Here is a 72089-nt window from a genome sequence, read left to right on the forward strand (position 1 = left end):
CTTAAGTTTTCTTGGGGTTGAGTAAGAAGTTTGATTCTTTGAGCCAGGTTTCTATGGAGGAGAAATATTTTTGGGTAATATCTTGGAGTTTAATTATTGTTGAGACCATGCATATTAATGTTGAATCATCTGTGTATTGAACTAAACTAACATGGTGAGTGGAGGTGTGGAGGTCATTGATAAATATATTAAATAGGCAAAGACACAGGATAGGGTCCTGATGAAGGATGTGAGTTTGTTGCCATTTAACAGCTTACTGTCTTCAAGATAGGTAACTAAATAAACATGACAAGGAGTTTTGTGACTGCCCTATTGAGGAGAGTCGAATGAGCAGTTGTTGGTGTCAGAGAGTATTAAATGCCTTTGACAAGTCTAAGAACATGATGGAAACAAGCAGACCATCCTTTCCATGCTGGTTTATTACACTGGTAAAATGTAGTAGAGCAGTAGTGGTGGTGTGCTGGGGCCTAAAGCCATGTTTAGTACCCTTACTGGAGTTCCTCAAGGATCTATTCTTGGTCCCCTTCTCTTTAATATATTTATCAATGATTATCACAAATCTATCCCATTTGCAAACATCATCCAATATGCAGATGATTCAACCATCATCTGCTCTGCCACCTCCCCCTCTCTGCTCCAAAAACTTACTCAGGAAGCTTTTTCAATTACTGAACATTGGATGAAATCAAATCACTTAGCACTCAATGCCTCCAAAACAAAACTTATGGTATTCACCCCCTCAAAATCCACTTCCTTCAACATGAACTCTTTCTCAATTACCAGCCAAAATAACTCACTCCTTGAACTAGTGTCCAAAACTAAGCTACTTGGTGTACAGATTGACAATCGGCTTACTTACAACTCCCATCTTCAACTAAATATTAAAAAACCCATCAAAAACTAGGTATGTTATACCGTCAGAACCAATACCTTACAAGCTCTTCCAAAATCACACTTGCTTCCTCTTTTCTCATCCCCTCCCTTCTCTATGGGGCTCCATTATTGACCAATCTTCAGACTTCTCTAAAAAAACAGCTTTCCTCCTGCTATAACAAAATTGCCAAATTCGCCAACAGCCATAGGCCACTACTCATCACTGTTCCTCTCTCCATAAACTAAACTGGCTCGAATTACCTAATCAACTCATATATATACAGCTGACTTTCGCTCACAAACTCATCCTTAGCCCCTCTCTCTGTCCCTCCCTGTCTTCCACCCTCAAAATGCACCTACCTAACAGAGTCTTAAGGTCTAACAATCAAAACCTACTACAAGTACATAAACCATCTCATCCCCCAGGTAAACACCTATTATCTTTTAATCTTGCTCGTCTCTGGAACTCACTTCCACCATCCATTCGTACCACCTCTAACCAGTACATGTTCAAAAAATCTCTTCATACATATCTAAGGCCCCAATGGGATTGTTCTTGCTCCCTCCCCTCATAATTCTACGTTATCCCATTCTTCTTCCCATATATGATACATAACTCTTCCTATCTAAGCTTATGTTCCCTCAGAATACCTACCCTGCAATGCAAGTCTATGTCTTCTTCTGAACAACTTCTTTGAATGCATAAAACATTACTCTTTTAACTTATTCCCCTAACATTTAATCCACATCAGATTTTATTGTTTTGAATGCTTCTTGAATTTTTGAGCCTAAATGTGTTAAATGTTTTATCTTTTACTCTGTATAAGTATTATTGTAATTTTTGCATGTACCTGTCTTTGTCTGTATTGGAGCTTTTCTCCCCAGGACTCCATTGAAAACGGGTTATTTTGGCCCAATGGACTATCCTGGTAAACCAACTGCAAATAAAATAAAATAAAATAATAAATGTTGTATTCCTGAGAGCATGTTATATGAAGTTAGGTATTGCATCAGCTGCATATATATGCATTTCTCTAATTTTTGGAGAGGTGGGAGAGAATCGCTATTCAGTCTGTAGATATAAAACACTGTAGATGTGCCACCTTTGTGCAATGGTATAATGTGGGAATTTTTCCACAGTGATGGGATGTATCTTTCTGATATGGACCTATTAATCAGTATGGGCACAGGGCAGGCTATGACTTCAGCAACCAGTTTTAGGTAGTCTGATGATAGTTGGTTTACAACTATGGAGGACGTTTTTAGTTTAAGGAACAACTTTACTATGAGTGAAGTGGGTGCTGGTCTAAAATTTTAGAGCTGTTGGTGGTTTTGGTTGGAGAAGGGTAGCCAGAGGGGCCAGATGTATTAATGTCTAAGAGAGAGATAATATTGATTTTATAAAGTAGGAATTAAACTGTGCGGGAATAGAGTCTGTCATACTGCCCATTTTTGGAAAGGGAGTGGTGGCCTTGCCAGGGTGGAGTAGTTTATTTTGTGATGACCAAAATTGTTTTGGCTTGTTTTGATGTTTGTCTTGTAGGTTGGTATAGTGTATTTGCTTGTCCTGTTTGACATGGAGTTTTGCAAGGTTTCTAAGAAGTCTAAATTACTGGAAGGCATTTTGAGTTCTATTTTCATAACAATCTTTCCAGGTTTTATCCCTTTTTAGCATGGGTTTTTTGTTTCTTTTGTTAGCCACGCTGCATGGCTGGACTTAACTCTTTTGTTATTTACTGATGCTAGATTATTTAAGGTCTGTAAGAATACATTAATGTGTTCTACAGCAGTATCTAGTGGTATTGTTCTAAGTGCATTCCAGTTATATTGTTTTAGTGTTTCATTGAAAATATCTTTGCCGAAATTGGTAATATTCCATATTTGGTTATAGATAATATGTTTTTATGGTATATGTTGGTATGTGGTCACTTTCTTATGCAGCCTACTTTTGTCAGTTTGTCTGGAATGTTTATAAAGATCCAGTCTAATGTTGAAGGGGCTCCCTGAAGTTTTATTGATAATAGTGGGTGTGGTTGGTCATTGCTTAAAGTTATACAAGTTTATGAATTCAGTGGGGATAGTGGAATTTATGAATTTCCAATCTACATTTAAGTCTCTAAGCACTACAGTTTTCAGCAGTATCAGTGTTATTCCCTGCAGGTCTACATATTGCTGTTAAACATATAATTTTCCCTATTGTTGAATTTAGGGGTATTATTAGAACTTTAGCATTGTTGGGTTTCTAATAATAATTCAAAGTACGATTAAAGTTCATGAAATTAGTATTGTTTTTAATCTTTGATGTTAGCCAGAAGTGCTTTTCCCAGCACCCACAATATGCCCAGTACTAACTCCTGCAATTTATATGGCATTACATGTCTAAGTACATTAGCAAATTCTTTTTATAAGACCTGTTGCTCCTACTACGATTAGAACTGTCTGGGTATGCTTCCTCCACATTGCCTTTGTTTCTGCTTACAAATCCTGGTATTTTATGACTTTGTGCCTCTCTGTATGTAAGACATTGAAGTCACTGTGTGTAGTAGTTTCAATGATCAATGATAATTTTGTCTTCTTTTCATAAACTACAGTATCTAGTTTTCCTGCATCTGTTTTTTGAACTGTTGGTAATGGGTGATCCCATGTGGTGTAAACTTCATCATTTTCTATAATGCTTTGTGGTTCATGTCTGCAATGTTTTTCATCTACTTCATTATAATGTTTGAACAATTCCCAGTGCAACAGTCTTGCCACATTATTATGCCTTTCAGTATACAGTCCTTCTGCAATTAGTATAACACAACCAGCAACATGTGCAACTGTTTCCAGTTCTGTTTTACAAAACCTACATTTGTCTGTTTCTCCCACATGTTCATTAGACTTTGTAAACCAATGTGTATGTGCTCCATTTTCTTGGGTCTTTTGGTTTAAATTCACCTCTCTTTAACTATTCCTGCATTTGATTCTGATCAACATGAGGTTGTTCCAAGAGTTTTCTATACCTGCAACTATATTTATGCATTTTCCATATTTCTTGCCTTCTCATCTGGTCCTTCACCTTATATTCTTTCTTTTGTTTTTTGGCACATTCAGTTGCTGCCTGATTTTTGTCTACTTCTATTTTGACTTCCACTTGACACCAATATGCTGCTGCTAAAGTTAGCAGGGAAGTCATCTTAGTTTTAAAACTTTCTCTACATTTGGGTCTTGTGTGGTCAGCAGATATGTATGTAGTCCTACAATACGAGATCTATACACGTAATCAATTGTGAGGAGGCCCATAACTCCTTCTGAATAAGAGAATATATAGTCTTGATATACAGTGTTTTTTATAAATAAGTTTATAAGCATGAGGCATCCTTCTTATTTTCCTGTCCAGCCAATCCAACACTGTTTGGGGCCAGTCAGTCACTCCAAAATTGTAAGTTAGGACTTGAAGAGCAAATTGGTTTACTGCTTGGACTTTGTTCCTAGATGTCGGTGCTGTTTTCAATATTAATTTTAATCTTCTAGAATATTCCTTACTAAGTTTTATTCACATTTCTTCATGTTTTATTTTTGATCCTTCATCAAATCCCAAATATTTATATACTCTCTCTTGCTCAAGTTCTTTTATATTCCATTCCTGTCTCAGGTAGATGTTTTCTTGTTGCTGCAGCTTTCCTGCTTTAAAAGTTGCTTTTGCACATTTATGAAGACCAAATGATATTCTTATATAATCTGAAAAAGTTTTGATCACTTGCAGTTGTGCTTTCAGTTCTTTATCTGATGAGCTATACAGTTTTAAATCATCCACAAAATGAAGATGAGAAGTCTTTATACTTGTCTTCTGGGAACCAAATTGTAGCCATGACTTAATTTGTGAAGTAGACAGCTTAATGAGTTAAGGGCAAGACAAAATAGCAGTGGTGACAAAGAGTCACCCTGGAATCCCCCTTTGAATTTTTATGCCTGGAATAATAATTTCTCCTTTATCATGGCTTAACTGCAGTGTTTTGCACTGTTTCATGGTTGCTGTAATGTAAGTGATCAGTGTAGGATGTACCTTATACATTTTAGGCACTTTTTTTATCCATGAATGTGGGATACTGTCAAATGCTTTTTTTGTAGTCTATCCATGCCATACTTAGATTATTCCCCTTTTTAGAGTTCATTATTATGACTTTAACAAATGATCCTTTGTTCCACATGAGTTACTTTTGTTACCCTTTTGTTCTATTGCCATGATTGAGTTTTCTTCTAAATGACTATAAACTCAGCATAAATTCCAGTGTATGGAAGACAAGTTATTGGTCTATAGTTTTTAGGATAGCTTGCAAGTTCACTCTTAAGTAGGAATATTGTTTTTCCTGTTGTTAAACATGTTGGTGTCTGTTTGGGGTGTGCATATACATAGTTCTCACTCATGGCTAAATCTTGATGTAAAGATGTCAATACTTTTAGCCAGAAGTGAGGTGTTGCATCTGGGCCTGGAATTTTCCATTTCAGAGCTTTTCTCAACTTTGCTTCAATCTCTCTGGCCATTACTTCATCCCATTTCATATCCTGTACCTTTAAACTTCTTATTCTTTCTTTTACTTCTTCTTCTTTCCATTCAGCATCTTTGTTATGTTCCAAAGGATCTTCATAGATATTTCTCCAAAACGTATCTATTTCTTCTTTTTTTGGTGGTGTTTGTCATTTCCCAATTCACTATAAAACTTTTTGGGTCCTCAATAAATTGCTTATCTTGTATCTGTTAATCTGTTATTAATTTAGCTGGACAGTAATATATCCTATTTATTTCTGTTATATCACATTAATCTCTATGAAGACTCCTAATTACTGTGTTCATTTGTTTTATAAACTTCTAACTTTTTGCGTTTTACTGACTTTCAGTAGTCTATATCTTTCTTTGATCTTATGTCTGTCCATCTCCCTTAAATCAAGCAACTCTTCTCTTAGATTATTTTCTTCTAAACTGAGGGCAAACTCTTTGTTCTCTATTTCCTACATGACTTTGACAGAAAGTTCCAGAGCATCTTCCTGTGCCCATTCTCTTATGTTTCATCTTGTATCATAAATTGCTCTTTCATATGAAAACTCACTAGCCTATCACTCCACAACATTGACTGCATCAAAGTTGCTACAGTTTCCTCTACCTTCCCTTCCTGTGGGAGTAAGGTGATGATATGGGAATTTTTATAGGTGATTGCTACTCCACCTACATACTTGTTTTGTCTGTCATGCCTGAGAATATTGTATCCGGAGGTGGGTGGGTGATCTCATTATCCTTTATTTCTTTTTTTTAACCAGTAGCTATGACTGTATCAGGAGTGTATATGGCAAAGCAGGCATGGATGTTGTAGATCAATATGCGTGTGTATATACCTTTAAGAAGCTATCCAAGGGCTTGTACTAGAGTATACTGAGCATGTGTGAGCCTGACTGCCATTTTGTAGTTAGCTGTTGAGATGTGAACATGTATGTATGTAAGCTATGCTTGATACTTAGTTTGTTCATATTTTAAGATACTGCTATTCATCCTGATGTGTTTGTATATATTAAAGCATCTGAACGAAACCCCAAGCCTTCTTGCTTTATGTGTTAGAGATGAACAAGCGACATTGTGTCAGAAGTGGTATATTTAAAAGATGTGGTACCAGAAGCAGCATATCCAAAGGGCCTGCAGTCAGAACTGGCATACTAAAAGGGGATGCAGTTTAAAACGGCTTAGAAAAAATGATTTAAAGCACTTATCCAAATGTTGGTGGAATATACAGAAGTGGACCATCCCAAAACTTTGCATACTTCATAAAACAGGGCAGAAACGAATTTCAAGTATTAAAAGTTGCTCAGCTCTATTTCTTATTTGCATAATATGAAAAAGGCATACAGAATGTTCTAAATAGTTTTCACATAAACACATATGCATGATATTGATAAAAATATTCAAATTACTGCAGAAAATGTTTGAAATAAAGTCCAGTTGCATAAAACAAATAAAATAAAGGGAAACAACCACATTTTTTTGCAAACCATATGTATTTTCATATTAAGCAAAGACATCCAAGTTTTCAGAAGTGTATAAAGTGTTTGCATGTTTGTGCAGTGTTGCAGTAAAGCTATTTCACAGAGTACAGCCATTACAACACATATTTCACACAGCACAGCCATTACAGAGCATATTTCGCAAAGTAAAATATTTGAAGTGTTTATTGTGCATTTGAATGTTGTTACAAGCTCAGAGTACAGTTTGTTCATACATAATTACAAGGGCCATATTTTCATTGTGTTTGTGTATACTTTGTGGGCATGGCAGATGGATTTTGAAAACCCACTGCACTTGTGTTTGATAATAATATTGCTGAGAAATGGGGAGTGTTTGAGCAAGAGTATGACATTTTCATACAGGCTGCATCTTCTGATAAAGATGACCTTACAAAGGCATTTATTCTACTTAATTTAGCTTCATCAGAAGCTGTAGAAAGGGAACGCTCATTTGTGTAATGCACCTGCTATTTATGCTGTAGAGTGGAGAACCATGATATTGTTGTACAGGCTGAGCCAAGGGAGCACCCAGAGTGCCTGAAATGTAAATTAAGAGAAATATGTAACCCACAGACAAATATTACAATGGAAAGGCACTTATTTTGCACAAGGGATCAAAAGCCTGGTGAATCGTTTACAGAGTATATACCTGACCTGAGAAATAAAGCTAAAGTGTGTAGATCTGGTGACTTATAAGATGATTTCATAAAGGACAGACTTATGTATGGTATAAAAGATAATGCTGTGAGAAAGATTTTACTTCGTGACAGTTCTTTAACTTTGAATAAGTCCATTGAGATTTGTCATATATACTAGCTTACAGGAAAAACACAGAAATATGCTTGCAAATGAGAGCAGCTCTAGAAGGCACAGTGATAAAGCTCATGTTGACAGCATGCAGCATATGGTTAAAAGTAAAAGGCCCAAGCACATGGCAGCTGTAACCTCTGCAGCACTCACTGGTAAACTCCAGAATTCCAGAAGTTGCACAGCCTCAGTGAAGCACAAGAATGAGTCAGCAAAATCATATGGATTCATGGCTGCCACCACAGCTAATTTACCCACTTTCATTGCTAACTGTTGTAACTGTGGAGGAGATCATGAATCTAAAAGGGAAAAGTATTTAGCTTTCAGTCAACAATGCCACAAATGTAATAAATGTAATCACTTCAAAAGATTTTGTAAGTCAAAAGAATGTGGGCACTTTTTTATTAAAAGGGAACATTTTAAGAAACTAGTTGATCAATTAGACTGTGGCAAGCCTAATCTTTATGTTGATAGTGTGTTGGTGCTTCATGAAATGGTCAGTGTAGTAGATTTAAGGGGTAAGAATGAAGTATTTTGCACTGTTCGGATAAATGGCAAACCTACAGAGCTCAAAGTTGATGCAGGTCCCAAGTGCAATGCTATGTCTGCAGAAAGAAACATTTGTCAGAGTATGTAAAGATGAAATGCTTGATTTGGCAAGGTGTGCAAAATGTGTTGCTTATGGAGGTGAAGAAATTCAATCTGAAGGCTCAGTAGTGCTTTCATGTTACTTCCAGCAGAGTAGAAGCAACTATGATTTATTATTTTATGTGGTCAATAGGCATGTTCAGTCATTATTAGGGCTCAAAGACTCTTTGAAAATGGGATTGATTACATTTAATAAGGAAGTCCATCATGTTAGCTTAAAAGAACACTACTCTAATTTTGCCCAGCACATTTTTTTTGCCTGTGCTGATCTTTTCCAAGAAAACTAGGCAAATTTCCAGTTGTGTACTCCATGAAGTTCGACCCAGAGGTCAGTCCAGTTATCAGGCCAGCATGTGAGCTTCCAATAGCCATGCAGGACAGGGTCAAAGCTGAGTTAGATAAAATGATGTCACATGTAATTTGTCCAGTGGAAACTCCAACAGAATGGGTATCTTCCATGGTGGTAGCTCATAAGAAAAGCTCAGATGACATCATTGACCCGTGAGATTTAAACAAAGCACTAAAAAGACTTCATCATCCAATGCAAACGGTTGAAGAAGTTTTAGCCTTGATGCCAAATGTCACTATTTTTTCTGTCCTAGATGCAAAGAGTTCATATTGACAAATTCAGCTTGACAAAAAATCCTCATTGCTCCCTATATTCAGTACTCCGTTTGTCAGGTACAGATTTTTGAGAATGCCATTTGGGATAAATTCTGCAAATAAAGAATTTCAGCATGCCATGGAGCAAATTTTTTTCTGGGTATTCTTGCACTATCATAGTATGTGACATACTAGTAGGAGGTCGTAATGAAACTGAGCATGACAAAAACCCTCAGAAAAGTTCTAGAAAGGGCACGTCAAGAGAATCTTAAGCTCAATGCACAGAAATGCAAATTCAGGCTACAAGAAGCTCCTTATGTTGGTCATTTATTTATGAGTAGAGGCCTATGACAATATCCTTCAAAACAAATAGCCATTCTCGAGATGCCAGCTCCAGACAATGTTTTCTTGGCATGATCAACTACCTAGGCAAGTTCATTCCTGACTTGAGCCAACTTTCAGCACCACTCAGAGAGCTGACATGTAGATATATCCTGGTCTTGGTCAGAGAACACCAAAGAGCATTTTATGTCCTGAAACCGAGAATTGCCAGTCCACCGACACTCAGATACTTTGATGTTCACAGACAAGTTCCACTTTTCTGTGATGCTTCAAAATTTTGACTTGGTGCAGTTATTCAACAAGAGGATCAGCCTGTTGCCTATGCATCGAGAGCTCTTACCCAAACTGAATAGCAGTACACCCAGACTGAGAAAGAGCTTTTGGCAATTGTGTTTGCCATGTTCGAAGTTCCATGATTATGTTTATGGTAGACCTATCCAGATCAAAACAGATCACCAACCACTAGTCACTATCCTGAGTAAGCGAATGCATTCACCTCCAGCCAGACTGCAATGCATGATGCTGAGATTGCAAAAGTATAATTTCAATCTTGTCTACAAGAAAGGCAACTTTATTTATCTTGATACATTATCCAGATCACCCAGAAATGCCACTGAACAGACTGACAATCAAGGTTCTCAATCGCTTGATGATTTTGAAGTTATTGAAGTGCATAATTTTTTTGACACACATCTTGATGAAATAAGAGATCACACAGCCACAGATCCAGTTTTACAAAGGTTCAACCACTTTATCAATGATGGATGGCCCTCAAATCAATCTAGTTTACTTCAAGGACTGCAACGTTATTTCCCATACAGAGATGAGATTTTGTCTGACAATGGTATTCGTTATGAAAGGTCCAAAAGTAATTGTTCCAAAATCCTTGTAACCTGAGTACATTACTATCTTGCATCATAGTCACCCAGGAACAGATTCTACTAAAAGAAGGGAGAAAGAGTTAGTATTTAGCCTTCTATGTCACAAGACATTGAGACAGTACTTTCTTCTTGTTCAGTGTGTCATCAACAGAAAAAAACACTTCAGCTTAACCAGATTTTGGAACTACCTTGGTTGACAGTAGCCACTGATATAGTCGAGTGGAATAGTCAACATTATTTGGTGTAAGTAGACTCTTACTCCAACTGGTTTGAGATTGACTTCTTCCTAAACTGCCATCTAGTACTGTCATTAATAAGATGAAACATCATTTTGTTGTTCATGGAAGTCCACACAGAGTTATTTCTGACAATGGCATGCAGTTTATAAGCCAACAGTTCAAAAGATTTGCTGAAGAATGGGACTTTACTCATGTCACAAGTAGTCCAGAGTATCAAGTCAAATGGTTTGGCAGACCGCACAGTTCAAAGTGTAAACCAATTACTTGAGAAATTAAAACAAGATAATACTGATATTTTCCTGACCCTCTTGAATCACAGAAATGCTCTGCAAGATAAACATCTTGGTTCACCTGCTCAGAGGCTTCTGTTGAGACAAACCAGAACCACATTACCACTCATTAGTTAATTGTTGGTTCCATGTGTCGAGAACAACAGATCAGTGAAAGCCAATCTGTTGAAGAAGCTCCTAACCCAGAAGTCCTACTACGATAAGACCAGTAGACAGGTCATTCCATGACAAGAAGGATGGAAATGGCCAAAGGTTATGATCAGATTGGTGTCGTGAAGAATATTGGTCTAGAGTTGAGATCATATATTGTAGAATCAGAAAGACCAACTTTTAGGTGGAATCAGAAGCATTTGAGACCAGTGTCCGAGCCTATACCACAGCAAATAGCATGTGAAAGAAACTTTTTATCTCAGAGTGAGTTGTCCAATGTTCCAATTCCAGAGGAAGTTCCAAAGGGCATTCCTGTTCCTAAGACAAATCCAGAAGTTCCTGATATGAGTTGTGTACCACAGACTGCCCTGTTACTATATCTAGTTCCAACTGTTATGTCACTAGATGTGGTCACATCTCTAAACCCTGTAGCAGATATGAAGCAACCTGGGCATGAACACTGTATTTTGTTTCTAATGCACATAGTAATGCATGTCTAGCTCTAACATTGTTTTGCATGAAGGGCAATCGTTTAAGAGGGAGGCTGTAGATCGATATGCATGTGTATATACTTCAAGAAGCTATCCAAGGGCTTACACTAGAGTACAAATACCGAGCATGAATGAGCCTAACTGCCATTTTGTAGTTAGCTGTTGAGATGTGAACATGTATGTATGTAACCTCTGTTTGTTAGTTCGTTCGTATTTAAAGATGCTGCTACCCATCCTGATGTGTTTGTATATATTAAGGCATCTGAATGAAACCTCAAGCCTTCATGTTATTTGTAATAGAGACGAACGAGCAGCGGATGTCATGGATTTCATTGCGCGCAATTCTTAGGGTCATATTTAGTAAGGTGAATTTGAGTTCTGTCTTTTGTTGAGAGATATTAAGAAACTGGGTTATTTTTCAGTTGGAAGTGATGGTTTTATGAATAGTGGGACCAGGGTTGGTATGAATTTCTCTACTAATTAGGAGGGAGGCCAGTTATATGTTGGTCTTGGCTTGATATTTGTTCATAAATTTGGATACATAAATAAATCAGATGTGATTTTTTTGTATAGATAGGGTGCTATGGAGAGATAGGCTGAAGAGATGTTGATGTTCTTTGGATGACTGGTTGAAGTCCTATGTATATGAAGGAGGTGGATTTGATAACTGGTGATGAAGATTGGTAGAGTTAGGAGGAATAGTATAATAATCTGAGTTAGGGGCATTTTATTTTACTTGGGTTTTAACTTTGATGTAAATTAGGATTCAAAATAGTTAGAGGAGTGTAATGGGTTGGTTGTAGAGAAGTAATGTAATATTTGTAGGGGCAAGGAGTTGGACAGTTTGAGAAAGATAGTTGGGTGGTAAACTAGAGAGGGTGTTACTTTGGGGAGTTACTCTATTGATTGTTTTTTAGTGGAGGGAACCAATGGCATTGGTTTGTGAGATGTGCGGTTGGTGTTATGAAAGTGTAACTGTAGAGTAGGGGGAACAGAATGAGCCCAAGTGTTAGCAAGGGCAAACAAAGTGGGTTGAAAATGCAAGCTAGCAGACAGAGGCGCTGGAAGCTGTTGAAGATGGGGAAGGGTAGAGGGTGAGATGGGCACTTAGTGATATTTGCTATCACAACATAGGTTCACTTGAAGGACATTTTAAGCTTAGCCAATTTCCCTTTTGGTGCTTGAATTAACATTTCCTGATTGGTCTTACCTATCTCATGGCTGTTAATTGTATATTAGCCCTAGTGAGAATAAATGTGACCATACTATAGATAATTTGGGGGGACCCATGTAAGGGATGCAGCATTCAGGAACTGCCTCTATCCATTAGTGGCATGAAAGGCAATCCTGGAATATATTTTGTATTACCCATCCTTAGATCCAAGTTGCATTTGAGTGTGGGCAGGGATGAGTTTTGTTTTACTTGAATGGATAGTCTGTTCTGGAATAGTGGTAGCCTCTGTGATATATATCCATCTCTCCACAACATTCAGTTTAGATACCTGGACTGAGTATTTCTGATGCCATTTGACTTGCTGATGTTCAGTAGGTCCATCTGTATTAGGTTGGAGGATGCCTTGTATGCCAGACATGTCACCTCTAAGCACTCTGTAGTATACTGAGTATAGTGACAAATCTTTGAGGTGGCCCATGCAAGACCTATTGTTTAGGACATGTATCCTTTTAGTAAGGTATCTCTGTGGTTATTCCAGTTGTTGCATGGGGCTGGACAGATACATGCCAAAGTGGGCATTATACAAAATGATTGACCTAATGAGGGCTTTGTAAAGGGGGACAATAACATCTCCAGATCTAGTCACAATTAGTTTTTTTATACGCTGTGCAATATAGAAAGACTTTCTTATGACTCTGAGCACATATTGGTCAAAAGTTAGGTCACTGTACACACAAGTTCCCAAATGCCAAACAACCGGGTCAGTTCTCAGGGGGCATTGTCAGTTTGGCAGTTCCTTAGAGTAGATGACTTCCCAAAGGATATGATAATGAATATCTTGAAGACGGGGAGTTTAATTTCAGTTCATGAGTCTGGCACCAGTTATTGTTTGCGACAAACCTTCCTGCATGATGGTTAAGTCCTTTGGGGATTCAATAACTGCTCCTAGCTTGCAGTCATCTCAAACTTACCCTGCCAGAGCCCTTTAGTATTTCCTTTTACTTTTGAGTTGTATATTTCAAACAGAAAAAGTCTCAGCACCGAACCCTGGGGGACTGCATTGGTGACTGGTCTCTTCCCCTATTTTGATCTCCTGCATCCTGTGAGCAAGCATACATGTATGCATTCTTTGATTCACCTTCCTGATTGCATTAACCTGATTGTATTAAATTATATTCCTTGTATAATACAGCACCACTTGTTAGACTGCATTTTAAATTTGTAGCCTTCTAGTAAGCAATGAAACAAAATGTATGAAAAAAAAAATGATAAAACTGCCCATTTCAGAAAATTTTAACCATAAAATGCCACTAAATCTTCTGTTATTACAATCCACCAATATCAGTAAATATGCAAAATCTCTGCAGAAGTAAGTCATCTAAATAATTCCAAATTAAAGGGATCTGTAACTAATGAAGAAGTTGCTGCTAGCAAACAATTTTATATTTCATTGTTTCATCTACAAATAAAGTGCCTGTTGACCTTGAAGAATAACTTGCCTATGCTACATTAAAAAAATGATAAGTTAGTAATTTTGCAATGGGGAATGGATGGTAAACTGATAACAGAAACATAGTTACTAGGTAACTCTTCCAAAGGAGGACATTCATAGGACTGCAGCATCCGCTCCCTTTAAGTCCAACACAGTACAGTATCAGTGATCCATCTGCATACCGTGGGAGTAGAACCCACAGCCTTCTGCATCAAAAACAAGTAGACTACCTGTTGTGTTACTAACAATGCAAATGATTGAGTATAAGTAGCACTAAACTTCTCTTCCCCTGAACTCTCAGGTCCTTATAAAATCCACTTGACACTCAACTAAATCCCTCAACTTTGGAGCACAAGAAATCTGGAAAAAGCCAAAATTTATTTTGGGGGCAGCAAAGGCCGAAAAGCAGGGACACATTTTAAATATTGCTTGTATAATCTTAGAAAGTTGCTAAAATAAAGTGTTATGTGTTACCATGTGTTTCCTGAAAGATAGGACGACTGAAGCTTAAAGGGCTAGCACTCTTTAATGAATTCAGTTCTCACTGATTTGCCAGAAAACCACAAATTTTAAAAGGAGCAGACCAAAAGTATGAGCCAAATATTCTGTGAAAATCTGGACAGTAGAGAGCTATGAACTCAACTCCCTGAATCACAAGTGGTGGTGTAGATGGAGAATTCAGGCTCTTGTTTGAGCCTGAGTAACAGTAACACTAACCACCAGGTATACCTAACTGGGGCATTTTACACACACACACACACACACACACACACACACACACACACACACACACACACACACACACAGCATAACTCCTTCAAATAAAACAACTAAACTCTCCTTACAGGCATGACTATAGAACAGTGGCAACATAACTCCTGTAACAACAATAAGAGAACAAGAACAGAACCACAGAGCACAATCATAAAGTTTCCCTAATAAACAAACACATTCAAAAACTGAGAAAACTAATAACCTCATGCATATCAAAACTAGCCCTAAGTGGAGACATCCACCCCAACCCTGGCCCTACCATCTCCAACCCCAATCCTCATAATCAGACTAGAAACCACAACTTCTCCCATATCATAGCCAATAGAACGTCAAGTGACTTTCTTCTACTAAGCCTAAATATTAGAAGTATATCCAACAAAGTCCATGAACTCCATGCCACCATAGACTTGTACTCCCCAGATATAGTCATCCTGACAGAAACCTGGGAAAACCTCACATTACCAGTGAGCAAATATCCCTACCGGTTACGGCATACTAAGAGTAGACCGGCTAAACAAGAAAGGAGGTGGTGTAGCTATAATATTTAAACAGCATCTAAACATCCAGATCTTAAAATCATCAGCTCCACAAATAGGCAATGAAAAAATAATATATACCAACCTCAAAATAAACCAAAACAAAACCATCAACATAATTGGATGCTACTTCCCACCTGGCCAAAATGTCCCTCCACTAGAAAACCTCCTCAGCTGGTCTACCCACTATCTCCCCCAAGAAACTATCATTTTAGGTGATTTCAGTATTGACTGGAAATCCTGTTCTGGCAACAATTCAACCCATCATATAAACCTTCATGGCTTCACCCAACTAGTCCAGTCACCAACCAGGATAAATAAAAACTCCAGCAAGCACACTACCCTGGATTGTATACTTGTCAGGAAGTGCCCCCAGTCATATATAACAGGCTGCTTATCAGATAGCCTCAGTGATCACTCCACAATATTCCTACTCAAAAAATACCTATACCAAGCTAAACCTGTCATCTACATTCGGATACATAAAAAACTAAACTTTAACCCACTAACATTCATCTCATCCCTCAAAGAATGTAACTGGCATCCCCTAAAGTACCTCAGTCTTGATGACACAGTTGAATTTTTTAATACTACCTTCCTGAGCATCCTTAATTACCATGCCCCCATAAGACTTTCCAGAACGAAAACACAACCCTCCGCATGGCTAGAGAAAACCACTAAGACAGAAATTAAAAACAGGGATAAAGCCTGGGAGCACTGGTGCAAAACCAAAACCCCCTCAACTAGACAGAAATTCCTAAACTACGCAATAGAGTTAAAAAGCTAATAAAACAGGACAAATTCCAATACTACCAGTCTGCCCTAGACTCCTCCCAACACAGCCCCAAACAATTCTGGTCCTCCATAAACTCCATCCTCCACCCAGGTAAAGTCAGTACCCCTCCTCCTAACATACCTCACTCCTCCAAAAATATTGCTACCTCATTCAACACACACTTCACACAAACCATACTATCACTAGCTAAACAACACAACCCCCCTCCTCTCCAACCCACAACTTCAACTAGTAATCTCCCCACTGCCTTCTCTTTTTCTCCTGTACTCCTGTACCTGCCGCCAACATAAAAAAACTCTTAACTAAACTTAAGCCCACCAAATTAGCAGCAGACAACCTCCCAAGTGAATGCCTACAAATCGCAGCTGATGCTCCGGCCTACCCAGTATCCATCTTGATTAACCGATCTCTGTCAGAAAGTTACGTTCCCACACTGTGGAAAGTATCACATATAATTCCCCTCCACAAAGATGGCCCCTCCACAGAACTAACCAATTACCGCCCCCATAGCTATTCTCTCTCCACTCTCCAAAATACTAGAGAGATGCATACATTCTCATGTCTCAGACTACCTCCTTACTAACAACCTCCTTTCCAATACTCAGCATGGTTTCCAACCAAACCATAGCACCACCACTGCCTTACTCTCCTTTACTAACACTATCCTTCAGCATAAAAACAATGGCTATCTCTCCTCTGCTACATTCCTAGGCCTATCTAAAGCATTTGACATGGTCCCACACAAACAACTCATCTCTGTCCTCAATAACCTGTTCTTCTCTCAATCAGTCACCATCTGGTTTCAGAGGTACCTGTCTGACCGCTAACAATCCGTTGTATGGCAGAATGACATATCTCCCCAACTACCTGTCTCCATAGGGGCTCCCCAAGGATCCATCCTTGGACCCCTACTCTTCTCTGTTTTCACCAATAATCTAGCCTCTGCCACCAAACATGGCACACTCATACAATACGCAGATGACTCAACCATCATCTGCTCAGCCCAGTCCCTACCCAAACTGCAAAAAGTCACACAGGAAGCCTTTTCCTCTGTTGAAACTTGGTTATCCGATGCCCAATTAATACTCAACCCAAACAAAACTAAACTACTCATCTTCTAACCCACCAAACATACTCAGAACAACTCTCACTTTAACATCACAGCAAAAGACAACACCACTATGTATCCAACTGAACACACCAAATTGCTAGGAGTGGAAATAGACAATAAACTAAAATTTGACTTTCAAATATCCATGACCATAAAAGAAGTCCACAAAAAACTAGGAGCATTATACAGAAATAGGCAACTTCTCACCAAAGCAGCAAATATTTCAGTAACAAATTCCCACCTTATCTCCACCCTACTTTATGCCTCTCCAATATATACCAACCTAAGGCAATGCGATCTAAACAAGTTAGAGACCTGCTACAACAAAATCGCCAAATTCGCCACAGGGGCATCCTACCATAGTCACCACTGTCTCTCACTTGCTGAACTGGGCTGGCTTGAACTCCCTCACCTCCTTCAATGGTATCAACTATCACTTGCCCACAAATTAGTAAACCATCTACTCAATGTCCCATCCCTCCAGAATCTACTCCAACCCTATTGCACCAGCAGACCACTAAGATCCAGCAACAAAAATCACTTGCAGATCACTAAAGCCAATAACTCTGCTGGTGAAGCACTATTCTCTTGCGCCATAGCAAAATTATGGAACTCACTCCCACCCACAATTACCTCCGTACCATCATGCACCCACTTCAAAACTTTACTAAAAGCGCACCTAAAAACATGCTGGCTATGCCCTTGCAACTCCCACTCTAATATCACCCACCCCATCCAACCACTACCTTTCTTTCCACTGCACTAGCTACCTTGATTATAGCAGGCTCAGATGCTCATAAGCCTAGAACTTATTATACAGCAGGAACTTCTTATTGTAACATTTGTTAATGTCTGTTAGGTACTTCGCAGATAAAGATTCTAGTTGTCTACTGATGTACTATGTTCTTCATCTGTAAATATGTTTGTAATTAATTGCTATGTTAAATTGTTAATCGCTATGTAATCCAATGTAACTACTGTCTGTTTATTTTAACTGTGGATCTTTTCTCCCCGGGCCTCCGCTGAAAATGGACCTACGTCTAGTCGGACACTCCTGGTCAACAAATGTAAATACATGATAAATAAATAAATAAATAAATAGAACAGCTAGTTTAGTTAAACTTCCAAGCATGAATCCATGTTAGCATGAAAAGTCCACTTCATTAATTTTTCCAACAGGTCTTGCAGCTGTAAAAGTTGGGGGGCTCCCCCTCCCCCTGTCTTTATGGTTCCAGCACCCATGAAAGAAAATGAGAAGAACAATCAGTGACTGGACTTAAACAGCCACAGATCTGCTGAAAGAGATAAGTAAAATGAAAAATGTAGCTTAAAAGACCTCTGTGCTGGTAGATGAAACTCTTGATTTTGTTGCTCTAGGACACAGTTTTAGTAGGAGAGTTAGTCCCATATCAGATTATCACAACTAATGGTAATATACAACAGTAAAAACTGCACTTAACTCTTTGAACAATTGTGTAATAGTAAAGAGGTTTCTATGAACTTTGAATTGAAAAGGCCATAGGCTACCCCACCCCAAAGATCAGCAAAACAATGAGAAAAAGCAAGCCAAAATGCAGGACTGTTGCTCAGGAAAAATAAAATACTAGCTCAGGAAGTGGTTACGCAAGTGTCTGTGGCAAAGGAGAAATAAAGATAAGAAAGGGAGACAGTGGATTGCTAAAACAATCAATGAACACCAGTTGGAAGGAGAGCTATTATAGTGGACACAGTTTTTTTGTTTCAGGCTGCCAAAATATTTATAGTTTCATAGATTAGTACTAAGCTAACTGCCCTTGCAAGCCATTTTAAGTTTAGACAATTATCTCTTGTGAGACTCAAACCCTGTACCTTGTGTTTATAAGGCAAACACCTTAACCATTAGGCCACCCTCCCAACCCTGTAAGCCTCTAATTTACATAAAAATATAGCCCACAAACTGATGTTCAAATTGCAAACTTCACTGTTACATATGTATCCATTTGCTTGCTGGGATACTTCTATAGAAAAAAAAAATATATTTTTCTAGCTTAAAGAGGCAGCTGAATGTCAGTGATGATTCAATGAGTCAATGATGACTGCATACAAATACTGGCTTGGAGCCGAACATGGTTTAAGAACTGTCTCGTGCAAGGACAGATAAAAAATCAAGGAAGACAAAGGGCGATTTCCTTGAAGGCATGCAGTTCCACTGAAGAAAGACAGGAGGATTTAAATAATGAAGATAGTAATTCTAGAAAAATTGAAGAAAATATGAGAGAAAGAAACAGTTTGAGTAAGAGCAGCATGAGTAAATGTCAGTGTCTGGTAGGAAGTAGAGAGTAAAAGCTGACCAGCAGGATGTCTGTGTAGGGCAGTTTATAGACTGTAATGCTATTGCTTACAAACTAGGACAATGAAGCATGTCTCCAGACTAGTTTCTGTGCAAGAAAAAATATACATAAAAAAAGACTGTCTGCCTAATACTTACTTAAAGCACAAGGGCAGAGGTGGTACAAAGTCTGTCCAAAATAAATGGTGGGTTGATAATGTGGACTCAGACTGCCTTTTGGATGAATCTGCTGTGTGTATGATTTATGGATGTTTCCAGTGAACGTGTTGAAAAAAAATAAGAGATGCATTAAAGGTTCAGTAGAAATCCAATCAAATTAAATTACTATGGGATGAACTATATGCAATAGAACACTGTCACTAGTAAAAGCACTGAAATTGTAAATGCATTCTTAATAAATATAAAATTTAATTTCTGAAATACAGTTACTGTGATGGGACACATGGCTTATTGAGAAGTCAACCACCTTAAACAATACATCCTCAGAAGGAAGCAAACAATACTATTTTGTTAGCAACCTTACAAATTAAGGGCACCTTTCTTAACAAGCAGCTTTTTAGCACCAGAGCAGCAAAGGAACACTGAAAATAAGGATAAGGCAGGAAATGCTTTGCTAATATAACTCTAAACCTCACAAGCACTTTAAAATGAACAGACGTTTTAACAAGCACTTCCATAAAACCCACTTCAGGTATTTTAACCTACATTCCACAAGCCCTTTTGGCAATGAAAGAACTTGATAGGGTTATGAAATCTCTACAGTTTAGATTACCTTTCTAGCTTTTGTAATACCAGCTGCAAAGAGTTATGCTAATATAATAAGCATATTCAGTCCTTATGAAATACAGTTAAACTAAGATGATAAAATACTAGGCACCATTACAAAATTGCTGACACAAATCTACTTAAGTACAAAAAATGGCTGCAAGTCATACTTAGTAGAAGGAATATTTACAGGTAGAAATTAGGTTGAGCAACTATCTACGCAAGCAACAATGTCTATAAAGTACCAGTTAGAAAAACACAAATCATTTGGTATATCTTTCTAAACCTGTAAGAACAAGAATCCGAAAGGATCAATGCTCAGACCTTTACTATTCTCCATACTTGTATACATCAAGTCTATCCATTGTTGACATATAAGTTAATCCAGCATGCAAATAATTGTGTGAAAATTCCCTGAATGGGATGTGGACAGCTGTCAACAGTGTGACATATTTATGCTGCAAAACTATTAATTAGACCATAAGATTACCTTTCCCCTACTGTTGTGTGACTGTTGAGTTAGTAAATATAAGTTGGAGGTGTTTGCAGTTTTCCCACATATGAGAGATACAGTAAGGCTTGCCCATTACACAAAACAATTTGTTTTTCCTTTACTGAAATTGATTTTCAGCATAGCCATTTTAAATTACCAGTACTCAGAGAAACTGAATTCACAGTCATCAAAAATCCTCTAAAGATTTTTATTAAAATTCATACCAATTTTAATAAGGTTTATTCATGGAATGAAACATATGACTATCATGTAAATATTGCAAAATTAAAAGCTGTGCTATATTCACCTTGCATGATGACTTTTGACGATCTCAAAATACAAAGTATACCCACGATCATTGGAAAGTAATACTAAACTATTAAGGGATCACAGTTGTTTGTGACCTGAAATTTACCCAAAACTTCAGTAAAGTCAAAGTAAAAACTCAACTCAGCATTTTATATACTACAAAGCCATGTTTTGGCAAATAGGGTCTGTATAATCGTTCAATGCATACAATAAAATTAGAACAATTTTGTGACCACATACCAGCTTGCCATCAGCCTTCTCTACAAATCCCATCACTGTTTATCCTTAAAGAAACTGCATTGGATCAAAGTCAAACATTTCCTCACCTCTTTCCTCTCTAATCAAAACTGCTCAAGCTGTATTCTGTAAGCCAGGCACATAGTGTGCTATTCAGTTCATAAATAATAGGCATACCCAGCAGATACTCAAGGTCAGCATTGTTGTATCTAACTTACATAAATATATTCATACATTTTTGGTAGCACACTTGCTTTTGGTGCAGGAAGATGTGGGTTCAATTACCACACTAAGTAATTGTATTAATATTCCAATACTGACACTGCAGTGCAGAATAAGAAGGGTACTGCATTCCTGAGTGTGCTGTCCTTCAGATGAGAATTTGAACTGAGGCCTTATTTGCCTGAGTTGGTGGTAGCTCAGTGGATGTGAAAGATTTTTTTATTTATTTTTATTTATTTATTTATCATTTGTTAACCGGGAAAGTCCAACTTGGAACGAAGCCTTTTCAGCGGAGGCCCGGGGAGAAAGGCTCCAGATGCATGTCTTTGTAATGTGGGAGGAAACCGGAGCACCTGGAGGAAACCCACACGAACACAGGGAGGACATGCAGACTCCACACAGAAGGCACCCCAGCCGAAAATCGAACCAGAGAACCTATTTGTAAGATAAGATCATGTAGCAAAAACAGTACATGGGGTACTTTATTAACATTTGCATTTATTTTATACCATATTGAAAAAAAAACTTTAAATCAATTACATCATAATTTTTCTATATTTATACTTCAAAGTGTATGCACATTAACAACACAAAAGAACTTAACTAAACAGTTCTATTTCTTTCATTTTTTTTTCTTTTATACTTACCCTCTATGCCATCCCCAGTCATTCTTCCACAACCATGATCTTATTTCAACTAATATATCATTCTCTGACATTTTTTTATTTAACATATTTTCACATCTTTTTACACGGCACTCATATTGCCAGAAACAGTACTTTATCCCATTTATCAACACTGCATTTCTTTACTTTATCATGCTCCCTACATTCATATTTATATATTTAAGCCATTCTCAGTCATATTCATTTTTAAACTTTTCAAAAAAATCTTTATTCTTTTTGCAGTGCAAAAAATTGTTTTGTGTTTCTTCACTACAATCAGCACATTTTCTTTCCTGTTTCACCTGGCATTTCATATTCCCTTTCACCAGTAACTTGTCAAATAAAATTCTCCACAATATCTTCTGCTTTATAAACATTGTTAAACCTTTTTTCTGTCCTTTATTGCATTTTTTATCTTCTTTTAATTAAATGAATGAGTATACCATTTTTTTTCTAAAATCATATCATACCATTCCTTTCTTTCATCGTCAATCTACTTATTTTTAACAACCATAATTTAATTTTATTGTCATATTCTTTTTCTTCCATCTTACCCCTGTTTTCATTTATTTTCCCTGTTTTTCCTTCCCATACATTTTTATTTTTCATATAGCACCTTACCCACCATATTTTTGTCTTTCTTTTTCCTTTCTCATCAACTAAAATAAATGAACAGATGTTAAATGCTCCGCTGATTTTTTTTAATTAAAGCACCACCTTCTTTTTTATTATAAACAATCCCTCTTCTCAATGGTTCAGCCTTCATCCTGATATGAAGCTAAACAAAAATCTCTAATAATATTTTTTCTTTTGAGTGGTAAACATATATATACCCCTACATATGCTATTTTTCCTAATATATAAGTTTTCAACATCTATATTTTTTTGAAATGATAAATAAAAACTTTTCCACCAAGGCTAACTATGTTTTTTATTTGTTCCAGCATCTCACTCCCCTGACTAACATTTTTATACTCATCAAATGTCACTCCCTAAATCTTTATTTCCTTTATTGTGAAATATATTCCATTTATTTTTTTTTCTATCTCACCAACTCCTTTATACTACATTTAAGTGCAGACCAGCTTTTTTAACAGCGTTTCAATCCCTTTTACAACCCCATGTATGCATCCCTTTTTTTTTTTAATTAAAATTAAATCATCTGCATATGCCATCCATCCATCCATCCATCCATCTTCAACCCCTTTTCCCATTTTGCACCTGGGGTCGGGGTGTCACATCCACAGTGACAATCATCTCTAGCCAAGGTTTACACTGCCGGATAGCTAACCCTACCACGGTAGTTCATTCAGACCACTTACTCGAGCACACACTGTAACCTACAGCCAATTTAGCGTGTCCAGACGACCTACTACATGTCTTTGGAATGTGGGAGGAAACCAGAGCACCCAAAGGAAACCCACTTGACTGCAGGGAGGAAATGCAGACTCTGCACAGAAGGCACCAAAGCCAAGAATTGATCCAGCGAACCTCTTGCTGTGAGGCAACAATGCTGACTGCTGCACCACCACTGTCACCATACATACTGGTAATATAACATTTCCTTCTATCTCATATCTTGTCTCCCTCATTTCATACATGCATATCTGTACTACTATATTTATTACTAATATAAATAAACACATACTCATTGGACATCCCTGTTTTACTCTTCTGTTAATATTTATTTTTCCTATCCTGCCATTTATCTTAACATGTACCAATAGATTTTTTTAACATTTCTTTATTGCATTAATATTTTTCTCATATGCCGTATGCCTCTAAAATCTACCACACTGTTTCAAGAGCCACTTTATCAAATGCTTTAGCTACATCACATCTTGTCAGCCTTACTTCTTTATTTTCTTTTAAAATCACCTCTACAACTTATTTTACTATATTTAACATTTCTTTCACCTCTCTTCCATTTATGCCATAGATACTTTTGCCTACTACCTCATCCAATATTTTCTCTACCTTTTTTGTAGTATTTTCATAAATATTTTTGTAGTCAGTATCCCTAATGTCGTAGGCCTCCAATTTGTTATAACTTTTGTTTGATCCGTTTTCCGTACACATTTTATCACTCTACCACATATGTCTTATTCTATTGTACCTTCCTTCATCCATTCATTTAATATTTAAAAAATTATTTTTCATCTTTATCTATCTCCATTTAATACTCAAAATTATAGCATCCAGTACTGGCACTAATTTATTACTGTTGTCTTTTATTATCTTCTCTATTTATTCTACTGTTAAATAATTTGTAAAAAAATAAATAAATACATCTTAACTTTTTTAGATTTTTTTTCACTTTCCAATCTTCTTCTTGCCCATCCATGTCCTCTTTTCCATACATTTTGCCAGATTCCAAAAGAGTTGCTGTCAGTGTATGTCTGCCCCGATTTCAAAAGACATGCACTTACTGTCAGTGACTTACTTTGGTGTTAATCCTATGTATCAACAGGCTTAGACCAGAGGACCACATTCTAAAATACCTGCTGTCAGCCTACTCTCAGTGTAAGTGGTCACTTACATTGAGAGTAAATCTTTTGCAATCAGGTCCATTTTGTCTAGAAAATTCTCTATCATCTGGGCAGTATCTTTTGCCATTTAAGATAGCATCCATCCTTCCTTCTGTCATTATTACTTCTTTTCCTAAATAAGGGGAAAACTCCTCTTTCTTTCCTTTTAGAAAAATCTTTGTCTATTTAACATCATTTTTACTTTTTCTCTATCCTTTTCATACATTTGTTTTACAATTTCCCTTATTTTGTCACCTCCTTATTCTGTCTCTTTCTCATAATTCCATAGAATTACTTTATATTTCATCTTATTTCCTTTGTTTATACTTCTTTACATTTCTAAATATGTTTTTTACACTTCTGCTTATACATTACCTACCACTGTATTCAATTTTTATAAAATGGTCTTATTGTCATATGATCGTTCCATAATATTTCTCTCATTATTTTACCATTTTTAAACTCTATAGTTAATCTCTTTCCCTCCTTTATTATTTGTCTCTCTCCCCATTATCTAACCTGCACTGCACAGGTTACAGTTAAAATTGCCTACCACCACTATCAACAAATTTACTAACACAAGTATTTAAGTTTCTTCAGACTGTTTTCTCTGCCATATTAGTGTACACATAAATCACAATTAATCGCATGCATTTTTGGTCTCAAGCTCATATTGCTACCCTTCTTGTTAATACTATTGTTACTAAAATTCTAATTTCTTAATTTTTTATAAAAATTGCTATTCCAGAATGTGCCTAATTTCTTCCTACTGATCAAACTGTTTGGCACTCCATACTGCCTGTATTCCTTTATTTTTTTCTACTCTGCTACACTTGGAATTTAGCAAACAAAAAATATCCATTTGCATTTCACACAATTCCACCTCCACCAAAACTCTTACATCATCTCTAATGTTATTCACATTTAATGCTAAAAGTCCTATTTGTTCTTTTCATTTTTTTACATTTTACAAATCTTATTTTTTTACCTTATCTAAATCTCCCGCCAATTGCTTTTTCACTGTCTTGTTCTTTTCCTATCATCATTTCTCTCTCACCTTCCTCTTCACTTTATGACATTGCTCTTTTTCTGCATATTAATAAGCTTGCTTTGAATTATTTCTTCTATAACTACCTCTTCTTTTTTAACATCTCTGCAGTATCCCTTCCCCATCCATGTCACCTTCTCTTTCAACATCTCCTGAAGTAATACATTCGATACTTTGTCTTTCTTCTCAGCTTTCCTTTTCTAATATGGCTCAGTCAAACCAGAAATATCCATATTCTTTACATTTTCTACAAAAAGGCCAACAGATGTTTGGCGTATATCCCCTCTTCCCACATTGACCACACATTCATTTGTTACAGCCTTGTACTAAATGATTTTCATCCCCAGAGAAATAATGTGTTGGAATGGTCCTTGTACCTAACAAATCCTCTTCTATCATTCAGAATGATTGTATCTGAAACATGTTGAATTTTTCCATTATTAACATCCATTGTCACTCACACTTCCCAAACCCCACTCCATGCATTTTTTATCACATATTTTTTAACTGCATGTACTTTAGTTCATAATGAAAATAAACTCATTCCCATGCATATCTGAAATTTTAAATCATACATTTTCCTTTTAGTTGTTGTCCCAAACTCTGAAATAAATAGTATTTCCATTGTGCTACTGCATTTCATTTTTCAATTCAGTTATTAATGTTTTCAGCTAGTTAAAGCTCTCAAATGTCACTTCACAAAAGTTTTCATCTCCCAAATTAATTAATGCTCTTATGTCTTTAATGTTAAATCCTAATGGCAAAGTAAAGCAATGCATAATGTGACACTGGCATCATTTTACTCTTTATTCTTACTACTTGTTGTCTTCTTTCTAGTGGCTGACAAATTGCAAATGTTTTTCTCATTTCCTTCTTCCATTCTTCCTTGCCTTGCTGCATCAGCATAACTTCTCCTTTCCTGTAATAAAAAAAAATCCCTGCTGCAGAAGTAAAACCTTAAAACTGGCTACCCCACCAGTATTTATCTTCCCCAGTTCTTGCTTCTGTTCCTACCCTGTGAGTTTCTTGCTCCTGTAATACTCTTTCCTCCATGTCACCCAATTGTACTTCCTCTAATTCCTTTGGATCAGCCAGGTTCAACAACTCTACCACCATTTGTGTGTTCAGTCCTCCTGCTCCCAACTCTGTAATAATTATTTCATTTTTCTCCTGCTCCTCTTTCCATCTTTGCTGCACTCTCCTCCATCCAACTCCCTGTGGTGCCACCTAGCAGGTACAGCGTGTTTCACTTTCTCGCTTCCAAAGAATAGGTGAAGTTCCCTTTGTCATGGTCAGATTTCTCCTAGTTAATATGAACAACACCTGAGATATACCCTTAAAAGAGGCCATTGGGCTAAGGCACTAACCCAGTCAACAAACTGTAAGTAAATATATAAATAAAACAGTAAAATTCCCCAAAGCAGGCAGAAGACAGCTCAATATACAGCTAAATCCAAAAACTTGATGAACCAGCAAGCAATCGTACCAAAAAACGTTATTGCAGAGAAAGAAAGTTAGCGCTTTCACGGTAGTACTATACCGCCTCTTCAGACAAACATGAATGGTGACAGAATAACTTATATGCAAATGACATCATCTCAAACAGCTTAACGGCCAATAAAACAAACTTTCAAGCAGCCACATTCTCAGCTTAAAGGCATATAAAGTAAATAATATTTACTAGCATAAAATCTAATAAAAAATAAAAAAAATAATAAAAACATTAACACAACTAGATAAAACATAAAAGATATTCATAAATATGTAAACAAACAACAATAAACACCCTACAGCCATTTATTCCTTAATACAGGCTTAATGGGGATATGATTATTCAACCCCATAGCTAGGTGTGCCCCCAAACTCAAGATCCACTCTAACTTGACCACCTCAGTATGAGTCACTATATCACCACCTCAGAGACCTGGGATGATCACACATAATACCTGGAAGACAAAGTTGTGTTCAGGGCCAGTAGACAAAACATGTTTCACTAAGACACTAAAATCATATTGCTTCTTCATGCAATACACATGGTCCCTGATTCTTTCTTTTAAGCTCCTGTTCATCTTGCCAACATAGTATTTATAATAGCACTGACAATGTGCTAAATAAACCACATTCCTGGCGGAACAATCAGCAGATGCCCTCAACTTCCACAAGTAGCCTATGACAGGATGCCTAAAGAACCTAGGCTCATCTATAAACTGACAAAATTGCATTTATGACATTTAGATGTACCCATCAAAACTGGGATCCAGATATAACATGTCTAGGAAAACATAACTGTTGCCTTAAATTACTGTGGATCTTATATACAAATCTAGGGCCATCTGCTAATATATCGGAACATCTGCTGTCAGTCTGTAGAATATGCCAGTTCCTGGTAACTATATATTTCACCATATTTACACCATGGGAAAATTTCAAAACAATGGGAGGACAACAATACCTACGAGGTCATCTAATTGATTGCTTACATAGAGCAGAAAAATATGGACATGCTCTACTCTCACGCTCGTTGGTTATTCTGGCACAAGCTTGGTCAACTTCAGCTTGGGTATAACCCCTGATGGCAAACTCTTTCTTCAAATCTGACAAACTTTCTTCAAAGTTAGAAGTGGTACATGACAACCTCGAGACCCTGAAGGCTTGACCTCTCACAATGTTCCCAAATATATGTTGTGGATGCATACTCCACCTGTGGAGATATGACGGTCTATAACAGTCCTTCCTATGCATCCTGGTCAGCATTTTGCCATTCTCCAGCCGGATGTTCAAATCCAAAAAGTCAGCGGTGACTTGGGAACAAGTGAGGGTAAATTTCAAAAAATTACTACTGTTATGAAAAAACATGTCAAAATTAGCGCAGCTGGTCCCCATAGCCATGCCAGATTCTTGACAGTAACATTTATCCTGAAACATAAAGATATTATGTTCAAGGACCAGCTCTAGAAGCATACACAGGAAGTCAATATGCTTCATGTCAAATTTATTACTCCTAGCCAAAACTGCCCTGACTGGTTAGGAATGCACGTAAACAGGGATACAATGTCTATCGTCACTAAAAATTGAATATCCGATACATCCCCCTCACTGGTCACATTATATAAATCTCTCAAAAAATTTTCAGTATCTTTCAATACAACTTCATTCATATCAAGAGCTATTCGAAGTTTTGTCTAAATAAATGGACATAGCCTGAGTCAACCAACCACTCCCAGCTACAATCGGTCTAAACTGTGGGAGTGTAGGGTGTTTGTGGATCTTGGGTAAGCCATGAATCCGAGGTGCAACAGGAAATTCAGTAATAAAATAATCAAATGGTTCCTTGGTAAGTAAACCTAGATGAAAGCATTCAAGTAAACAATTATCTATTCTATTCTCCATCACACTCACAATATCAGCTTCCACACTAATATATGTATTAGTATCAGACAGCATCTGATTCATCATATCATAATAATATCCAGAATCTAAAATCACTACACAGCCGCCTTTGTTTGCCAGGCGGATGGCTATATTTTCATTCTTAATCAAATCATTCAAAGCTTGTTGTTCAAATCTAGTCAGATTATTACAACTTGTCATCTGTATTCTATCAATGACTTGATATATTTCTTTCTCACAAACTGTGAGGAAGACATTAAGTGCTGGTGTAAAAGGGGTCTATATTATAACATCGAAGTTCACAAACATCGAATGTTATAATATCGAACCTTAACCACCGAAATCCGAAAACATTGAACAATCAGAATAGCGATTTTTTTCCAGGGAAAAAATTCGCTATTCCGAGAAACATACACACAACACAAACAAACACAAAAAACAGCAATCCATACACATACACTTAAAATCCTACACCTAAACCTAAACTAAACTTTCCATATACTACTAGCTATCCACTTACCTTAACCCAACCCTAACCCTAAGGTCTGTCACTATCGCACACTCACCTCACCTGCGCCCTGACCCTAACTCACCTAACCCACCCCCAACCCTAACCTAAACACAACCGCACACTTACCTGACCCGCGCCCTAACCCTAACTCACCTAACCCGCCCCTAACCCTAACCTACACACAATTGCACACTTACCTGAACCTGACCCGTAACGTTCCAACATATCAAATGCTGAAAACAGCGAAGCCACAGCAATGGCACACTGAATTCTTTCCCTGGGAAAGAATTTGGTGTCCTGCACCTTCGCTGTTTTCAGCGTTTGACATTACTGGTTCGATATTATGCCATTCAAACTTTATAAAATTCGATGTTATAATATAGACCCATGTAAAAGCTGCTGTAAAAACACTGGGTTTCCTAAAAACCTTAAATTCAGGTCCATCATCAAAAAACATATGTAAAGACAAATTACGTGCAAACAAATGTAAATTAATCATACAGTCAACAAAATCCACTTTAGCTGCAGGTATAAATAATAACCCTTTTGACAATACTTACAATTCATCCTGTGTTAAAAGATATCTGGAAATATTCCAAACTAAGTTGTGGCTCCCATCCCTCACATCTTTTTCAAGGAGCAGTTCTGTTGGACAGAAGGAGGTTTTTTGCATTTATCTCCTTTCTGTGTTTCATTCTTGAAAGAGCATTTCCTCCCCGTATGAATAGGGAGGGACAGAATTGGAAAATCCAGCTGAGACTGTGGGAGCAGTATCTTCCTTCTAACCACTGGACCCAAGTCATTGTGGGTAGCTGGTTCAGTACTTTTGGTAAAACCAGGACAGTCCATCATTGGTGTGGAATACCCTGAGCTCTGAGGCTCTGGTGAAGTCATGTTCATGGTATCAGAGGGCTCAACAATAGCCCCCTGCACAGGGGCTGAAACTGAAGTGGATGATGCCAAAATCATCTTCTTCGCCCCCTCAGTAGGAACAGAAGAATCTCTATTATCAGTACAATTAACAGTATACTGTGTTCTAGGCCATGCAAAGACATGCTGGTTATGAAAATCATTGAACACAACTTTGTCTTCCAGGTATTATATGTGATCATCTGAGGTCTGTGAGGTGGTGATATAGTGACTCGTACTGAGGTGGTTGAGTTAGAGTGGATCTTGAGGTTGGGGGCACACCTAGCTATGGGGTTGAATGATCATGTCCCCATTAAGCCTGTATTAAGAAATAAATGGCTGTAGGGTGTTTATTGTTGTTTGTTTACATATTTATGAACATCTTTTATGTTTTATCTAGTTGTGTTAATATTTTTATTATTATTTATTTTTTATTAGATTTTATGCTAGTAAATATAATCTACTTTATATGCCTTTAAGCTGAGAATGTGGCTGCATGAATGTTTGTTTTATTGGCTGTTAAGCTGTTTGAGATTATGTCATTTGCATATAAGTTATTCTGTCACCATTCATGTTTGTCTGAAGAGGCGGTATAGTACTACCGTGAAAGCGCTAACTTTCTTTCTCTGTAATAACGTTTTTTGGTATGATTGCTTGCTGGTTCATCAAGTTTTTGGATTTAGCTGCATATTGTGCTGTTTTCTGCCTGCTTTGGGGAATTTTACAGTTTTACAGTTTTGTTTGGTTGCTGCAGTTGGGTTTGTTTTTGTTGATATAAATAAAGCAAGTAAGGAAAGGAAGAAAAAGAGAAACTGTAAAATTACAATAACTCAAGCTTTACCAGAATGGTATGTCTTAAAATAAGGGAACGAATGAAAATGAGAAAGGAAGAAAGAGAAAGAAGAAATATTATAATGAGTACAGCTTTTCCAGGATGCTATGTTTCAAAAGTATGGAACAAACTCACACTGGCTATCAGACAGATCCTTTCTAAAGTCTAATTCAAACTAGCATTATGATATGAGATTGTCACATGAAAACTGAAATGATATTAAGTTATCATATTTATTAACTTCTATTGCTTTTGATATCCAGACTTTCATTATTTTTCCCCACTGTCCCTATTACCACTGCTATCCAATTATTCTTATCTTTCTGAACAAATATTGTGTTTCTAACTGCAAGTACTGTGCATGTGTACATATCTGTGCATGTCTATATACTGTATCAATTATATAATGTTTTAGGTCTACTGTTACAGTAGTTTACCATTATATACGGTAGGTAGGTAAAAACATCCATGTGTATTATAACTCATTGAATAAATGCTCTATGGATTGTCTAAATACATTAAATAAAATGTATTTATTATGTTTTCATTTTCATAGATTTCATTTCATAGATTTGCATAACCGCTGTCTTGAGAAAACTCATACCTTGCCAGTTCCTTCCCACATGCCACAACTCCTTTCTCTAGGAAAGCCATATCAGTCAATCCCATACTAAATTTATGGCTATCCATAGACATCTAGATTATGTTTAAAGGAAGATAGTCAGATGCACTGCTTAATATGTAGGGATTTTTTTTTATCTGTTGATGAAGATTTAGGTTCCTGGTTCTATTACTGGAGGAGATATTGGACTTGTGGAGATATAGGATCTACAAGGCAACAGGGTTATTGTAAATGTGAATGCTCCAGGAACAGAAGAGGTCTTGTGTTGTTATTTGCTGTTATTTTTTCACAGCTCCCTTATTGAATAAGAGGTGTGTTGTATCTTTAAGAAGCATTTCCAAGATCTCTGTGTGCATGTAAATACTAAGCTTGTGTTAGCCTCAGTGCCATTTTGAAGGTGCAGTCAGAATGTTAACATCCATGTACATGATAGCTAATCTGTTTATAAGTTAAAGTTACTTAACCTCATTTATGATGTGTTTGCATACAATAAAGCTGCTTGAACAAGGACCCACAATGCCCACTTGCTTTATCCTGACCTGGCGAGTGACATCCCTTATTTCTATTCTTGTTAAAAATGACAAATTTTTAGAATGTGTTGTAGTGGGCAGATTTGGTCTCTTATTAAACAATACATTAAAAATTTTTATTTGCTATTATACCAATATTGGATCTTCTAAACATTGGGACTGTTTGCCTAAAGTGGACATTAACTTAGATACTGAAAATATCCAGACATTGATTGTGTTAACCTTAATGGCTAAAGGTACATATTCAAAAGAGTTTATAAATATTCTTTTTCATCACTGTTTAGAACAGCTAGTTAACAATGTGACTAGAAAGAATAATTTACCAGACGTTTACCAACCCTACTAACCACATAAACCTCTTTGGATTCTCTCAATTAATAACCACTCCTACTAGAATCCACAAACCTAGCAGGAAGGAATCTACTCTTGACTGGATCCTTATTAATAACCACCCTGAAACTTATACTCCAGGAACCCTTCCCGACAATATCAGTGACCATATGCTTACCTACATTATTAGACAAAAACTCCATATCCCAACTACTCATAATCTCAAAACTTCCCGCTCAAAAAAATTCTTTAATCCAGGTAGCTTCCTAACAAATTGCAAGCATGTGACTGGTCACCACTGATCCATCTTGAACTTGATGAGGCTGTGACCTACTTTAACGCTAACTTCCTACAAATCCTAGACTACCACGCACCTTATCGCTCTACTAGAATAAGAACCAAATCTGCCCCATGGCTAACAAAACAAACTAGGCAAAAGATGCTCCTCAGAAATAATATCTGGGCTAAATGGAGAGCTACCATATGTCCATCTGATCACCTTCTCTTTAAACAGTTAAGAAATGCCACCAAGCATGATATTCTTAGAGACAAAAAAGACTTCTACCTTCATCTCCAACAAACCAGCCAACAAACTCCACAAAAAATTTGGTCAGGGGTAAACAAACTTCTTCAGCCAGGACACTCTACTACTCCTGCCCCAGCAGGTTACAACCATAATAACTCCAACCAGATCCCTAATGCCTTTAATAACTACTTTACAGAAGCCATTCAAACCCTAGCCAATTCATTACTTCCTTCTACTGCTTCCTCACTAAATACCTCCAAGACTTCATCTCCTACCTTTCAAATACAACCTGTACCTACATCTCTCATCTGTAAGCTACTTAAAAAACTGAAACCTTGCACCCCATCTGCTGACCGTCTCCCATCTGAATACCTACAAATTGCCACAAAAGCTATAGATTACCCCATTTCTATCCTTATTAACAGAACTATCTCTGAAGGCAAAATCCCTAACTTATGGAAAGTATCCCACATCATCCCTCTACATAAAGGTGGATCTTCTATCAAGCTTTCTAACTTTCGACCTATTGCCTTACTCTCCCCATTAGCTAAGATAATGGAAAAATGTATTCACAAACAACTACTTAACCACCTACTACAAAATAACCTACTAGCCAACTGCCAACATGGCTTCAGACCATTCCACAGCACAACGACTGCCCTTCTATCCTTCACTGACTCTATAAATAAAAATCGTAACAATAACTCCTTTTCCTCTGCACTATGTATTGACCTGTCAAAAGCCTTTGATATGGTTAACCATAAGTTACTTCTAGACAAACTAAAGTCCCATTCTCTTGATCCACAAGCATTACAATGGTTTAAGTCTTATCTTAAGAACAGACAGCAAGCACTACTTTGGGATAACAATCTGTCTTCATTACTTCCTGTAAATATTGGAGTCCCACAAGGCTCTATCTTAGGTCCCCTTCTTTTTTCCTTATTTATTAATGACCTACACATGAACATATCTCAAGCCACCTGCATTCAATATGCAGATGACTCCACCTTAATTTGTACTGCTAAGAATATAGCCTCCCTCCAGTCCCTCACCCAAACTGTTTTCCATAATGTTGAAAACTGGTTTATGCAACACTGCCTCCTCCTAAATCCCAAAAAAAAACAAAACTACTGCTTTTTACTCCAACTCATAAATCACCTAATCCATTCTTCTCTATAACCTCTAACAATGCTACCAACATAACCCCAGATACTACAACCCGCCTACTAGGTGTAACAATTGATAATCGTCTCAACTACGATGACCATGTTAACTCCACCATAAAGTCTGTTAATAAAAAACTTGGGACTGTCTATAGAATTAAACCCTTCCTTATCCCTTTGGCCAGGAAAACTATTGCCCAGACCCACCTAATTTCTACCCTTTTCTATGCCTCTGCTATATATACTAACCTATCTAAAAACAACCTCTCCAAACTTTCCACCTGTTATAATAGCATAGCTAGATTCATCACATGCTCTCCCTTCCAAACTCACCACTGCCTTAACCTCAAACAACTAGGATGGCTAGAACTGCAGAACCATATACTCTGTCAACAGTTACTTATCACTCAAAAGATCCTATACCACCCCAATAATACCCCTATCCTCACTAATCTGATTTCACCATATAAAAATCTAGCTACACTACGTTCTGCTAATAAGCTCCTGGTTTCCTTGATTAAATCTAACAACAAAGCTGGTGACTCACTTTTCTCAAACACTGCAGGTAAAAGCTGGAATCAGCTTCCTCCTGAACTATCTACCCTAGCTTCTACTTCTCTATTTAAAAAAACATCTTAAAGAACATCTTAAAACTCAGTGGCTTTGTCCTTGTGCTAACCCAGACTGAAATCTTTTTTCCTCCTGTTCTTACCCCTTTCCCTACTCTTCTAACCTATGCCTCCAAATCTAGTAACTTCTCTTTTATTCATAGTAAGAGGATAAAATATAAGGGCTTTACTCTGTCTTGCTCAAACCCACTTTTGTGTTTAGTATAATTTCTTTTTAGTTTAATTTTTAGTATAATGTTTATAGTTTATTATTATATTACTATATTTTTCTTTTGACCAATGCTACCTCTGTACTGTTATTATACATGTCTTTGTTTTATATATTGTTAATTTTGTCACTGTTCATGCTTGGAGCTTTTCTCCCGGGCCACTACTGAAAATGGACATATATCCAGTTAGACTAGCCCGGTCAACAAATGTAAAATAAAATAAAATAAATAAATAAAATAAATACGTTGTAGCTACTGATGTTCTAAAATGTTTAACAATGCATCTGTTATTCAGTCATTGGGTACTTCAGACCATAATTCAATTAATAAATTACCAGACAGTGCAGCTATTGATGTTCCTAAAATCTTTAACAATGCATATTATTCAATCCTTGGGTACTTTGGACCATAATTCAATTGAGTTTGAAATAGTTATGACAACTTCACTTGAAGCTATATCAAAACAATTTAAGTATGGAAAGATTAATTATAATAAATTACTTAGTATTACTGGCAGTATAGATTGATCTGATGAAGCATTTTTCAATTAAACTAATTTTTTGCTATGTAGTACTTGAAAAATGTTAAAGCATGGTGTAGAATCTACAGCTACAATTAAACACAACAAATATAAATCTAAGCATCCTTTCTGACAGAATTATGAGCTAGTCAAAATTTATAAGATGAAAATGGGTTTATAATGAACATTCTAATATTACCAATAAAGGAAATTTGAAACTGATTAGTAAGAGTCTGAAGAATAAAAATAGACTTGCGAAGCTTAATTACAAGATGAAGTTGATAGATAATATATCCAACAAAAAACTATTATAAATACATAAACAAAACATGGAAAATGAGGCATCTGTGTGTTCATTCCGGCTGAAGCTAAACTGACAGCATTTGAACTTAACCCATTTTCTTATGGCATAATTCTTAATTATCAGGAGTTTGAGTTCAGTATACCTCTAGGGATTGTTGCCTAATAATACCTTCACACTTAATCAATGAAGCACTGAATGGAATTAAGAAAACAAGATCTAAGGGACTGGGCATTAACTCTGACATCTTGCTGCATGACTTAAAAGGCACAATTGGGTAGTATTAAAACATGTTTTGAACAACCTTCTTAATTTTAGCAGTGTTCCCAGTTCCTGGAAAAACCCACATTGCACCCATATAAAAAGGGCTGGATGATGTGAATAATGAAAGCTCGATTGGCATAACGTTCATCTTAGTCAAATGTTTTCAAAGCTGTGGTGGTCTTAAAGCTTGGTGGTTTTGAGTTGCCTGTCTCTAGTATAAGGTTGATACTGGACACTCCCCCCAGTCACATTACATCAGCTCATTCTACTGTTTATAGTGAGAGCTTTGTAAAGGCCCACCCCTTTAGCTTCTCAGCCTTGAATTATCTTATTATCTTCTGTCTCTTCACTTTCTACTAAAAAAAAAAAAAAAAAAAAAAAAAAAAAAATTGCAGCTCTTCCTACTTCATTTTGCTGCTTGTGCTTAGGAGATCAACTGCATTTAGTTTGCCATATTTATTACTGCTTGTTGGTAGCCTCATTAAATTGATTGCAGTATTCTACTGAATTGCTGCTTTATTTGTGCTGTCTGTTATTGTTGTGATTGTGAGCTACTGTTTTAAAGCAATCTACTGATTATTTCATTGCTATCCATACCTCTCAACCTGTTAACATCAAAAATCTGGACAAAGGCCCATGAAAAATAGGTACAAATCTGTACGCTGATTAACATAATTTGCATACATAATTATGTAACCACGCCCACTCCAATGGAATTGTGGGATTCCACAATTCAAATGCAAACTGAAGAACAGACAACGATAATATGGCCCCAGAGTCCCCCTGCAGCCATTCCAATGTCCTGTTACTTGGCTGTTTTGCCTCATTTACCATAAACACTAATGTGCATATTGCTTTACTTCTACAATGATTTGGATTTTTTCATTTAAAACTTGTTTTACATTTTGTAGCACAAAAACTAACAGACATCTGCTAAAGAAATACAGTCTCACAATGAAAATAGACAGTATTAAAACTACTCTGTCCTTGAAACTCACATTCATTGAATCCCACATTCAAAAAAATCTCATCTAGACAGTGGTGGATAAAGATTATCTTTGGGCTGTTTTCAAATCACCGGCCCCTTGCACACGAAACATGCATGTGTTCTTTGATACACCTTCCTGACTATTAAATTATATTCCTTGTATAATACAGCACACTTGTTGCTGCATTTTAAATTTATTGTTTTGAACATTTTTCCAGTAAGCAATGAAACAAAATGCATGAACCAATAATGACAAAACTGCCCAATTCAGAACATTTCCATCTTAAAAGTCTACTCAGACTTCTACAATCCACCAGTATCAGAAAATATATGCACAATCTCTGCAGAAGTAAAAATCATCTAAATAATTCCAAATTAAAGAGATCTGTAGCTATTGAAGAGGTTGCTGCTAGCAAACAACTTTACAGGTCCTTATGTTGCATTTGTATAATGTGAGGAAGGCAGAGCACCCAGAGGAACACAGGGAGAACATGCAGACTCACACAGAAGGCACTTCAGCTGAGAATCGAACCAGAGAACCTCTCACTGTGAGGCAACAACACTACTACTGCACAATCCAGATTTTAAGAGCAATATACCAAAAGTATGAGCCAAGCATTTAAAACATACACACACACACACACACACACACACACACACACACACACACACACACACACACACATACACACACACACACACACAGTCCTCATGTCATGCATGTCAGGAATCTCTATACTCTACTAAATAAATCCATACATTGACTACAGACCAACAACAGTAGTCAGGAAATACTTCTCTGAAGCATAAGTAAAGGTATATCATCCATATCAAAAAAGTTCTCTTAGATATTGTGTCCTGATCAAAGCAATTATTGAATGTAAGGCCCCATGTATCTATAAAAACACATCATATAGTTATAAAAACACCAGATGTTGCTAACTAAAAAGTCACTAGACCATCAGTTACTAAGACAGGCTTGAAGATCTATTCTTATACTCTGTCTCATATAGACTGCTGCACAATTTATTTTTACTTTCTAGTGTTATAAATGAATCAACACTCCATGTTCTCCTATACATTCATAAAACAAATTGTTACTGAAACAATCAAACAGAATCCTTGAGTTTCCATCTGCAAACAAGTAAAACATATATATATATATATATATATATATATATATATATATATATATATATATATATATATATATATATATATATATATGTGTGTGTATCCTGTCTGTGTTCTGCCGGAATGGCAGAGGCACATTACACCCACCATACACAGAACACACTCTACGCATAGATTTACTTGCCGAGGCACTTAACTGTCTGCAATCTTCCCAAATTCCAAAGACCTCCCAGACATTCCACCTGCAAATACTCTTTACCGCAAACCCAGAAGCACTCAGTAGAAACACAACGACCTATCACTGCACATACAGCCATTCCCAGAAGAGCCACAACTACTAAGCAAATAAGGCAAACCAATGCACTACTCGGGACTCTATTCATATGGAACTGCATCAAATTACATACAGATGCCTCACTCACAAGGCTGAAAAATGAGAAAATAATGGTCCAATGCCTATCAGGGGCCAAGCTCTGCCAAGTTACATATCACTCAAGTCATTGCACCAGCGATACCAATATGATCAGTCATAAAAGACCTAAGATATATCACCCTAGAGTCATAAATTAAATCCACACACCTACTTTAGCGTAAGTCCGATGATGATATCCACACACCCTAGTCCCTACCTTACGCTACTGGCTCTGCATGGCAAAATTGTTCTGCCCGAATGGCAGAAAGTAAAGAATGGCTTCTGCATGACAATTGGCAAAATTGTTCTGCCCAAATGGCAGAACATAAAATACATCCTGTCCTTGTTCTGCCCGAATGGCAGAAATTGAAGTAGTACATCCACAAGGCGCTTCTGCATGGCAATTGTGCGCAAACTACAAAAAGTAAAGAAAAGTAAAGTAAATCCTGAGTCCGACCAGAACGGCTTCTTATGCATAGCAAAATTGTTCTGCTTGCTCTGTCCGAACGGCAGAAAGTAAAGTACCTCCCTGTCTGTGTTCTGCCTGACCGGCAGAAAGTAAAGTAAATCCTGTGAAAAGAAAGTAAGCATGGTTAGTAAATAACGGCAGCAATCCTATTCAAAGATACGCGGCATGCTGACAGAGCTGACATCATCGCGCATGTGATGACGTCACTCCCGAAAGCGTGGAAATTTAAAAAAAGATGAGAAAAATCGGAAATAATGGGGTGCCACTTGGGAATCGTGGCACCCCATTATTGGGACCCCAAAACTCGGTAAAAAACGAGTTATTCAGGACGGTTGAGAGGTCTGTTGCTATCTACTGCAATTCATTACTGTTTGACTGTATTCTACTACATTTCATTGCTGTTTAACTGTATTTTTTCATACTGTGAGTTCTGTTCTTTTGACTATAAGTGATTAATCTGTGCTTCATTGTGAGTTTCTTTACTGTGTTCTTAACCTTAAAATTGAGTAGCATAGTCTAGATACAGGTCTGCTGCATCCAGAACTTCAGCTGCACAGTTTTTAACCCTTTTTGAGGTATTGCAGCTACAAATATTTCCTTAGTAGCACTTGGTTATCATCTAGTAGTACTACTCTTAGACCTTCCTCCCTTTACCCTCTTAGCTCTTTCAGTTTCTGACAAATATGGATGGACACTTTCCTATATTTTCTCCTGCCAGTCTTGTTGATATGGGCATCCTTAGACAGTGTAGCAACTGCCTCATGTACATGGACAACCCTCTACTACTACCACCGAGGAACACAATTTATGAGAGATGCAATTATATCAATCCCCTAGTGTCACTGTTCTCTCCCTGACAAACCAGTATATCTGGCACTGAGAAGGTTGGCAACATGAGCACCACACCTCAAACTGCACCCACACCTACACAACACACCCCCACATATGCGGAGGTCCTCAACAAAAGCATACCCAAACAAAGGAGACCTCCGAGGCATAAACGCATGCAAACTCCACTGCCCACCACATCACACACCACACATAGTCCACACCCCTGTGTCTCAGAGCCACTAAGGCCTAAACATAAACCCAACATATTAGTCATAGGAGACTCCATTGTGAGACACAGTCCATGTTGGAGTGAATGACCTGAGACATACCTCCGTGGACTATATGAAGAGAGACACGATCGAGCTCGCTGAGTATGTGTCCCAGGTAGGTATGTTCTTAACCTAAAGCAGCATTCTAACGTCACCCAGAATGATGCCTCAATACAAACAGAAAATGATTGACTTTAACAATTGGCTTAGTTTCTGGTGTCATTCCAAGGGGATCCAGTACCTGACAGCCTGGGGTGACATGATTGACAAACTACAATGCTTTGCCAGAGATGGCCTGCATCTGTCTCCCCTGGGTTTCAGGCTCCTGGCAAAGGCTCTTGGCTCTTCATAGTGCCTTTTTAGGCAATGCCATGAGGTCAAAACTACCAACATGAAAATGTCATCAAAATGTAAATTAAAGGTCATGCTGCTAAATGCGAGGAGTCTAAACATGAAACTGCACTCATTGCAAAGATTCTTAACCTTGGAAGAACCTAACATTTGTGCATTGACAGAAACTTGGTTCAAAGCTGTGGAGAGCACCCCAGCCATATGAGGTTACTTATCCTATCATTCATTCAGACCCCAAACCGTGGGCAGCAAAACAAAAGGAGGTGGAGTTGCAATATAAATAAAAGATGTACACACCTCTAGTCAGGTCAGACAGTATGGTGCACAGGAAATACTCCAGGTGCAGTTAACAATTGACAGGACCCCTATTCAAATCATAGCTGGCTGTAGGCCTCCAACTCTGACTCAAGATGCCCGCTTCACCAATCTGGAACTCTTCAAATCTATCAAGATTCAACTCTTTACCCTGATCCTGGGCAACTTTAACTATCCAACCATAGATTGCAAGAAATACTCATGCCAAAACACAAATGCACAGAGATTCCTTGATTTCATCAACTCAAATGCCTTGAACCAGATGGTTGACATCCCCAATAGAGGTGAAAATATTTTAGACTTGGTATTAACCAACATGAGTAACCACTGCAGCATCCCTACAGTGTCATCATCCCTAGTAAGATCAGACCACAAAGCAGTCACTTTTGAAGTCACCATCTCCCCTGAATCCCCCCCCCCCCCAGCTAGGATTAAACAAAAAAAACTTCTCCAAATCTGATTACAACTTCCTGAGCAAAGGTATAAACAGCTTCACAGCCCCCTCCCCCTCCATAGGAACTGGCACATATGTCCAAACCTACACCAAAGTACTATATAAGGGTTTATATAGATGCATAAAATCAGGACTACCAGACAGGACAAAATCCTCCTCCTCAAGGAAGGGTAAACCTGTCTGGTAGATATCTACAATAAATAAACTTTATAATAAAAGGAAAAATTTCTGTCCTGGACCAAGAAGGAGCAGTTGCCTAATTGGAAGCAATCTGTCCTTAGCCTGAACAAGCAAATAAGAGCACTAGTGAAATCCTTCAAAGCAAATTTCGAGTCCAAACTGGCCACATCTATTAAAGACAATCATAAGGCCTTCTTCACATATGTCTGCAGTCTCAAGGGAAGCACCCAGATATGCTCAGACCTGGTGGTCAAGGACACCACATACACAAGTGCTGTAGATATAGCCAACCTGCTGGCAGACAGGTTCAGTGAAAACTTTACTCCTATGTCCCCCCATCTGTAAAACAGAACATCCCCAGTACCTGCCCCCCTCCCCTTATCTCTAGGGAGAAACTCATCTGCCCTCTCAAAGGCAAAAAATTCAGTGACCATGGGACCCGATAATATCCCAGACTGCATCCTACATGAACTCAGGCCAGAACTTGCAGCACCATTAAGCACCCTATTCAACCAAAGCCTGAGTACTGGCTTCATCCCAGCTGATTGAAGGACAACTACTGTCATCCCTTTGCACAAAGATGGAGAATCCACCGATCCAGGAAATTATAGACCCATCAGCCTAACTAGCCTGATCTGCAAGGCCATGGAGTGTATTATCATGGACCTCATTAGCAAGGATATTGGCAACCTCCAGACACTTGATCCCACACAGTTTGGTTTTGTCAAGGGGAGGTCATGCCTGTTAAATTTGGTTGACTTCTTTGAGACAGTCACCAAGGCCATAAATGAGGGGAAGACAGTGCACACCGCCTACCTTGACCTGGCCAAAGCCTTTGATACTATTCCCCACTCAGTTATAATAGATAAACTCACTCAACTGGGCATCATTCCATATGTTACCAGATGGGTAGCAAACTGGCTCACTGATAGAACCCATCTAGTCAAAATAGGGGAAGCCACCTCAAGTAGTAGACTTAACAAGTGGTGTACCCCTGGGAAAGGTCTTGAGGCCTCTGCTGTTTGAGATATTCTTCTTGGAGGTGCAGGCCAAATCTAATGGGCTATGGCTGACCAAGTTTGCAGATGACTGCAAGCTGGGTGCTGTTATCAATTCCCCTAGTGATGTGGGCATTCTGCAAGGGGGTCTCACCCAAACAAATGATCAGAAACATGGCTTCAAACTGAATGCCAAAAAATGCATCATCATCCCTTTTGAGGAGAGTGACATCCCCACAACTTAACACATTGATTATAAGGTACTAAGCACATAATCAGTCGTGAGGGACTTGGGCACCCAGGTTGATAGCAAACTGACTTTTGACCACCATATTGCCTCCGTTGTAAGGAATGCTTTCTACATGACCCACCTCATTAGTAAGAGTATGTCATCCAGGGACAAGGTGGTCATAACATCCCTGTATTCTTCCCTTATAAGACCCATTATTGAGTACAATGCCCCTTTTGACATGTACCTCACAAAGCACATGCAGCAGCTGGAGAGACCACAAACGTTCCTCACCCAGAGAATCCAGGGCCTCAAACATCTACCATACACAGATAGGCTAAAAGTCCTGCCTCTTTAATCAGTCTTCTACAGACTCCTCAGAGGAGACCTCTGTTTGGCATACAAAGTAATCTCAGACCCCACCCTGATGGGACTGCTTCATATCCACAAATCAAGCTACACTCGAGTAACCCGCACGCATGACCTCAAACTGGTCTGTGACATCAATAGGACTTGTTGCTGGGACAGATTTCTGTTCTAGAAACCCCGGCTTTTGTGGAATAGACTCCCTCTCCATGTAAAGCAGAGTACCTCATTAAACCTTTTTGACAGCAACCTGGATAACTGGATGGGGAACAGAAAATACACCCCCAGGATTCCACCTGTGTCCCTGCTGGACAGTGGCATGGGTGCTGAGTTGTTGGAACATGGGCTAAATTCCTGGCTAGGCTTGTAAGGGCCTCAGGACCAATAGCCTAGTATCTTTCTATGATGTTATACAGTAAATGATAACAACAAACTGATACTACTGGATATTAACCAGTGTGGTTTTACAAAGGTTAGATCTACTCTCCCTAACCTTATGGAATTGTATGACCACATTACAATAAACATTGAGTTTATTTATTTTTTAGACTGGGTTAGTCCCACCAGGTACATTTGTTTTGCGTCTGTGCCAATTAAATCAGATTTTTCTGAAGAATCTTTACTTTGACTTACACTATTTAAACTATCTCCCCAAAAAATGTTGACTTAGCAACACAGCAATGACTGTAAAATTGGCTTCATCATCTATACCAGCTGTCAGCTCCTGCATGGCTGGTATTAATATCAGGGATGAGTCTACAAATGTAACTTCATGTATTTTGGCAGTCTTGTATTATAAGGTGAATATTTATGATATCTACATTACTACAAGAGGTCAAGCATTATAAAGAGATCAAGCATTATAAAGATGTAGGAATTGCTATGCCCAAAAGTTTTTATTGGTTTATATGCTGGCATATTAATTTGTTGAGACATTTAACAATTAGAAACCTCATGACTAGAGGTAGCAAATTGGCTAACATACATACATCAGCTACTCTTTGAATATAACATCTCCTCCATTTATATATTAGAACACCATAGGAATTTAGAATCAGAAAAACACACCAAAAAGTCTAACATCAATAAATCTGACTTATATAGAGAGATGTGAATACCTTAATTTATACACATTGCAAAATAGATATGTATGGGGTAAACGTATTTTCACATCTAAAGACATAGCTATAAACATAGACTGGAATTCTCTAACCTCAGACTCTCCAAATACTAGCATCATCCTCTATGGCTTCTCCCAACTAATCACTTCCCCTACCATCTGAGTAAACACACTAACACCATCATTACATTTGACTGGATCCTTACTTCCAACCCTAACCTATATCACAACCCCACCACACTGCCTAACTCTAAGTCACCGCGTTCCAACTTATACCCAAAGACACTCCCTACAATTGTTCAAATCTCATCATGGACCCCTAATGTTTAACACTTTCACTAACAACTTATATATCTCCTGTCCTCACTCCTCATTAATACAATATGCTGATGACTCTACAATAATTTCTTTCTCTGACAATCTCTCCCACCTCCTCACCCTTACCCAAGAATCTCTCCACTCAGTTGAAAAATGGCTAACATCCAACCAACTCTTACTCGACACCAAGAAAACTAAACTCCTCCTCTTCTCCACTAAATCTTTCCAACACCCTAAATCTGCCTTCACTGTCACCTCCCTCATTAACACAACTATCAGGGTTGAACCACACACACTAAACTATTAAGAGTCATAATAGATGACCAACTAAAATTCAAACTACATATCCAACAATGAAACAAAAAGACTCATCAAAACTGGGCTTACTCTAGAGAAACAAAAGATTCTTCAGAAATGAATCTAAACTCGCTCTTGCACAAGCCTATCTCCTACTCACTCTGTTATATGCCCCTTTAATCCTTACTAACTTAAAATCAAACTTTACGTCTAAGCTTGAACTGACATATAATAAAATTGGTGGATTTGCTGCAAATCAACCCTATCGCTCACACCACTGCCTATATCTAAAAAAACAAAAGTGGCTAGAACTCCACTAACAACTCCTTCTGCCTCATCTACACCTGATTTCCTCCATACTAAACAAACCCAATGACTGTCCTGCTCTCTCAACTCTCATCTCTCGTTATACTCCTAATCATACACTCTGTAGCTGTGGCCAACACTTCTTGGAAACTTACATGCCCCCAAAAAACATTGGAAAACTTCTATACAATCACTAGTTGCCAATGCATGGAATAAACTGCCCCGACATTTAAAAATGATTTCTAACACAAAGTGTTTAAAAAAACCTTTAAAGGATAATCTATTTAACTCATGGACTTGCTCCTGCCCTGACCCAACGTAATATACCTCTCCCCACTGCTACAAGTAACCCCTCCTTCCTTTGATTCTTTTCCACACGATCTGTTACCTACCTTATTTTATCTTGCATATATTCCAAAAAATATTTCTTGTTTATGTATTTGTATGTAATAGAATGTGATCCACTAAAAAAGGGAATCTGCCCAGTTGGACTAACCTGGTCAACAAATGTCAAAATAAATAAATAATAAATAAAATATGACATGATAACTCATTGCAGGCTGCACTTAATATATATCTATCTCAGTGCAATCTAGAACTTAAAATAAGAATTCAAAGTTTTAAGTTCCAAAGTTTAAAGCATGGTTGAAATATTTATATTTGACATCAACAGCTGAAGCACTGTGGGATAAACTACCTGTATAGAATAGGAAGAGAAGCTTGTGTAAATCTGTGAAATGAGCAGTGCCAGAAGCACTAGCTCCAGGGATTTGAACTCGGATTGTGACATAATTGGAATAAGCTGCTGAGACAAATATGTGACTCAAAGTATCCCCATCCATGTGAAGCAGAATCCATCCCTAACCCTGCTCAAATGTACCCTTGACCATTGGATGGGAAATCGCAAATTCATCCCCAGGCTGGACCCATGTCTCTTATAGGTAGAGGCTAATAGTAAACATTCCCTAACTAACATATCATCATCATCCACCTTTTTTTCCCATTTACTACATGGGGTCGGTGTGTTGTTGACACGTCTCTTGATTCAATGCCACACTCCTGCCTTCTTTGACATTCATATGTGAGTGTTGCAGATCGTCTCTCTCACAATCCAGCCACTTCTTTGCTGGATACCCTCATTTCCTCATACTTTCTTTCTGTCTTCCCTAAATCTTCTTCACCCAGCTTGTCTTCTGCTTTTTCTATATATTAATTGCAGCCTGTAATGAGTCATCATGTAGTACTTTATATGTGAAAATAAATTTAGCACATACATATCTGTGTTGCAATGTGTATAAGTTATTTACATCCTTTATTAGGCAAATTTATCGATGGTAGATTTTTCTTGGTACATTAATCACCTTAATTTGTTCTCTTTCATCTTTTCTACAGTTAGAGCTACTCTAGCTTCTTCTCTTTTGTCCTCCTTTCTTCATCTGTACCACAGTCTGCATCCTACCAGCCTCCTCAGGTACTTCATTTCCATCACCTCTAGCGTCCTCATCTGCTTCACTTTTATTCTCCAGGTTTCTGTACCACAGAGTAGTGCTGCTCCCACCACTGGCTTGTATCCCTTGTTTCTCAGCTTATTTAGCATTCTTCTGTCATACAACTACCCCTGACACTCTGTGCCAATTGGATGCAGCTCCTCTGATTCTAGCTTTGACCACTTCATTCAGACGTACCTTCTCCTCAACAACCCCCTCTCAGATACTTGAAACTATTAAACTGTTCCACTATCATCAATCTCAATTCTCAGCTTCTTCTGATTTCCCCAATTTGCTGCCACAACCTGTGTCTTATCTATACTTTAATTCATCCAACGTGCCTTCAGATTTGCATTCCATTCCTCTTATCCTTTGCTGAAGTTCTTGATCAGAGTCTGCCTGTAATGCCACATCATCTGCATAGCAACTATGTTGATCTGCACTGTCCAACCTGTTTGCTAATGTAATCCATCACCAGTATGAACAGCAGTGGGCTCAGAGGTGAACCCTGATGCACACTCACTCACTCCCACTAGGAACCCCTTTGTGAGACCAAATACTATTCATACATAAGTCATTGGGTCTTTGTAAATAGCCTGAACTAATTCTGCCAGTTTTTCCTGGGAGTTTGAAACACCAAAGTACTCTCCAAATTAACTTTCTTGGGACCTTCTCATATGCTTTCTTCATGTCCAGAAATGCCCAGTTGGACTCTTTCCTCATCTCCAGCTTCTTTTCAACTATATGTCTTATGCCAAACATTGGGTCACTTGCGCTGCATGCTGATCTGAACCTGAACTTTTTATTTCCCATCTTACTTTCTACTACTCTGCATATCCATTTTTCAATCACCCTCTCCAGAACTTTCATGCAATCTGAGAGGAGTTTGATACCTCTGCACTGCCTGCAGTTGTGAATGTCCCCTTTGTTCTTGAACATTGGCATGAGTATGCTTATTATCCTGTCATCTGAGATATACCTTTCCCTCCACACTGCTATGAGTACCCTCAATAACCATTTCTCCCCATCTCACTCATCATCTTTATCATATCTGCTTTGACCTAATCTGAACCTGCTGTGTTCCCCGACTTCTTTTTCCTTAATGCTATTCTTACTTCTTCTAGGGTGGGCTCCTCTTCATCTCTCATTGTAGGCTGTGTCTGGGGCAGTACAACTTCTGTGGGATTTTCTTCATTCAGAAGCTGGGAAGTACTACCTTCTTCTGCCTTTAACATCATGTGGCTGGTGAGCAGGTTGTTGCTGGCATCTATTATGAAAAGTGTCTGAGCATTTTCTTTACCTTTCTCTATTTGTCTTCAAAATGATATAGTTTCTTTGTGCCACCTACTGAGTCACTTTCCAGAATCTGGTAAAGTGCCTCTGAGGGTCTATATCAGCATTTCGAAAATGTAATAGGTCAAATCACTAAATGTCAAACCCAAATGATCGACCCATTACATTTTCGAATGCCAATAAAAAAATAACCCCCCCAAAAAACTAAAGGGTGTAGGCAGAGAGGCAAGCCCCCATGCACCCCCACACCCCCCGCTACTTAAATATACCAACTCCGAGACCGCATTACATTGAGGTAAATGAAAATCTCCCCTTATGGAGATTTCTGTTTACCTGTTCGACGTTCTGCCCTTTCGGCATTCTCGATGCAACAATATCAAAGTTGATATTGTCAGCATTCGAGATGCTGATAGGGACCTGACTCTGATGCCCTTTTCTTTGTTATTGCAACTCCTTTCTTAGACAACCAGTATTCCTTCATAGCCTGAGCCATTTTTTCTATCTCCCACTTTTTTCCTGCACACCTTCTTTCTTTTGAAGACTTCCTGGACATCTGCATTCCACCACCAGCTTTCCTTGTGTACTTTATTTCCATACTTGGCTCGGCCACATATCTGTTCTGTAGTCCTCACACATGATGTTTTGAGGTGCCGCCATTCTTCTTCAACTCCATCTATTTCCTCCTTTTCTTGGGGTGCTAGGCCCCTGAGTAATTCCTTGAACTGTTGTACTTTCTCTCCAGTCAATTTCTAGGTCTTCAACCTGGTTTCTGTTGACATTAGAGCTTCTCTGACCATTGTTTGCAACCAGTGGGACTCTTTCACTGGGGATGACTTTACAGTCACTGATTCTACCCCAGTGCACTTTTCTTATTAGGAGGAAGTCTACCTGAGTTGCGTGTGGGCCACTCTTGTATATGATCTTGTGACTATCTCTCTCTCTGAACCATCCATTGGCTACTATCAAGCCATTTGCCAGACAGAAATATAGAATGGCCTCTTCTTCTTTATTCCATTTGCACCACCCATGTGGACCCATGCAGTCCTCATATTCTATTCTGTCTGTCCCAATATGTGCAGTCAAGTCGCCCATTATCAACACCAATTCTTGTTGTTCTGCTTTATCTAGTAGGTTCTGCAACTGCTGTCTAAATGCAATCTTTTCCTCACTATCACAACCCTGCTGTGCAGCATAGGCTGAGATTATGAATACTGCCCTATCATTAGGAGTCTGATTGCCATGATTCTGTCACTAATTAGGTTCACAGGTTCATAGGTAGATACTAGGCTATCTGCCCTAGGGCATTTATAAGCCTAGCCAGAGTGTATTTGGCTTCCGCCTCACTATTAGATTAGCCTACTATGCCTCTGTAAAGTAGGTCACAGAAGGTACCCTTTTAAGATTAGTTTACTGTGCCTCTGTCTAGCAGGGACACAGGAGAGATCCCAGGGGTGAATTTGCGATTTCCCATCCACGCGTCCAAATTTCGCTTGAAGAGGGTCAGCGAGGGGCTATGTCTAACATGAATTAGGGTTATATTTCAGAGTGAGGGGAGCCTCTGGGAAATGAATCTGTCCCTCCAGCATGTCCCATTTATTTTTGTGCTGAGGTTTAGGTCCCTGTAGCGTGTAGCTCTAAGGGACTTGGATTTTTTGAGGTGGAGCATGTCCATTAATTCTGGGTTTGACATGGCTTTGTACCTCAGGCATAGATCGCCTCTGAGTAGGCGGTAAGCAACAGAGTAGAGCTGGAGTTTCTTTAGTCAAGCTACATAGGACATCTGTTTGTAGCCCATGATCCTCTTGGTGAGGTACTTTTGGGGTCTCTCCAGTTGCTGCAGGTGTTGGGTAAGGTACATCCCAAAAGGGGCATTGTATTCAATTATGGGCCTGATGAGTGATGAGTAGAGGGGCAGAATGACCTCTCTTGATCTAGATGCGAACCCTTTTGTGATAAGGTGGGCTATATAGAAGGTCTTTCTAACCACTTTGGCAACGTGATTATCAAAGGAGAGATTACTATCTATGTTGGTCCACAAATCTCTAATTACTTCTTCTGTACTTAATGGATTACCACCTATGTGGTAATTTGCGGGCACCTTGTTTTTCCCAAAGGGGATGACTATGCACTTTTTAGCATTTAGCTTGAGGCCGTGGCTCTGGCACCAAGCATCCATCTCTGTGAGACCCTTTTGGAGGATGCTTGTGTCAGCTGGAGATTCGATTATGGCCCCCAGTTTGCAGTCATCTGTGAACTTTGTCAGCCATAATCCTCCCGTGTTAGCCTGAACCTCAGAGAAGCATATGCTGAACAAGAGAGGTCCCAGAACTGAGCCCTGTGGAATGCCACTTGTGACTGGTTTGGATTTGGACATGGCACCTGCGATTCTGACCATGTGGGTTCTATCTCTGAGCCAGTTTGCAACCCATCTTGTGATATAGGGGTTGATATTTAAGCTGGTAAGCTTATTTATGATGCCCGAATGGGGTATTGTGTCGAAGGCTTTTGCGAGGTCCAGGTAGGCAGTGTGGACTACCTTGCCCACATCTATGGCTTTGGTAACTGTTTCAAAGAAATCAACTAGGGTTAAGAGGCAAGATCTGCCCTTAACAAAGCCGAATTGGGTAGGGTCCAGTGTCTGGAGGCTCCCAATGACTTTGTTTATGAGTTCCATGATAATACGCTCCAATTCTGATGCTATCCCTCACTGTCTTCTGAAGCCTCTCTCTCACCACAATTTCCACACCATTTCTAGCCTGTCCTTCTTCTGAGTAGTAGAATATGGATCCCAAGTCAACTCTATTTGTTGTCCTTCCATCTTGTCTCTTGGATACATAAGATGTCCAGCCTCCTCCATACCAGCATGCCATCCACTTCCATGCACCATCCTATCAGAAAACCTGCACTGAGTGCAGCTATTCTTATTTCATATTTGGCAGGTTTTATGTCCAACTTTTGCTCAATAGAGCTATCTCAGGTAACCCAGGCTCAGCAGCTGGACACCAGACATCCAGTAGCTTATTGACCCACAGCTGCTGGGCTTTATGGCAGGCATACACTAGCCAGCAAGGGCATGTGCACCCCTCCCACTGTTCCCATGGGTCCCTGCTATAGGTCAGAGTAGGCTACATCCTCAACCCACTTATCACCGGCAAATACTCATGCCCATTTGGTGATGTGAGTCTGACTGAATCACCTAGAGCCATATATTTTACACCTTCAAGTGGTTAGCCCTGCCATGGCACGCAGTCTGTGATCCATGTTCTCCTGTCTTAAGGATACTGTGTACCACAGTAGATGTCCAAAGCAGTTGTTTTTTTTTTTTTTTTTTTTTAACAATTCTGACATAATATATCCCCCACATAACTTTTTAGCAACCTCTGAAGTAACATACCCCCCCTACCTAATATGTCTCACCTAACAAACATATTCAACCCAGTTAAGATGCACCTATTACTAGGGAATGCAATTGGGTTGGGTTGATGGCTAGGTTTATAAAGACCCTAGTGGCTATTAGTCTAGTATATACTATGAACCTATGAACCTATAAAATGTGTGAGACCTGCGTCATACAGATGGAAAAGCGTAATTCATGATATTCTAGTTTATTTTTCCAGGATCCACCCCTAGCCATGTATGGTACCTGATCTAATGCTGAAAACTTAAATTACTGCTTAGAACATCAGGAGATTTTAATGTAGCAAGTGATCCCTTTTTAGAGAAACATTCAGCAGGAAAAGACCCATCTTCCTGGAAATACACAGGCATTACAAGACTTAATAATAGACTTAACTTTATGTTCATAGGTTCTTACCAAGCTTATAGACAAATAGAGACCATCAAGAAACTTAGCCATATTACCCAGTAGTGGTGGAAAATAGTGCCCACCCCTCATTGAGTAGACTTTCTCCACATATTCCTTGTGAAATTTGTGATCACACACCAGTCATCCAATGTAGTTATAAAGGTTGCAAAGGGATTACACTGATAGGTACGATCCTCTATGATGCAGTACCTTTCTTGGCAGATACTTCAGTCCATTTTATACATGGGCTAGTGAAAATAATGAAAGCAAAATAATGACCATTCCAGAGAATATACAGTAACCTGTGTTAGGAGATAGGGAGAAGGTAAGAGTATACAAACCTATACACGTATATGTGGCTCACTTGGGCATTGTCAATTTAAAGGTTGATAAAGTTCCTGACCCTGATAGTACAAAATAATGTAATGAAGTTCTTTATCCATGTATAAACATTTCAGTGAAGTCCAGGAGGTAGGCTACCTTCTGCACTCTTGCCTAATAGTGGCTACAGAAGCCTGGCAAGGACCCTGCCTTGCAGGCCAGCTACCTGCTAATATCTCTCTCTTACAAATTGAAATAAAGGCCCTGCATAAAATACTGGCCAGGCAGCTGGAACCCAGTCTTCCAAGATTGGTGTTTGCATTTCAACAGGGGACTGTCAAGGGGGGGGGGGGGCAAGGATGCTTAGATTTGCTGGGTGTGTAGCAGAATATTATGCAGGTAAGTAAGGGTGTTTACTAACTTTGGGTAGCACTGTCTTGATCTATAAAAATGCCTTTGATACCATGTCATGGGACTTTCTTTTGGCAGGCTTTTCACAGATATGGGTTTCCCATGGAATTTTCATATTTGTATCAAATCTTGTATTCTGACCCACAGGCATATGTTACTGCCAATGGCCTAAACTCAAGTACACAGATGCACTAGACAAGCATACCCATTATCAGTCTTCTTTTTGTGTTAGCTATTGAAATATTTGCCTGTTACCTGCATCAAAAGATTCCACAGGTATTCAAATGCACACTTAGTTACGAATGGATTGCTAAAAATGAGTGGTCGGTCTAAACAAACCTTGTCCAATAGTTGAAGGTATTACATAAGTTTAGCATAGAAGCAGGATTAAAGTTATATGGGAATAAATGTAGTTTATTACCACTAAATTCCCAGTGTAAGGAAATAACAGACACTCTTACCATGCATGGGATACTGTTGGTAAAAAAATCACTTACGTAGGCATAGTAGTATGTAAAAAATCATGACCTCGATCTAAGTATAAATGCAAATTCCCTTTTTAAAGTTCTAACTGCTATACTATTGAGATAAAAAATAAAGTTTCCCTCTAAAATTAATGTTGTCAAAATGATGCTCAAATTGCCTTTACAAAATTTCCAAATAGGATTCAGAGGCTTGAGTCCAATTTACTCTGGGAGGAAAGGCCCCGTGGGTTGCTCGGAAAATTTCGTGTACATCTGGGAATCAAGGGGGTGGTCATTGCCCAGTTTTCAGCAATATATATATATATATATATATATGCAGAGGTGTATACTCATTTGCTACATCTCTAAATCTGCCATTCCACTCACATGGCTTCTTTGACAGAAGGATTAAGAAATTATTTCATGGTAAGGAAGAGCCATTGAAACCAGAAATAATTTGGGCTAATATATTGTACCAAATAGCTGCTCAACGTATATTTTTGGAGCAATGGATATTGCAAGGATATCTGAGATGGTCAGATCTCTTGAACTGACAGATGGGGCTATTTGTAGGTTTTCATTGCTGTCAAAATTCTCAAGGGTCTGAAAAGTTAAATGTTTAGCAGTACCTACAGTTATGAGACATATTCTACAAATCTAAGCCTAGGAGCTTAGAGATTAGGTGTAAATCCAATCCAGTTATAATACAGCATGATTATTACTTTCATTGAGTCCATGAATGTGAGTGCTATGTTATAAGTACTTCCAGAAGGAGATATTCAGAATTAGAGAAAACTGAATGGGGTTGGTAGGAAAGGCCAAAACTATGCTGGGGAAGAGATTTGCTCTGTTTTCAACAAGGACTCATATTGATTTAGATGCATGCCACCCTTATCATAGATATATACATATACATGCATATATATATATATATATATATATATATATATATATATACATATGTATATATATATATATATGTGTGTGTGTGTGTGTGTAGATATATATATATATATATATATATATATATATATATATATATATGTATAGACAGATATACAGATAGACAGCTATAGAAATTCTCTAGTTTCAAACTGATAGAAAGATGGCATTACCTACTTTATTCAGGGGATGCAAGACTGCTGGTAAATAATGCTTTCTGATGGCATTGTCTCTATGTTGCTTGATCATATACAAACTCTGAACAATTTTAAGTTACTGATGCAGCAAGCTGGGTGAATAATGCTTCACTAACAGACTAGTGACATGCAGAATTTTGGTTATTTGATAACGTGGCTTGTAAACAACAGCTAGTCCCATCAGAACTAGAACAGACTTAAATATTTATATTTATATCTATAGAATATCCCACTGTGTTTAAATACTGGAAACATGGTCCATACAAGGAAGGGTCAGATAAGCTTTTGCCATCTAAATCTGTCGCTAGTGGCCCCACACCATGAAGTACAAGAACCAGCATTTCTTTTAAGAACTCTTGGATTTTGTTTTGTTTTGACCAGGACATGGTACATGACAAACATGAAATTTATCCATAAATTGGAATATGTTGCATTATTTTATTTAATCTACCATATATGTCTTGTGGACTGGTCATTTTATGTTACAGTCTTGGTTTGGTAAAAATATACTGAGGTGTTCTATGCTTGAGTTTGTTTATATATGTATATAGGTATACTATACTGTTTTGCATGAAATTTCATTGATTTGCAAAGTGTTTGGAAATCTATGTTCAATAGTTTGCTGGTTCTTCTTTGATTTAAGATGTTATTGAAAACAATCCCCCAGACTTACAAAGCCCTTTATAGCATGCAGGATTAGTTTATGGCCGATGTGAGATCCAGGAACGAGCTCCCAGGACGTGCACATGAGCTCTTAGGCTAATCCTGCATGGACCAAGCTCCTGTATGCAAATTACCCTCATTTGCAGGTGAAAATCATGCAAATGAGGGTAACATGTGATCCAGGAAGCTGGCAGCCTTCCATGCAGGACGAGTGCAGTGTGCAGAAATGTACTCGGTTGGTAACCGAGTTCAGTTCAGCAATCTACAAAACTGACCAGGAACCGTACACAACCAATACACCAATTGGAAGGGAAGGCACACAATCGTAGTTGAGGTTGCTGAAAACTGTATTTCACAATGAATCCAATATATCTTAAGAATATGAATAATCCAAGGCCAATGATACGCTCCAAATTGTAGTTTATTGTAGACAAACAATACACAACTTGCGTCGACCCAGGTTTCGTCCGTCTCCACGGACTTCTTCAGAACACAAGTTACAACTCAGAAACATGCCGCTTAAATATGCATAATTGTATGATTGATTAATTAATAAATCAATTAAACAACTGTTTGTAATGATATGTATTTTGTACACTTTTATGTATACTAAAATATGAATAGTATGCATTGCAATATATTATTTATATCCAACAAATGCATTTGTAATAAATATATACATGTGTATAAATAATTTATATATAACATGTAAACATTAATTTGTGTATAATATAAAAATTGTATATATATTAAAAAACATCCTAGGGCTTCATAACCAAAATTTATATACCTTTTATTAATAGTTTTATATATATTTGGTCCACTTAAGCATTAAACTAATAGATGTATATAGTATCACGTATTATATGGATGTATAAATAAATAAATAAACAAATGAATATATCCCTAAATACCCATAACTACTAAAAAAATTTTTATTAATTATAAAGTTCTTTTATATGTAATTAATAGTTCTTTGAACCTATACATCATAAAAACTAATTATATGTATATAATTGTTGTGTCAAATAAAACCCATATATTAAAATGTCTATGTATATACAATAAAAAATGGATAAAAACTATGAATATTTAAAAAGTATACATATATATGTATAGAAAATGTGTACATTAAAAACATTATGCATATAAACATTACACTACTTCCCTTTTATACTACATAACCTTAAAATGGGTTTTATACTAATATATTCATTAAGCCCAGGATACTGGTGAGCATTCAATAAAATCTGCATCCTTAGTTCTAATAAATCCAAATTGTATTTAGTAATCTTAACTTGTGGGTCATTCATTAAATGTGACACACCAAAAAACTTAAATTGATGATTTGTATGTTGTACTATATGCCTGGTTAATGCGTTGGTAAGCTTAATATTTTTAATATCTGACAGATGTTCCCTTATACGATTCCTCAAATGTCTACTAGTTTTCCCGACATAAAAGGCGTCACACTGTTGACAAACTGCGATATATATAACATTAATAGTATAACAATTAATATGTTCATGAATCCTAATAGTATGTCTATTTACTGTTATAGTTGTACCGGTATTTATCATGTGTGTGCAAATGGAACACCTGCCACATTTAAAATTGCCCAACGGTTTGTTGGACTGACTAGCTACACAAAAATTTGTACTTTCAAACATTCCCTTAAAAGACATATCTTTTCTGTAAATATATGTGATGTTCCCATTGAAAAAGTTCCCCAAGGTATTATCCAACTTAATTAAATTCCAATTCTTCTTAATTATAGTTTTAATGATATGGGATATATCATTAAATGTAGTAATAAACAAGGGTATTGTACTGGAATTATAGCGTCTACTATTGTTAATGTGAATATTAATACCATCTACAGCTATACATTGATTACCGTTCAATATGTCTTTGTAAACTCCATTTTGCCTTTTGTTTTTCACCTCTTCAGAAATGTTTGTACAAAACACTTCAGGATAGCCCCTATTTAAAAATAAGGATATAATGAATCGTATTTCATTTTCAAAGTCCACATCATCACTGACCATTCTGGCAGCCCTCACCATTTGACCTTTAACCACCGCCTTTTTCTGGTGGTCGGGGTGCCAGCTGTCAAAGTGTAAATAAGAATTAGAAAAGGTGGACTTTCTGTGAATGTTGGACCTCAACACATTTTTAACTTTATCATGTGTTAACTTTATATCCAAATAGGTAATACTTTCCTTACTAGTTTCATGTGTAAACCTCAAAAACCAAACATTACTATTCATGTATTCCAAAAAAGCATTTAATTCCGATTGTTCTCCATTCCAAATGATGAACAAATCGTCCAAAAAACGACCATAAAACTTGATATGTGTATAAAATTGACTATTGAACAGATAATTGAGCTCCCAATAAGTCATTATGAAGTTGGCAAACATGGGGGCACATGCTGCCCCCATGGCTACTCTACTCTTTTGTCTGTAATAAGCTCCTTCAAAATATAAGAAATTGTTTTTCAGTACAGTTTCCATTAGTTTCGTTAAAACATTAATTTTATTTTGGTCATATAGATTAGTATAAAACAACTGCTCTTCCAACCACTCAAGACCCTTGTCATGGGGTATAACCGTAAAAAGATTACATACATCCATTGTGACAAATGTATCCCCCAAATTAAATTCAATGGTACCAATTTTTTCCAAGAAGTCCCAAGAATCCTTAAAAATATATGGGAAAGTATCTATTCCCGGTTTTAGATGGTAATCCAAGTATTGACTAATAAAATGGGTTTTACTGCGCTTACCATCTACTATGGGTCTAAATTGTAGGTTGTCCAACCCTTTGTGAATTTTTGGGATACCAAAAATTCCACTAATAACAGGATATTCATTTTGTAAAAAACGCCATTCGAATTCATCCAATTCACCCTGATACAACATGTCATTGAGTAATATATCAATTTTTTTAAAAGCTATGTTAATTTCATTTCTACTAATCTCCACATATGCATCTCCCAATAACATAGCATTCATATATGAAATGTAATCCTGATGGTCCACTATGACCACTCCACTACCCTTATCTGGTTTCATTATTCTGATATTTTTAATGGACAAGATGCTTTTAAGTATAGATTCCTCCTTATTAGTCATATTCTTATGAAGATTAGTACTGTATTTATTAAAAACATCCCTAATGTCATTCTCAGTGACTTTTTCAAATAGGGCCACTTTCTCATTCATAGGTGGATTGTATGTGCTCGGTTTAGATAATTTCCTCTCTTCTGTATTAATGTCACAAGGATTGTTTTGAAATAATAATTTTAAATTTAATTTACACGTAAAAAGTTTTAGATCTACAATAGTATTTACTAAATTCCCTTTTCTACATGGTACAAAACTAAAACCCTTGGAAAATAAATTGACACAGTCTCTATCAAAAACATTATGGGTATAGTTGTATAACATGAAATCCTTTTGATCATTTACTACAACAGTAGGTTTGACAAATAAATGGCAGTCATTTTTCTTTTCTGTAGAAATAACATTGAGAACTTCAAACCCATTGGAATTATCCAAAAAATGCTGATTTACTTCAGATGTCATAAGTAAATCATTGCCATTAATACTCACAACTGTATCATTAAATACGCCACTAAAATCATGTGTTTGACCGTCATAAACATGTGTGGTCAAGTCACTTAATGAACCACTACTGTCCATGTTTTCCATTCTTGTCACTAAGTCATAGTCTTCCATGGACGTCCGGTGTGTATCCATATCACCGGATAATTGAAATCCGCCTGTTGTAGCTATAGTATAATCATTACAGTGAACATTACATTCATGGGAACTGTCTAAAAGGCTGTCTTTAGAAATGGATACATCACCGAATCTAATGTTCGTGTTTATATATGTAAAATTGTTACCTGAAGGTTTTGTAACAGTCCGGTTACCCAATACCTCATGGAGAAGGACGCCATCGGCTACTTGCGCGCCCTCCACGCGGTTTTTTGAAAATTAACCTTCTTGTTGTTTTCAAAGTCCCGCTTTGGACGCGCACCTGTTCGTTCATAATCGTTTTCCTCTTCATGAATGTTTTGTCCCCTTAACCGTTTGGATCTCCTCGGCCCTTCTCCATCAACGGGGCTTCCATAATCATGTTGCCTGTAATCCTCAGGTGGCAAAGGGGAAATGATGTCATCAAGTTCATCTAGGCGGCCTCTTCCGTTTTCCGTCCTATCATTCCCATGGTTACGGATTATGCATTTAGATTTTGGGTATACATACCCCGTTTCATATATTTTGACATCCCTCCGAATTTCTTTGTTCTTTTTTTCATATATAATATCACAGCTATGTTCCACATCTTTAATGATGTTTATGTAGTTAGTGTAGTATTGTTCAAACAGTAAATCATGACTGATATTACTGTTTAGTGTCTCAAGATCAACCAATAATGAGTCTATTTTTTTGTTGTTATAGTTAATCATTATCTCCATCAAGGCTAAACCTGTTTTATTAAATAATTCATGTAGTTCCTTCAACATGTCAGGGTCACTTTCGCAACCATTTGGATACCTCCACAGCCTAAGTCCTTTGGGAACTAGTCCCAATTCAATATTCCTTCGTAGGTATCCGTTCTCCATTTGTGTATGTTTTAATTTAAACAGTTTTGTCACAAAGGATTTCAACATTTCTTTCATATTAACTCTCACCCTAGTAGCACTTGATTCAACAGGAGTTCTCTCAGAATTGAAGGAATAATGATGTTGTTTCCATAGTTCACTGTTGAAAAGTTCGTGAGTGTCTTTGGACCGAACGGTATTCGTGATGTTTGAATTACCGGAAACATTAGATCCAGGATGTACCGACGGGGGTGTAATTTGGGTTAGCGGCAAACCCAAACTCCCCGTAGACTCCATACTTTGAGTTGCTGATAACATAAGCTTATTGATAAGCATAGTATGTAGCTTAAGTTGTTCATTCATTTCTTTCAGCAAAACACCCACATCAACGGCGCCGCCTTCTTCTTCCATAATTTGCACCACAAACCAGGAACCGTACACAACCAATACACCAATAGGAAGGGAAGGCACACAATCGTAGTTGAGGTTGCTGAAAACTGTATTTCACAATGAATCCAATATATCTTAAGAATATGAATAATCCAAGGCCAATGATACGCTCCAAATTGTAGTTTATTGTAGACAAACAATACACAACTTGCGTCGACCCAGGTTTCGTCCGTCTCCACGGACTTCTTCAGAACACAAGTTACAACTCAGAAACATGCCGCTTAAATATGCATAATTGTATGATTGATTAATTAATAAATCAATTAAACAACTGTTTGTAATGATATGTGTTTTGTACACTTTTATGTATACTAAAATATGAATAGTATGCATTGCAATATATTATTTATATCCAACAAATGCATTTGTAATAAATATATACATGTGTATAAATAATTTATATATAACATGTAAACATTAATTTGTGTATAATATAAAAATTGTATATATATTAAAAAACATCCTAGGGCTTCATAGCCAAAATTTATATACCTTTTATTAATAGTTTTATATATATTTGGTCCACTTAAGCATTAAACTAATAGATGTATATAGTATCACGTATTATATGGATGTATAAATAAATAAATAAACAAATGAATATATCCCTAAATACCCATAACTACTAAAAAATTTTTTATTAATTATAAAGTTCTTTTATATGTAATTAATAGTTCTTTGAACCTATACATCATAAAACTAATTATATGTATATAATTGTTGTGTCAAATAAAACCCATATATTAAAATGTCTATGTATATACAATAAAAAATGGTTAAAAACTATGAATATTTAAAAAGTATACATATATATGTATAGAAAATGTGTACATTAAAAACATTATGCATATAAACATTACACTACTTCCCTTTTATACTACATAACCTTAAAATGGGTTTTATACTATTATATTCATTAAGCCCAGGATACTGGTGAGCATTCAATAAAATCTGCATCCTTAGTTCTAATAAATCCAAATTGTATTGTGCGCGTCCAAGGCGGGACTTTGAAAACAACAAGAAGGTTAATTTTCAAAAAAACGCGTGGAGGGCGCGCAAGTAGCTGATGGCGTCCTACTCCACGAGGTATTGGGTAACCGGACTGTTACAAAACCTTCAGGTAACAATTTTACATATATAAACACGAACGTTAGATTCGGTGATGTATCCATTTCTAAAGACAGCCTTTTAGACAGTTCCCATGAATGTAATGTTCACTGTAATGATTATACTATAGCTACAACAGGCGGATTTCAATTATCCGGTGATATGGATACACACCGGACGTCCATGGAAGACTATGACTTAGTGACAAGAATGGAAAACATGGACAGTAGTGGTTCATTAAGTGACATGACCACACATGTGTTTGACGGCCAAACACATGATTTTAGTGGCGTATTTAATGATACAGTTGTGAGTATTAATGGCATTGATTTACTTATGACATCTGAAGTAAATCAGCATTTTTTGGATAATTCCAATGGGTTTGAAGTTCTCAATGTTATTTCTACAGAAAAGAAAAATGACTGCCATTTATTTGTCAAACCTACTGTTGTAGTAAATGATCAAAAGGATTTCATGTTATACAACTGTACCCATAATGTTTTTGATAGAGACTGTGTCAATTTATTTTCCAAGGGTTTTAGTTTTGTACCATGTAGAAAAGGGAATTTAGTAAATACTATTGTGGATCTAAAACTTTTTACGCGTAAATTAAATTTAAAAATATTATTTCAAAACAATCCTTGTGACATTAATACAGAAGAGAGGAAATTATCTAAACCGAGCACATACAATCCACCTATGAATGAGAAAGTGGCCCTATTTGAAAAAGTCACTGAGAATGACATTAGGGATGTTTTTAATAAATACAATACTAATCTTCATAAGAATATGACTAATAAGGAGGAATCTATACTTAAAAGCATCTTGTCCATTAAAAATATCAGAATAATGAAACCGGATAAGGGTAGTGGAGTGGTCATAGTGGACCATCAGGATTACATTTCATATATGAATGCTATGTTATTGGGAGATGCATATGTGGAGATTAGTAGAAATGAAATTAACATAGCTTTTAAAAAAATTGATATATTACTCAATGACATGTTGTATCAGGGTGAATTGGATGAATTCGAATGGCGTTTTTTACAAAATGAATATCCTGTTATTAGTGGAATTTTTGGTATCCCAAAAATTCACAAAGGGTTGGACAACCTACAATTTAGACCCATAGTAGATGGTAAGCGCAGTAAAACCCATTTTATTAGTCAATACTTGGATTACCATCTAAAACCGGGAATAGATACTTTCCCATATATTTTTAAGGATTCTTGGGACTTCTTGGAAAAAATTGGTACCATTGAATTTAATTTGGGGGATACATTTGTCACAATGGATGTATGTAATCTTTTTACGGTTATACCCCATGACAAGGGTCTTGAGTGGTTGGAAGAGCAGTTGTTTTATACTAATCTATATGACCAAAATAAAATTAATGTTTTAACGAAACTAATGGAAACTGTACTGATAAACAATTTCTTATATTTTGAAAGAGCTTATTACAGACAAAAGAGTGGAGTAGCCATGGGGGCAGCATGTGCCCCCATGTTTGCCAACTTCATAATGACTTATTGGGAGCTCAATTATCTGTTCAATAGTCAATTTTATACACATATCAAGTTTTATGGTCGTTTTTTGGACGATTTGTTCATCATTTGGAATGGAGAACAATCGGAATTAAATGCTTTTTTGGAATACATGAATAGTAATGTTTGGTTTTTGAGGTTTACACATGAAACTAGTAAGGAAAGTATTACCTATTTGGATATAAAGTTAACACATGATAAAGTTAAAAATGTGTTGAGGTCCAACATTCACAGAAAGTCCACCTTTTCTAATTCTTATTTACACTTTGACAGCTGGCACCCCGACCACCAGAAAAAGGCGGTGGTTAAAGGTCAAATGGTGAGGGCTGCCAGAATGGTCAGTGATGAGGTGGACTTTGAAAATGAAATATGATTCATTATATCCTTATTTTTAAATAGGGGCTATCCTGAAGTGTTTTGTACAAACATTTCTGAAGAGGTGAAAAACAAAAGGCAAAATGGAGTTTACAAAGACATATTGAACGGTAATCAATGTATAGCTGTAGATGGTATTAATATTCACATTAACAATAGTAATGCTATAATTCCAGTACAATACCCTTGCTTATTACTACATTTAATGATATATCCCATATCATTAAAACTATAATTAAGAAGGATTGGAATTTAATTAAGTTGGATAATACCTTGGGGAACTTTTTCAATGGGAACATCACATATATTTACAGAAAAGATATGTCTTTTAAGGGAATGTTTGAAAGTACAAATTTTTGTGTAGCTAGTCAGTCCAACAAACCGTTGGGCAATTTTAAATGTGGCAGGTGTTCCATTTGCACACACATGATAAATACCGGTACAACTATAACAGTAAATAGACATACTATTAGGATTCATGAACATATTAATTGTTATACTATTAATGTTATATATATCGCAGTTTGTCAACAGTGTGACGCCTTTTATGTCGGGAAAACTAGTAGACATTTGAGGAATCGTATAAGGGAACATCTGTCAGATATTAAAAATATTAAGCTTACCAACGCATTAACCAGGCATATAGTACAACATACAAATCATCAATTTAAGTTTTTTGGTGCGTCACATTTAATGAATGACCCACAGGGTAAGATTACTAAATACAATTTGGATTTATTAGAACTAAGGATGCAGATTTTATTGAATGCTCACCATTATCCTGGGCTTAATGAATATATTAGTACAAAACCCACTTTAAGGTTATGTAGTATAAAAGGGAAGTAGTGTAATGTTTATATGCATAATGTTTTTAATGTACACATTTTCTATACATATATATGTATACTTTTTAAATATTCATAGTTTTTAACCATTTTTTATTGTATATACATAGACATTTTAATATATGGGTTTTATTTGACACAACAATTATATACATATAATTAGTTTTTATGATGTATAGGTTCAAAGAACTATTAATTACATATAAAAGAACTTTATAATTAATAAAAAATTTTTTAGTAGTTATGGGTATTTAGGGATATATTCATTTGTTTATTTATTTATTTATACATCCATATAATACGTGATACTATATACATCTATTAGTTTAATGCTTAAGTGGACCAAATATATATAAAACTATTAATAAAAGGTATATAAATTTTGGTTATGAAGCCCTAGGATGTTTTTTAATATATATACAATTTTTATATTATACACAAATTAATGTTTACATGTTATATATAAATTATTTATACACATGTATATATTTATTACAAATGCATTTGTTGGATATAAATAATATATTGCAATGCATACTATTCATATTTTAGTATACATAAAAGTGTACAAAATACATATCATTACAAACAGTTGTTTAATTGATTAATTAATTAATCAATCATACAATTATGCATATTTAAGCGGCATTTTTCTGAGTTGTAACTTGTGTTCTGAAGAAGTCCGTGGAGACGGACGAAACCTGGGTCGACGCAAGTTGTGTATTGTTTGTCTACAATAAACTACAATTTGGAGCATATCATTGGCCTTGGATTATTCATATTCTTAAGATATATTGGATTCATTGTGAAATACAGTTTTCAGCAACCTCAACTACGATTGTGTGCCTTCACTTCCTATTGGTGTAATCTACAAAACTGAGCTATGACAGATCCAAATAAAGGCTGCATATCATTGAGGAAGCATGCCAATGTCCAAGTAGAAGACCATTGGCATTGCAAAATGTAAAAAAAAAAAAAAATAAACAACTTTTAATTTTATTTTCGCCGATCTAGCCTGGTTAAGCATAGTTCAGCAACCCGCAAATGGGATTGGGGGAAATTAATTAAACAAACCTAAAATAAGCATTCTAACTAAAATCAGTATTCTGCCATGCAAGTCAATGGCAGTCAGAAGACAACCTGGTAAGTGAGTAATGGTTGCTAAGGGGGGAGGCTCAGTGTGGGACATGTAACTATGCATTAGCAGGCAATTCTATGCAAATGAGGGAAGGGTTAGTGAATCTCAGATTTTCCCAGGATATGAGGCAGGTCCCAAGAGAGTAAGAGTATAAACGGCTGGGTGCAAGACTAGGATATAGGTGACATCATGGGGGGGGGTGTCAGACATACTGTAAGTGGATTGGAGACCTCTGGCTCGGGATTGCTCCTAGCATAGCACAGCTAAGCTAGGGGTGTGTCTAAACCTGCCAAGTACTCTTTACAAAGTGTAAGCGGGTGTGCACTCCACGTACTGGGTTGTACAGGAAGAAAAAGGAAGTTAAACCAGGAAAAAGCAGGTCTGTGAACATTTGAGCACTCCATTTGTGCGGCGCGCACACGGGCCTAAACAGGGAGGCAATGGGAAGGGAAAACAGCATTAGGAAGGTAATCAAGGAGACCTAGTTGAGCTGCCAGGTGAAATGTATCAGAATCAGCTAATCACACAGGAAGCAGACCAGCCCAGCCCAGAACACCACTATAAACCAAGCAAACACCTATCCCCCCTGGTTTTTCCACACTCTACACCACTGGTGTATACAAACGGGGAAATTTTAAAACCAAACCTACAAAATGAGAAGGGCTGCAGCAGGCAACATAGAACAACATGTGCAAGAGGCTGAAGGTGGTGAGGATATCAATGCTGCTGAACAACCCACAGTGAGGAGACAGAGAAGAGTGTACAGACCTAGAGTGACCTACCAGGGGCTACATGAGCTGGAGATAGTGGACCACTATAGAGTGGACAGAGACCTCCTACAGCAAATCATTGAGCTGTGCAGCCCATGCCTGACACACCACACTGGCCGAGGGGAGCCCATCCCAGTGGATACCAAGATATTTGTAGGCCTAGGTATACTAGCCACAGGTACCTCCCAAACTTCAACTGGGGATAACATGGGCATCTCACCGGCGTTAGCATCCAGACTATTCCACTAGTTACAGGATGCCATGTCAGCACATGCCAGTGAGCACGTATATTTCCTCAACACACGTGAGGTGTTGACCCGCAATATGCGTCTCTTCCACCAAATAGCTAACTACCCTGGGGTAGTGGGTGCTATAGACTGCGCACACTTATGCATCAAAGCACCACCCGGTGAGCAGGGTAGGGCCTACATCAACTGCAGGGGCATCCCCTCCATCAACTGCCAAGTCATATGTGATGCCCAGGGCATTATACTGAATGTGTGTGCTGGCTGCCGTGGAAGCTATGACGATTCACACATATGGCAACTGACACAGCTGTACCACAGATTTGCCGATGTGGACATCCCCTACGGTCACCTAGTGGGGGATGCTGAGTACACACTGGAGCCGCGGCTGATGACACCCATCAGAAATGCACACACACCTGAACAACAGCACCATAATAATGCACAGGCCAGATGTATAACAGAGCGTGTGTTTGGGATGCTCAGGTCATGGTTCCGGTGTCTGGGCACATCCGGTGGAGCCCTGCAGTATTCACCAGCTACATGTACCCAAATAGTAATGGTATGTGCTATGCTACACAATATGATCCTGTGGAAACAGCTGTAACAGGAACAGCATGGGGCAGGGCCACACAACCCTCCACCAATGCCAAGGCCTGTACGGGTACAGAGTGACTCGAAGGAGAAACAACCTGAGCCTGCTCCAGTAAGCAGAAGGGGGCGTGCCAGAAAGCCCTGGCCTTCGCAAAGAGACAACACATAGCATATGTACTGACACAATAGGGCCCCAGGGAATGACACCTCTCTCTCTGACTTGCACAGTTAGTAAAAGGGATGGCAAACATGACACTACCTGTGCCCAACCAAGTATAGGGAGTGTACAACATAGGCAGCCCTCCAGCACCATCCTCAAGTCCAGCACACCCTCAAGGTAAGTCAATCAATCTACCAATTGTCAAATGGAGTAGAATGTGTTTTTACCTGAAGCTATGGTATGGATGTGAACATGCAAGGGAATTGGGTGGCCGGATGTCAAGGCAGCAGACAGTAGACACCCATAGTGGCAGCATGAGATCTGTAACACATACTGGAGTCACCATAGTAGCCAATACTACACAGGGTGACAAAACCCACTGCAGGAAATGGCCTGAGCAACAGGGGTGTCCAAAAGAGCCACACATACAAGTCAGGAAGGATCACATACCCAGCAACAGTCTCAGCCAGCAAGACAGGTGAAGAGAAACACAAACAAATGCTGTACTATGGCCTCCAAATGTGCCCTATGGTTAACCCCTCCCCCAGGCCTACACAGACAGACCACAGCAGGCCAGGCAGTCGGATGTAAGTTGTGAAGGCTAGGAAGCCAGACACTAATATGTAGGTAAACAAAGCTAGGATCTGTACTACACTGGTAAGCCCTAGCCAGCAGGACAGGTCAGACTACAGACTGAAATGGAGTACCTGGCTTATCAGTACAGTCCTAGCAAATGTGTACAAGTGTCAGGTGTGCACCCCTCCCATCCAATGTACACATAGAGTAACAGTCAGGTGTGCCCCCCCACTCCTGTGTAGAACTGTAGAAACAGTCAGGTGTCCCCCCCCACTATGCAGAAATGTAGCAAAAGTTAATGGCAAATGACCGATGGATACTCTGCTGACACAGTGTGCTAACTATGGTGTACAACAAAAGTTCAGCACCGCAGTACAAACAACCTGGACGTGGTCCACACATGCAACATAGATGGCCATACTGGGCATACTCACACACTTAGAGGAATGAAGGCAATGTCAGTCAACAACATACTGAGAGGTCATACTGGGCATGCTCACACACTTAAACACATGAAGGCCGTGTCTGCAAACACCAGTGGACCAGACATATCTGGAAGTTGCAGTTCTCAGTGTGAACACATGTCAGTATGTACCACTCCTGCCTTGCATACACATTGGATAGGAATGCAGACAAATATGTAAGGACAACACACTATACTAAGCCACAGGCGCACGGGCATAGATGTGTGGAAGAGGGTGACCATGACAAGGAGCCATGTGGGCCTGTCCCAACTGGCACACAGCCTAAGGGCCCCCAACACATGAGGTGCGGATGTAACCTACTGTGGATACTAGCAACCAGTACCTGTCAGCATGACAGACTATGTGATGTATGTGCCAACTGTGCAACAAGACTGTACAAGGAAGCAGTCATCTAGTAGCTGTATACACGCACCTGTGATATATGACCCAGTGTGCGGCCGCATGTGGCATGTCAACCCCTACATGAATGGGGTATGGCTCAAGAACACACTGCGCTCCCCATAGCAGTAGCATGATGAGCCTGCTGATATCATCCAATGGAAATTACACCTTTGGGAGAGCTATAGCTCAGTAAAATGCATGGCACATCCCATAACTGCATACTGGTGTAGTAACAGAGTAGTTAGGTAGTAGTACTAACCCCAGACCTCTCAACTGTGTGAGTGTGTGTTTGTGTGTGTGCCTGTCTGCCTCTGACTGTGTAGAGTGAAATGCTTGTTAGGCTACTCACACTCCGTGCAATACATATATTCAACTTTGGCAAGGCTGCTGATGTCACTCACCTAGAAGTACACCTCTGGGAAAATGATAGCCATGTAATTGCTGTGGCGCATCCTGTAACTGCGTACTGCTGTAATGTGATAAACTAGTTAGGTAGGTGTTTGAACCCCAGCCCTGGCAACTATGTGTGTGTGTCTGACTGGGCAGAGGGCAATGCTTTTTAGGCTACTCACACCCCATACAATACAAATACATTAATTTGCCAAGGCTGCTGATGTCACTCATCTAGAAGTGCACCTCTGGGAAACTGATAGCCTGGTAATCACCGTGGCACATCCTGTAACTGTGTACTGCTGTAGTGTGATAAACTAGTTAGGTAGGTGTTCGAATCCCACCCCTGGTGAGTGTGTTTGTATCTGACTGGGTAGAGAACATTGCTTTTTACGCTACTCACACTCCATACAATACAAATACACGACTTTGCCAAGGCTGCTGATGTCACTCATCTAGAAGTACACCTCTGGGAAACTGATAACCAAGTAATCAATGTTGCATGTCCTGTAACTGCGTAGTGCTGTAGTGTAATAAACTAGTTAGGTAGGTGTTCGAACCCCAACCCTGGCAACTGTTTGTGTGTGGGTCTGTGTGCCTGACTGGGTTGAGAGCAATGCTTTTTAGGCTATTCACTCTCCATACAATACAAATACACTACTTTGCCAAGGCTGCTGGTGTCATTCATCTAGAAGTACACCTCTGGGAAATTGATAGCCCAGTAATCGCCATAGCGCGTTCTGTAACCGCGTACTGCTGTAGTGTAATTTAGAATGGTGGCAGTGTTCCATCTCCATCCATGCCAGTTCCGGATGTGATGTGTGTGTCTCAATGTCTGTGTATGGAGCAATGCATTATAGGCTACTCACTCGCAGTACATTACAAATGCATTACTTTGGTAGTCCTGCTAATGTCATTAATTGTGAAATACACCTTTGGGGAAGATGAACTTCAGTAATGTCCATGGCACATAATATAAGTGCGTAGTAAACCAGCTAGGTAGGGGTTCTACTCACAGACATGACAGGAGTGTGTGTGTGTGTGTGTGTGTGTGTGTGTGTGTGTGTGTGTGTGTGTGTGTGTGTGTGTGTGCGTGTGTGTGTGTGCATCTGTGTGTGCTTGTAACTCGTATCCTGTGCAGAGGTGGTTGTGAGTCTGTGACACCTGTGGGCAATGTGGAGGGGTTTTGCTAATTTCATTTATGGTGGCCCTACTATATATCACAATGTCAACCATACAGGGATAACAGATGTAAATGGCTGACAAGCCATACACATACATGTGACATCAAGGCCTGCCAATCACAGTTAGCAACCCCACTGTGCCTTCACATGTGACTCACAACGGACATACCATGCCTGACAACATGGCCTGTATGGACAGATGACACTGACATCAGGAAATGCTGTTAGCATGCTATCAATGTGGGTGCAGGGTAAATCTGCTGACCAGTACCACTCACTGCCACAAGTGGGCAAGACTGGCACATCCGATGATAGTTGTGTTCACAGTATGGGCAAGACACTCCAGGTACAGTTCCACATGTCACTGTACATGCATGTGGGAGGTGTGCACATCCTAGACACCATCCAAGTCAAGGACTAGGGAACACATACATAGCAAGTGATGCACAGCATTGGCCGCACACAATATTCACCCAGGTGCCTGGAAGACAGATGCAATACCCATCTGTGCAGGCAAACACAGACGTTACAGGCCTGTGCCACAATGCAGACCATAGTCATGTGGGCTGATGCCAAGGTAAATCCATCGCCTATCCTTGTATAGCCTGCTGGCACTGTTGGCCACCACTCACCCATGCAGACATGCACCCATGCATGTCCGAACTGGACCCTGTGTATTCATGTGTGTATTGTATGGTGTGTATGTCCACATCCACATGCACCACTCCCCCCAGGGCACAGTGAAGCATGCCACCTTATGTCTGACACCCCTCATCCTCACTGCCCTTATGACCTCTGTATCACCCGTGTGGTGCATGTGTTCCCTGCACATTGATGTGTTGTGACAATCCCACTAGTGACGGGTTTCACTCCTGGCCCTGCCAAGTGTGTTAATGTGTGTGCGTCCCTGTGTGAGTGTGCCTGTGCTGATGCTGGCACCTGTTCATGCAGACAGGCACATGTACGTCACCTACTGTATATCATTCATATCCTGTTGCAGATGTTACTCACCATCACATATATGTTTTGAGTGCTCCCCACCAGATAACCCATGTGGCGCATCCAATAAAAGCATCAGACTGTGATAGCACTACATGGCTGTCGGGTGTTTGATACCCTGTGCTGGCAGGTGTGTGACAAAAACATGCATCGGTTTTACTCTCCCACCCCTCCCTGACATGTATTTGCCTCTGTCTGCCTCCCCCACTCCCTCTCTGGCAGATGTGGAGGCCCACACTTGCATTGTTTAGGCAGCAGCATGTGTGTTTAATGTGATGCTCATGATCAGCCGATGGAATCTGCATGAATTGCAGGCTTTCCCTAGCCGATTGCATGTGGAACAGGTGTGGTAACCTTCCCATAGCCAATAGCATGGAAACGCACTCCACTACCTGGGAACATTCTGGTTGTGTTGGCCCTTGTCTGTCACTGTGAGCAGGAGCTAGAACTGTCATTTGGCAAACAGCATTTCAGATGAGTTAGGGATTTACCTCTAACAACATACACTGTGGGAAGAGGGCAACAAACAGGAGGGAGATGTGCCTGACCTGACTACGAACTGTAAGTGCTGCTATACTGCAGATGGAGTAATGTCGGATTAACAGTGTTTGTCTGGATATACCTGTCCTACATGTCACAATACCTGCCATGTCAGTTCCATGTATATCTGGAATCCCCATCTGCAGGCAGACTGGGCAGTGTTGTGCCTTTGGTGTGACGTGTTAGCCATGATGCATCCATCTGTGGAATGCAGAAGGTACTGTGAGGACTGCAGTCTGTTGATGGTGAAGGCTGTGACAGTTACTGACTACATATCCCTCATTGAACATATGTTGCAACAAACCTATTACAATGGTAGATTAATGATGGTATCACAGCAACATGTCTATACTGGCCCTGTGGTATGTGCTGTCGGCCACACCTCTGTCAACCTTTGTACATATGTTGTGCATGAAGTGGTGCATATGTGCTGTATACCGTAAATAGTGTCAACATATCTGCTAACACACCAGTGATATATCAGAGTGCTACCCATGTCATGTAC

Source organism: Protopterus annectens, chromosome 7.part0 (assembly GCF_019279795.1).
Source record: "Protopterus annectens isolate FY-2018-M chromosome 7.part0, PAN1.0, whole genome shotgun sequence".
NCBI lineage: Eukaryota > Metazoa > Chordata > Ceratodontiformes > Protopteridae > Protopterus > Protopterus annectens.